Here is a 72,089-nt window from a genome sequence, read left to right as displayed (position 1 = left end):
AACAGAAATACCTTATTTACCTAAGTATTCAGACCCTTTGCTATGAGACTCGAAATTGAGCTCAGGGGCATCTTGTTTCCATTGATCATCCTTGAGATGTTTCTACAACTTGATTGGAGTCCACCTGTGATAAATTCAATTGATTGGACATGATTTGGAAAGGCACACACCTTTCTATATAAGATACCACAGTTGACAGTGCATGTCAGAGCAAAAACCAAGCCATGAGGTCGAAGGAATTGTCCGCCGCCTGGCCAAACTGAGCAATCGGGGGAGAAGGGCCTTTGTCAGGGAGGTGACCAAGAACCCGATGGTCACTCTGACAAAGCTCTAGACTTCCCCTGTGGAGATGGGAGAACATAGTTGACAGTGCATGTCAGAGCAAAAACCAAGGCATGAGGTCGAAGGAATTGTCCTTAGAGATCCGAGACAGGACTGTGTCGAGGCACAGATCTGGGGAAGGGTACCAAAAAATGTCTGCAGTATTAAAGGTCCCCAAGAACACAGTGACCTCTGTCAAATGGAACAAATTTGGAATCCCAAGACTCTTCCTAGAGCTGGCCGCCTGGCCAAACTGAGCAATCGGGGTGAAGGGCCTTGGTCAGGGAGGTGACCAAGGATCCGATGGGAACTTTGTCAGAGCTCTAGAGTACTCTGTGGAGATGGGAGAACCTTCCAGAAGGACAAAGAAGGGTATACAGTGGCTTGCGAAAGTATTCACCCCTTTGGCATTTTTCCTATTTTGTTGCCTTACAACCTGGAATTAAAATAGATTTTTGGGGGGTTTGTATCGTTTGATTTACACAACATGCCTACCACTTTGAAGATGCAAAATATTTTTTATTGTGAAATAAGCAAGAAATAAGACAAAAAACTGAAAAATGTTCAATACTTTGTAGAGCCACCTTTTGCAGCAATTACAGCTGCAAGTCTCTTGGGGTATGTCTCCATTAGCTTGGCACATCTAGCCACTGGGATTTTTTCCCATTCATCAAGACAAAACTGCTCCAGCTCCTTCAAGTTGAATGGGTTCCTCTGGTGTTCAGCAATCTTTAAGTCATACCACAGATTCTCATTTGGATTGAGGTCTGGGGTAATTGTCCTGCTGGAAGGTGAACCTCCGTCCCAGTGTCAATCTCTGGAAGACTGTAACAGGTTTCCCTCAAGAATTTCCCTGTATTTTGCGCCATCCATCATTCCTTCAATTCGGACCAGTTTCCCAGTCCCTGTCGATGCAAAACATCCCCACAGCATGATGCTGCCACCACCATGCTTCACTGTGGGGTTGGTGTTCTCGGGGTGATGAGAGGTGTTGGGTTTGCGCCAGACATAGAGTTGTCCTTGATGGCCAAAAAGCGCAATTTTAGTTTCATCTGACCAGAGTAAATTCTTCTATATGTTTGGGGAGCCTCCCACATGCCTTTTGGTGAACACCAAACGTGTTTGCTTATTTTTTTCTTTAAGCAATGGCTTTTTTTCTGGCCAGTTTTCCGTAAAGCCAAGCTCTGTGGAGTGTACGGCTTATGTGTGTGTATGGTGTATGGTCCTTTGGACAAATACTCCAATCTCCACTGTGGAGCTTTGAAGCTCCTTCAGGATTATCTTTATTCTCTTTGTTTCCTCTCTGATTGCTGCCCTCCTTGCCTGGTCTGTGAGTTTTGGTGGGGCGGCCTTCACTTGGCAGGTTTTTTGTGGTGCCATATTCTTTCCATTTTTTAAGTAATTTATTTAATGGTGCTCTGTGGGATGTTCAAAGTTTCTGATATTTTTTTATAACCCAACCCTGATCTGTACTTCTCCACAACTTTGTCCCTGACCTGTTTGGAGATCTCCTTGGTCTTCATGGTGTCGCTTGCTTAATGGTGTTGCAGACTCTGGGGCTTTCAGAACAGGTGTATATGTACTGAGATCATGCGACAGATCATGTGACACTTAGATGGCACACAGGTGGACTTTATTTAACTATTTATGTGACTTCTGAAGTTAATTGGTTGCACCAGATCTTATTTAGGGGCTTCATAGCAAAGGTGGTGAATACATATGCATGCACCACTTTTCAGTTTTTTATTTTTTTGAATTTATTGAATCAAGTTATTTTTTTTTCATTTCACTTCACCAATTTGGACTATTTTGTGTAGGTTCATTACATGAAATCCAAATAAAAATCCATTCAAATTACAGGTTGTAATGCAACAAAATAGGAAAACCACCAAGGGGGATGAATACTTTTGTAAGGCACTGTATGTTGTGAAATTGTTAGGCATTACTTGTTAGATATTACTGCACTGTCGGAGCTAAAAACACAAGCATTTCACTACACATGCTAAACACATGTATTTGACCAATACAATTTGATTTGAGAGACCTGAAAATAGCTGTGCAGCGATGCTCCCCATCCAACCTGACAAAGCTTGAGAGGAACTGCAGAGAATGGGAGAAACTCCCCAAATGTCATCCTACAGCTTGTTTTTCACCTTCTTTTTAAATAGTGAGCCAACATGTTTTCAGCACTTTTATTTCCATGAATGATCACAACAAATTTTCTCATGGGTCTCTCTTGTCCCTCTGCAGCAGACATATGGTGAGCAATATTTGTTTGGAACATCACATTGAATGCACCTGTCTGGACTGGTCAGCAGCACCTGTCTGGACTGGTCAGCAGCACCTGTCTGGACTGGACAAGAGTACCTGTCTGGACTGGAAAAGAGTACCTGTCTGGACTGGACAAGAGTACCTGTCTAGACTGGACAGCAGTACCTGTCTGGACTGGGCAAGAGTACCTGTTTGGACAGGGCAAGAGTACCTGTCTGGACTGGGCAAGAGTACCTGTCTGGACTGGGCAAGAGTACCTGTCTGGACTGGACAGCAATACCTGTCTGGACTGGACAGCAGTACCTGTCTGGACTGGGCAAGAGTACCTGTCTGGACTGGGCAAGGGTACCTGTTTGGACTGGGCAAGAGTACTTGACTGGACAGCAACATCCAATGTTCTGTCTGTGGCATCCTGTCACCCTGAAAGAGTCTCTAAAAGCTCTTCTGAGCTTCACGTCTGACTCAGAGCAGAGGAATGTGTCTTGGCAGCTCCTCTCCTTTCCATTTCCAGCTGTTAGTAACGCTTCCTGTGGGACTTCTGCTCCTCACATTTAATTCTAAATGATGTTTAATGTTCTTCTCCTGAAGAGGAGAGGAGAAGAGCAGGCTGGGTGAGGAGTGGAGGAGGCTGGGGCTAGGAGAGGAGAGGATGAGGATGAGGCTGGAAGAGGAGTGGAGGAGGCTGGGGCTGGGGCTGGGAGAGGAGTGGAGTGGAAGAGGCTGGGGCTGGGAGAGGAGTGGAGGAGACTGGGGCAGGGAGAGGAGAGGAGTGGAGGAGGCTGGGTGGGGAGTGGAGGAGGCTGGGAGAGGAGTGGAGGAAGCTGGGTGAGGAGTGGAGGAGGCTGGGGCTAGGAGAGGAGAGGATGAGGCTGGAAGAGGAGTGGAGGAGGCTGGGGCTGGGGCTGGGAGAGGAGTGGAGTGGAAGAGGCTGGGGCTGGGAGAGGAGTGGAGGAGACTGGGGCAGGGAGAGGAGAGGAGTGGAGGAGGCTGGGTGGGGAGTGGAGGAGGCTGGGAGAGGAGTGGAGGAAGCTGGGTGAGGAGTGGAGGAGGCTGGAGCTGGGAGAGGAGAGGATGAGGCTGGGAGAGGAGTGGAGGAGGATGGGGCTGGGAGAGGAGTGGAAGAGGCTGGGAGAGGAGTGGAGAGGAGGAGGCTGGGGTTGGGAGAGGAGAGGAGTGGAGGAGGCTGGGGCTGGGATAGGAGAGGAGAGGAGTGGAGGAGGCTGGGTGAGGAGTGGAGGAGGCTGGGGCTAGGAGAGGACAGGATGAGGCTGGGCTTACCTGCAAAACCACTGAACCACACGCCCCACTGGGCACACCACATCAATTCAACTTGGAGAATTGGGTAATATTTGGTTCAGTGGATGCTCCTCAGAGGAGGAAGGGGAGGACCATCCTCCTCACTAAATTTCATTTTTTATTGTTAAACATTTAAAAAGTTATCCTTTTTAGATACAACTTTACTAAATATATTCACGGCACCAAATAATTGATTAAAACACACTGTTCCTCAATGAAAGTCTACAGTAGCATCAACAGCACTTTGTAGGGTAGCACCATGCTGTAGGACAGCTATCTTCCGTCCTCCTCTGGGTACATTGACTTCAGTACAAAACCTAGGAGGCTCATTGTTCTCACCCCCTTCTATCGACTTACACAGTAATTATGACAACTTCTGTAGGACGTCCTCCAACCTATCAGAGCTCTTGCAGCATGAACTGACATGTTGTCCACTCAATCAAAGCATCAGAGAATTAATCTAGTACTGAAGGCGTAAGCTACAGCTAGCTAGCACTGCAGTGCATAAAATGTGGTGAGTAGTTGACTCAAAGAGAGAGAAAGACAATAGTTGAACAGTTTTGAACAAATACATTGGAATACTTGAAAAATTACGGAGAAGCAAGACAGAGAGAGAGTGTGTAATATTTTTTTCAGTTTCACTTAGCTAGCAAATGCAGCTAGCTAGTTTAGTTACTCAAACACCCGGCTCAAACAGAGGGATGCTATGTTAGCTAGCTGGCTATGACTATCCAACACAACACTGTAACTCTTCCAATTCAAGGCAAGTTTCAGGTTTTTTTTTTATTCCCACCGGGACCCGACGGTGTAATTGCTTACTGACTGTACGCTGTAACGTTACTGAATGATTGTAGTTGGCTTACTAGCGTATTACTTCTGTTAGATATGTTGACTATGAGGTTACTTTAGCTAATTTGGTGACAACCATGTAGGCTGAGTGTAGCAGTTATGATATGGTTTGGCTTGGAAAGGTGTTTTCGCTTTGTCACATACAGCTGATGTGTTGTGCATTGAATTCCACAAACGAAGTCTGTATGTTGTGTGGGTGTGTTCATGAGTGAGTGCATGCTAAGGTGCAGACAATCAGAGGTGGTCACTCCAGTTCAAGTGTTCAGCAGTCTGATGGCTTGTAGATAGAAACTGTCTCTGAGCCTATTGGTATCAGACATCAGTCTCTGACAAGTACAGACTATGGGAGGTGCACAGTACTACATAGAGCCATGACAAGATGGAATTCTATTCCACATCAGGTAACTGATGCAAGCAGTATTATCAGATTTTAAAAACAGGTAAAAATACAACTTATGGAACAGCCGGGACTGTCAAGAGACACAAAGGTACAGACACATGCACACGCACTCTACACACACGTACATTGTAATATTGTTGTCTTATACATTTTTGTATTGTAGATATGTGGTGGTGTAATATTGTTGTATGGTAGTATTATACATTTTGTATTGTAGATATGTAGTGGTGTAATATTGTTGTATGGTGGTATTATACATTTTGTATTGTAGATATGTAGTGGTGTAATATTGTTGTATGGTAGTATTATACATTTTGTATTGTAGATATGTAGTGGATTAATATTGTTGTATGGTAGTATTATACATTTTGTATTGTAGATATGTAGTGGATTAATATTGTTGTATGGTAGTATTATACATTTTGTATTGTAGATATGTAGTGGATTAATATTGTTGTATGGTAGTATTATACATTTTGTATTGTAGATATGTAGTGGTGTAATATTGTTGTATGGTAGTATTATACATTTTGTATTGTAGATATGTAGTGGTGTAATATTGTTGTATAGTGGTACTCAGAATATTGCAAAATGTGCTTTCACCGAAAAGCTATTTTAAAATCGGACACCGCGATTGCATAAAGGAGTTCTGTATCTATAATTCTTAAAATAATTGTAACGTTTATCGTGAGTAATTTAGTAAATTCACCGGAAGTTTTCGGTGGGTATGCTAGTTCTGAACGTCACATGCCAATGTAAAAAGCTGGTTTTGATATAAATATGAACTTGATTGAACAAAACATCCATGTATTGTATAACATAATTATTATTTCTGGCTGGGTACTCTCCTGACATAATCTAATGTTTTACTTTCGTTGTAAAGCCTTTTTGAAATCGGACAATGTGGTTAGATAAAGGAGAGTCTTGTCTTTAAAATGGTGTAAAATAGCCATATGTTTGAAAAATGGAAGTTTTGGGATTTTTGAGGAGTTTGTAATTCGCGCCATGCTCTATCATTGGATATTGGCGAGGCGTTCCACTAGCGGAACATCTAGATGTAAGAGGTTAACCTGTTTGGGATAGGGGGCAGTATTTTCACGGCCGGATGAAAAAACGTACCCGATTTAAACTTGTTACTACTCTTGCCCAGAATTGACAATATGCATATTATTAGTAGATTTGGATAGAAAACACTCTGAAGTTTCTAAAACTGTTTGAATGGTGTCTGTGAGTATAACAGAACTCATATGGCAGGCAAAAACCTGAGAAAATTCCAAGCAGGAAGTGGCCTGTCTGAGAATTTGTAGTTCTTCTTTTGATTCTCTATCGAAACTACAGTATCTGTGGGGTTACGTAGCACTTTCTAAGGCTTCCATTGGCTCTCTAAAGCCTTCAGAAAGCGGATTGAGGCGTCTTCTGTCTCTGGGCAGAGTATAGTAGCTCAGTTTGTCAGTGGTCTGCCTGGTGACAAAGAGATTGGATATGCGCATTCATGTGAGCACGCTGTTTTTTCTTTTCCTCTTTGAATGAATACACCATTGTCCGGTTGGAATATTATCGCTATTTTATGAGAAAAATACCATAAAAATTGATTTTAAACAGCGTTTGACATGCTCCTAAGTACAGTAATGTAACATTTAGATTTTTTTGGTCTCGAAATGCGCTCGCGCATTACCCTTTGGATAGTGACCTGAACGCACGAACAAAACGGAGGTATTTGGACATAACTATGGATTATTTGGAACAAATAATAAATGTGGAAGTAGCAGTCCTGGGAGTGCATTCTGACGAAGATCAGCAAAGGTAATACCATTTTTCTAATAGTAATTCTGAGTTTAGTGAGCCCCGAACTTGGCGGGTCTCAAAATAGCTAGCCGTGATGGCTGAGCTATGTACTCAGAATATTGCAAAATGTGCTTTCGCCGAAAAGCTATTGTTATGTATTTTGTCAACGTTTATGATGAGTAATTTAGAAAATTCACCGGAAGTTTTGGGTGGGAATGCATGTTCTGAACATCACATGCCAATGTAAAAAGCTGTTTTTGGATATAAATATGAACTTGATTGAACAAAACATGCATGTATTGTATAACATAATGTCCTAGGAGTATCATCTGATAAAGATCATCAAAGGTTAGTGCTTCATTTAGCTGTGTTTTGGGTTTTTGTGACATATATGCTTGCTTGGAAAATGGCTGTGTGATTATTTTTGTCTATGTACTCTCCTGACATAATCTAATGTTTTGCTTTCGCTGTAAAGCCTTTTTGAAATTGGACAATGTGATTACATCAAGAAGAAGAGTCTCTTTAAAATGTTGTAAAATAGTTGTATGTTTGAGAAACTTGAATTATGACATTTTGTTGTTTTTGAATTTGCTGCCCTGATATTTCCCTGGCTGTGTCCCGCAGGTGAGTCCCGCTAGCGTCCCACGTAGCCCATAGAAGTTAAGATTTCCCTTCACTGTAACTAAGGGGCCTAGCCCAAACCATGAAATACTGCACCAAACCATTATTCCTCCTCCACCACTTTACAGTTGGCACTATGCATTGGAGCAGGTAGCGTTCTCCTAGCATCTGCCAAACCCAGATTCGTCTGTCGGACTGCCAGATGGGGAAGAGTGATTCATCACTCCAGTGAAGGCGTTTCAACTGCTCCAGAGTTCAATATCAGCGAGCTTTACACCACTCCAGCCGACACTTGGCATTGCGCATGGTGATCTTAGGCTTGTGTGCGGCTGCTCTTCCATGGAACCCATTTCATGAAGCTCCCGACGAACAGTTGTTGTGCTGACGTTGCTTCCAGTGGCAATTTGGAACTTGGTAGTGAGTGTTGCAACCGAGGACAGACCATTTTTACTCGCTACGTGCTTCAGCACTCGGCGGTCCTGTTCGGTGAGCTTGTGTGGCCTACCACTTCGTGGCTGAGCCGTTGTTGCTCCTAGAGGTTTTTGCTTCACAATAACAGCACTTACAATTGACCGGGGCAGCTTTAGCAGGGCAGCAATTTAATGAACTGACTTGTTGGAAAGGTGGCATCCAATGACGGTGCCACGTTGAAAGTCACTGAGCTCTTCATTAATTCCATACCACTGCCAATGTTTATCTATAGAGATTGCATGGCTATGTGCTCGATTTTATACACCTGTCAGAAATGGGTGTGGCTGAAATAGCCGAATCCACAAATTTGAAGGGGTGTCCACATACTTTTGTATATATTGTGCATCTTTGACCAACAGATGCATATCAGTATTCCCAGTCATGTGAAATCCAGATTAGGACCAAATGAATTTATTTCAATTGACTGATTTCCTTATATGAACTGTGACTCAGTAAAGTCTTTGCATGTATATTTTTGTTCAGTCTGTTAAATACACTGTATATATACAGTTGAAGTCGAAAGGTTACATACACCTTAGCCAAATACATTTAAACTCAGTTTTTCACCATTCCTGACATTTAATCCTAGTAAAAATGCAGTTTTAGGTCAGTTAGGATCACCCCTTTATTTTAAGAATGTGAACTATCAGAATAATAGTAGAGAGAATTATTTATTTAAGCTTTTGTTTCTTTCATCACATTCCCAGTGGGTCAGAAGTTTACATACACTCAATTAGTATTGGGTAGCATTGCCTTTACATTTTTAACTTGGGTCAAATGTTTCGGGTAGCCTTCCACAAGCTTCCCACAATAAATTGAGTGAATTTTGGCCCATTCCTCCTGACAGAGCTGGTGTAACTGAGTCAGGTTTGTAGGCCTCCTTGCTCACACACGCCTTTTCAGTTCTGCCCACACATTTTCTATGGAATTGAGGTCAGGGCTTTGTGATGGCCACTCCAATACCTTGACTTTGTTGTCCTTAAGCCATTTTTCCACAACTTTGGAAGTATGCTTGGGGTCATTGTCCATTTGGAAGACACATTTGTGACCAAGCTTTAACTTCCTGACTGATGTCTAGAGATGTTGCTTCAATATATCCACATAGTTTTCTCTCCTCATGATGCCATCTATTTTGTGAAGTGCACCAGTCCCTCCTGCATCAAAGCACCCCAAAAACATGATACTGCCACCCCCATGCTTCACGGTTGGCATGGTGTTCTTTGGCTTGCAAGCCTCCTTCTTTTTCCTCCAAACATAACGATGGTCATTATGGCCAAACAGTTCTATTTTTGTTTCATCAGACCAGAGGACATTTTTCCAAAAGGTACGATCTTTGTCCCTGTGTGCAGTTGCAAACCGTAGTCTGGCTTTTTTAATGGCGGTTTTGGAGCTGTGGCTTCTTCCTTGCTGAGCAGCCTCTCAGGTTATGTCGATATAGGACTCGTTTTACTGTAGATATAAATTCTCTTGTACCTGTTTCCTCCAGCATCTGAGGTCTTGACTGATTTCTTTTGATTTTCCCATGATGTCAAGCAAAGAGGCGCTGAGTTGAAAGGTAGGCCTTGAAATATATCCACAGGTACACCTCTAATTGACTCAAATTATGTAAATTAGCCTATCAGAAGCTTCTGAAGCCATGACATCATTTCTGGAATTTTCCAAGCTGTTTAAAGCACAGTCAACTTAGTGTATGTAAACTTCTGACCCACTGGAATTGTGACACAGTGAATTATAAGTGAAATAATCTGTCTGTAAACAATTGTTGGAAAAATTACTTGTGTCATGCACAAAGTAGATATCCTAACCGACTTGCCAGAACTATAGTTTGTTAACAAGAAATTTGTGGAGTGGTTGAAAAACAAGTTTTAATTACATTTAATGACTCCAACCTAAGTGTATGTAAACTTCCGACTTCAACTGTATATATATATATATATATATATATATATATATATATATATATATATATATATATATATATATATTATTTGGGAAGATATTAATTATATCAATACATATATATATATATTTTTTTTACAAATCATTGGTAGGAGTCAATGTATTGATATAATTAATATCTTCCCAAATAATACTCCAATATGTAACTATAAATGTTTCCCCATCACTACTATGTGCCATGAGAGAACATTCTATCTTAGCCCTAATGGCACCCTATTCCCTATTTAGTGCATTACTTTTGACCAGAGCTCTATGGGCCCTGGTCAAAAGTAGTGCACTAAATTGGGAATGGGGTGCCATTTGGGACAAACCCTCTGACTGGGGCCTGTCTGTGTTCTTGTCTCTGGATGGAATGAAGAAGGTGAAGCTACAGACAATGTTGAACTCATCTTGATTTGGAGACAGATACCTGTCAGGATGAGTTCCATTCCAAAGCATCTGTTCTCCTAATGCACAGCTAATCTGAACAGTGTGTTCTGTTTTCAACCTGGCATATGTAATGTGGAAGCAGGGTTTTCCATTTATTGGGCTTTTTAAAGAGTGAAAATAGTTGGACTGTCTTGGACAGGACATTTCCACTGGATGGGCCTTTCCATCTAGGCTAGCTGAAACCCACAGTCTGTAGAGTTTGCCAAAGTCAAAGAGAAACATTTCAGCAGAGCCCAAATAAAGAACAGTCTGGTTTGGTTTCCTCCACAGAGAGAAACACAGACATGGAGGAAAAATCAGTTTGCTTGCTTTTATTTATGACAGACTTACATGGTTTAGCAGAACAATGTAGACTCGCACACACACACACACACACACACACACACACACACACACACACACACACACACACACACACACACACACACACACACACACACACACACACACACACACACACACACACACACGTGTGTAGCTGTACAAGTATGTGGAAAATCTGAATTACACAAAAGAGGGTAAAAGTTTGAGATGGGAAATCCCAAGAGACTGCTGTGGTAGATGGAGGAAATCGCTGAAGAGGCTTGTCGGTTTAGGTATGACACTCCCCACTCTTTAGTAACATCATAATTAGGACTGGTTGATCCCCAGCTTGTGTCTGTTGGTCCACTCCTCTCTTCTCTGACTGAGCCTTCTTCTTGTCTCGGCTGTCTGCTCTTAACAGAGCCCACAGATTGGAACCAGCTGTGGATGCTGGCTGCAGTACAGCGCTGAGGAGACAGACACACACAGAAAGAGGCTCAGTTGTGTCTGCCAAGCCAAGCCCAGGGGAGGAGTCAAGATCTGGAACAGAGAAAGTGATGTAGTGAAACAAAAGAGACCCAGGCAAAAAGGCTGTTCTCTCTGTCCACTGCTGCTGCCCAGCAACAAGTATGTCCTCTCTGTCCACTGCTGCTGCCCAGCAACAAGTCTGTTATCTCTGTCCACTGCTGCTGCCCAGCAACAAGTCTGTTCTCTCTGTCCACTGCTGCTGCCCAGCAACAAGTCTGTTATCTCTGTCCACTGCTGCTGCCCAGCAACAAGTCTGTTCTCTCTGTCCACTGCTGCTGCCCAGCAACAAGTCTGTTCTCTCTGTCCACTGCTGCTTCCCAGCAACAAGTCTGTTCTCTCTGTCCACTTCTGTTGCCCAGAAACAAGTCTATTTTCTCTGTCCACTGCTGCTGCCTAGCAACAAGTCTGTTCTCTCTGTCCACTGCTGCTGCCCAGCAACAAGTCTGTTCTCTCTGTCCACTGCTGCTGCCCAGCAACAAGTCTGTTCTCTCTGTCCACTGCTGCTTCCCAGCAGCAAGTCTGTTTCTCTCTGTCCAATGCTTCTGCTCTGAACCAATGGGAGATCACCATTTTGCAGAGGGAACTTATTCAGTCGAATTCTGTGAAGGGGTTGGGGGGTGGGGTCTATTCCGTTATTCAGATTTTTCAAAGAAGGTATTTACTTCTCAACATTGAATGATTAGCTTCCCTGATGTGCTGGCCATAATGTGTTAGTGTTTTGACCAACCATTGTGATGGTAACAGTGGCCATTGAAGAGAAACTAAACCAATGCTTTCTCCTGATAGAAGAGCATGTCTGGACATGTAGCCTAGAGTATGAACAGCCCATAGCAGTAAAGTGGGAAGGGGAAATAGAAGAAGAGGTCCCATATCCAATAACATAGAGCGAATACCTTAATAAAGTGGTGCTGGACAGTACCATCACTATCTGTATGATCAAGTGCAATCTTATTCCTTCAGGAAATTTTATTCAGCTGTAATTACTACCACACTGTACTGCCTCCTCAGCCCCGTAAAATACCTAGAAAAAATGTGTCCAATTATCTTCCTACAGAGTTAATGACTTTTACAGTTTTAAAAGGCTCCGTCAAGAGAGTAATAACACACACACACATCTCCTCTGCCATTGTGTAAATCCATCCAGCCAGACTAGAGGATGTAATTACCAAGGATCCAATGTTCACTGCTTCACTAGGAATACCCCTCAGACATGACATTTCATTCTTATTTTCATAAATTATTAGCCTGAGTCAGGGAATTAAAATAGGCCATTTTTGGATGAATCCTACCATAAGGAATATGGCGTGTCCATCATCACAGTCCTCAGTACAGACTCCTGTATCCTGACACATCTGACATGCTGAGTAATGAACTTTTAATGCGTGTTTGATTTGGACAGCAGTGTGACACGGATTGAGGGGAGTTGACACTCCTAAAAGTCCTAAAACATGATTTCCAGGTTTGAATTGTAACAATGAGGCCAGAATTGAACTCTAATGGCATATTTTTTTATTTGTTTTTGTGCGCTTTTAAAGTGATGTTTCCGTTATTTCCTCTGCAACAAATCTAATTTGCTGTAGGCCTAGCTGCAGTTGATACATACAGGACAAAGGGCTGGAAGGAAGAGAGTAGTGACAGAGGGCCTGGCATCCCACAGCCTGAACAGACCCTAGTGAGAGGGTTCCACAGCCTGAACAGACCCTAGTGAGAGGGTTCCACAGCCTGAACAGACCCTAGTGAGAGGGTTCCACAGCCTGAGCAGACCCTAGTGAGAGGGTTCCACAGCCTGAACAGACCCTAGTGAGAGGGTTCCACAGCCTGAACAGACCCTAGTGAGAGGGTTCCACAGCCTGAACAGACCCTAGTGAGAGGGTTCCACAGCCTGAGCAGACCCTAGTGAGAGGGTTCCACAGCCTGAGTAGAACCTAGTGAGAGGGTTCCACAGCCTGAGCAGACCCTAGTGAGAGGGTTCCACAGCCTGAGCAGACCCTAGTGAGAGGGTTCCACAGCCTGAGCAGACCCAAGTGAGAGGGTTCCACAGCCTGAGTAGAACCTAGTGAGAGGGTTCCACAGCCTGAGCAGATCCTAGTGAGAGGGTTCCACAGCCTGAGCAGACCATAGTGAGAGGGTTCCACAGCCTGAGCAGACCCTAGAGAGAGGGTTCCACACCCTGAGCAGACCCTAGTGAGAGGGTTCCACAGCCTGAGCAGATCCAAGTGAGAGGGTTCCACAGCCTGAGTAGAAACTAATGAGAGGGCATCCCACAGCCTGAGCAGACCCTAGTGAGAGGGTTCCACAGCCTGAGTAGAACCTAGTGACAGAGGGAATCCCACAGCCTGAGTAGAACCGAGTGACAGAGGGCATCCCAGAGCCTGAGTAGAACCTAGTGAGAGAGCATCCCACAGCCTGAGTAGAAACTAGTGAGAGGGCATCCCACAGCCTGAGTAGAACCTAGTGAGAGAGCATCCCACAGCCTGAGTAGAAACTAATGAGAGGGCATCCCACAGCCTGAGTAGAAACTAGTGAGAGAGCATCCCACAGCCTGAGTAGAACCTAGTGACATAGGGCCTGGCATCCCACAGCCTGAGCAGACCCTAGTGACAGAGATTATCCCACAGCCTGAGCAGACCCTAGTGACAGAGGGCATCCCACAGCCTGAGCAGACCCTAGTGACAGAGGGCATCACACAGCCTGAGCAGACCTTGTGACAGAGGGCATCCCACAGCTTGAGCAGATCCTAGTGACAGAGGGCATACCACAGCCTGAGTAGAGCCTAGTGAAAGAGGGCATCCCACAGCCTAAGTAGAGCTTAGTGACAGAGGGCATCCCGATGCCTGAGCAGACCCTAGTGACAGAGGGCATCCCACAGCCTGAGTAGAGCCTAATGACAGAGGGCATCCCACAGCCTAAGTAGAGCCTAGTGACAGAGGGCATCCCACAGCCTGAGTAGAGCCTAGTGAAAGAGGGCATCCCGATGCCTGAGCAGACCCTAGTGACAGAGGGCATCCCACAGCTTGAGCAGAGCCTAATGACAGAGGGCATCCCACAGCCTAAGTAGAGCCTAGTGACAGAGGGCATCCCACAGCCTAAGTAGAGCCTAGTGACAGAGGGCATCCCACAGCCTGAGTAGAACCTAGTGAGAGGGTTCCACAGCCTGAGAAGAACCTAGTGAGAGGGCATCCCACAGCCTGAGTAGAGCCTAGTGAGAGGGTTCCACAGCCTGAGTAGAACCTAGTGAGACGGCATCCCACAGCCTGAGTAGACCCTAGTGACAGAGGGCATCCCACAGCCTGAGCAGACCCTAGAGACAGAGGGCATCCCACAGCCTGAGAAGACCCTAGTGAGAGAGGGCATCCCACAGCCTGAGCAGACCCTAGTGACAGAGGGCATCCCACAGCCTGAATAGAGCCTAGTGACAGAGGGCATCCCACAGCCTGAGTAGACCCTAGTGACAGAGGGCATCCCACAGCCTGAATAGAGCCTAGTGAGAGAGCATCCCACAGCCTGAATAGAGCCTAGTGACAGAGGGCATCCCACAGCCTGAGCAGACCCTAGAGACAGAGGGCATCCCACAGCCCGAGAAGACCCTAGTGAGAGAGCATCCCACAGCCTAAGCAGACCCTAGTGACAGAGGGCATCCCACAGCCTGAGCAGACCCTAGTGAGATGGCATCAAACAGCCTGAGCAGACCCTTGTGACAGAGGACATCGCACAGCCTGAGTAGAGCCTAGTGAGAAGGCATCCCACAGCCTGAGCAGACCCCAGCGACAGACGGCATCCCACAGCCTGAGTAGAGCCTAGTGAGAAGGCATCCCACAGCCTGAGCAGACCCTAGTGAGAAGGCATCCCACAGCCTGAGCAGACCCTAGTGACAGAGGGCATCCCACAGCCTGAGCAGACCCTAGAGACAGAGGGCATCCCACAGCCTGAGCAGACCCCATTGACAGAGGGCATCCCACAGCCTGAGTAGACCCCATTGACAGAGGGCATCCCACAGCCTGAGTAGACCCTAGTGACAGAGGGCATCCCACAGCCGGAGTAGACCCCATTGACAGAGGGCATCCCACAGCCTGAGTAGACCCTAGTGACAGAGGGCATCCCACAGCCTGAGTAGACCCTAGTGACAGAGGGCATCCCACAGCCTGAGTAGACCCTAGAGACAGAGGGCATTCCACAGCCTGAGCAGACCCCATTGACAGAGGGCATCCCACAGCCTGAGTAGACCCTAGTGACAGAGGGCATCCCACAGCCTGAGTAGACCCTAGTGACAGAGGGCATCCCACAGCCTGAGTAGACCCTAGTGACAGAGGGCATCCCACAGCCTGAGTAGAGCCTAGAGACAGAGGGCATCCCATAGCCTGAGTAGTGTCTAGTGACAGAGGGCATCCCACAGCCTGAGTAGACCCTAGTGACAGAGGGCATCCCACAGCCTGAGTAGACCCTAGTGACAGAGGGCATCCCACAGCCTGAGTAGAGCCTAGAGACAGAGGGCATCCCATAGCCTGAGTAGTGACTAGTGACAGAGGGCATCCCACAGCCTGAGTAGACCCTAGAGACAGAGGGCATCCCACAGCCTGAGTAGAGCCTAGAGACAGAGGGCATCACACAGCCTGAGTAGAGCCTAGTGAGAGGGCATCACACAGCCTGAGGAGCGCCTAGTGCGAGGGCATCCCATAGCCTGAGTAGACCCTAGTGACAGAGGGCATCCCACAGCCTGAGTAGAGCCTAGAGACAGAGGGCATCAAACACAGCCTGAGTAGAGCCTAGTGAGAGGGCATCACACAGCCTGAGGAGCGCCTAGTGCGAGGGCATCCCATAGCCTGAGTAGTGCCTAGTGAGAAGGCACCCCACAGCCTGAGCAGACCCTAGTGAGAGGGCATCCCACAGCCAGAGCAGACCCTAGTGACAGAGCGCATCCCAAAGTCTGGGCCGAACCTTGTGACAGAGGGCATCCCACAGCCTGAGTAGGGCCTAGTGAGAGGGCATCCCACAGCCTGAGTAGACCCTAGTGACAGAGGGCATCCCACAGCCTGAGCAGACCCTAGTGACAGAGGGCATCCCACAGCCTGAGTAGACCCTAGTGACAGAGGGCATCCCACAGCCTGAGTAGACCCTAGTGACAGAGGGCATCCCACAGCCTGAGTAGACCCTAGTGACAGAGGGCATCCCACAGCCTGAGCAGACCCTAGTGACAGAGGGTATCCCACAGCCTGAGCACACCCTAGTGACAGAGGGCATCCCACAGCCTGAGTAGAGCCTAGTGAGAGGGCATCCCACAGCCTGAGTAGAGCCTAATGACAGAGGGCATCCCACAGCCTGAGCAGAACCTAGTGAGAGGGCATCCCACAGCCTAAGTAGAGCCTAGTGACAGATAGCCTGGCATCCCACAGCCTGAGTAGACCCTAGTGAGAGGGCATCCCACAGCCTGAGCTTACCCTAGTGACAAAGGGCATCCCACAGCCTGTGTAGAACCTAGTGAGAGGGCACCCCACAGCCTGAGCTTACCTTTGACAGAGGGCATCCCACAGCCTGAGCAGACTCTAGTGAGAAGGCATCCCACTTCCTGAGCAGACCCTAGTGACAGAGGGCCTGGCACCCCACAGCCTGAGCAGACCCTAGTGAGAGGGCATCCCACAGCCTGAGCAGACCCTAGTGACAGAGGGCATCCCACAGCCTGAGCAGACCCTATGACAGAGGGCATCCCACAGCCTGAGCAGACTCTAGTGAGAAGGCATCCCACAGCACGAGTAGAGCCTAGTGAGAGGGCATCCCACAGCCTGAGTAGACCCTAGTGACAGAGGGAATCTCACAGCCTGAGCAGACCCGAGTGACAGAGGGCATCCCACAGCCTGAGTAGAGCCTAGCGAGAGGGCATCCCACAGCCTAAGTAGAGCCTAGTGACAGAGGACATCCCACAGCCTGAGTAGAGCATAGAGACAGAGGGCATCCCACAGCCTGAGCAGACCATAAAGAGAGGGCATCTCACAGCCTGAGTAGAGCCAAGTGACAGAGGGCCTGGCATCCCTCAGCCTCAGCAGTCCCTAGTGACAGAAGGCATCCCACAGCCTGAGTAGAACCTAGTAAGAGGGTATCCCACAGCCAAGTAGACCCTAGTGACAGAGGGCATCCCACAGCCTGAGCAGACCCTAGTGAGAGGGCATCCCACAGCCTGAGTAGACCCTAGTGACAGAGGGCATCCCACAGCCTGAGCAGACCCTAGTGACAGAGGGCATCCCACAGCCTGAGCAGACCCTAGTGACAGAGGGCATCCCACAGCCTGAGCAGACCCTAGTGACAGAGGGCCTGTAAGGGAAGACCCCCATGAAATGGACAAAAATGAATGGGAACATATTGGCACCGTACGAAACATATACACGATATACAATACCACTCATTTGGACTCAGTTTCATTCAAAACATATTGCAAATGTCATATGGCAAATGCCAAGTGTCACACAGCAAAAATCCAATAGATGGGAGCGCGCTCCACCGTGAATTTTCTTATTGCAAATGTAACACAAGTCAAGACCCAAGAGTAAAATTCTGAAAATATGATTTTTTTTCCGAAAACTTATCATCGATTTTGTTGTGAATTACACATGTATAAGAACTGTATGAACATACTTTTGTCATATTTTATTGACATAATTATTTTTTTTTTCTTATCCATAAGGCATATGTTATGTCCATTTGCAATATGATTTTATAGGAAGTCAAAAGTCGAAGTAAAAAGTCACTTTTTTTTCTTTTTTTCTTCCAAATGCCATAAGAAATGTCCAAATGCAATATGAAAGTATTGAATGTGCCAAATCAGCATGTTTGTCCATTTGCCATGTACGATCATAGGAAGTTGTTTCCAAACCCAAAAGTCAATGAACCATGTCCAAATTGCATTTATACTGCCCAAATGATATATAGCCCTATGTTAAGCCATGAATCAACCTAGATAGATGGTCTATTTGTCATGTATGATGAGGGAGAAGTGGGACTTCTTGTGGGACAATTTTTTGAAAACATCCAAAATGACCAGGGGTGCCCCCTATTGCATGGTCACGGGTGGGGGGTGATCCCTACCAAACCGTAGACCCCAGATTTTACAGAAGATCTCTTTGTTTCTTGGGACCTAGAACAAGCATCTCTGTTTTGTCCGAGTTTAAAAGTAGAACGTTTGCAGCCATCCACTTCCTTATGTCTGAAACACAGGCTTCTAGCGAGGGCAATTTTGGGGCTTCACCATGTTTCATTGAAATGTACAGCTGTGTGTCATCCGCATAGCAGTGAAATTTAACATTATGTTTTCGAATGACATCCCCAAGAGGTAAAATATATAGTGAAAACAATAGTGGTCCTAAAACGGAACATTGAAATTTACAGTTGATTTGTCAGAGGACAAACCATTCACAGAGAGAAACTGATATCTTTCCGACAGATTAAAAAAAAAAATGTTTTAGTCATTTAGCAGACTCTCTTATCTAGAGCGACTTACAGTAGCGAATGCATACATTTGTTTTGTTTTTTTCGTACTGGTCTTCCGTGGGAATTGAACCCACAACCCTGGCGTTGCAAACACCATGCTCTACCAACTGAGCCACACTGGACTACACAAGATTACAGGACTACAGGACTACGGGACTCCGTGTTGACCAATTTGGACCAATTTGGGTTTCCAATCTCTCCAAAAGAATGTGGTGATTGATGGTATCAAAAGCAGCACTATAACGATCTTTTCCTCAAAGAAGTTCATGAATTTATTACTGCTGAAGTGAAAGCCATCCTCTCTTGGGGAATGCTGCTTTTTAGTTAGCTTTGCGACAGTATCAAAAATAAATGTAGGATTGTTCTTATTTTCCTCAATTAAGTTGGAAAAATAGGATGATCGAGCAGCAGTGAGGGCTCTTCGATACTGCACGGTACTGTCTTTCCAAGCTAGTCGGAAGACTTCCAGTTTGGTGTGGCGCCATTTCCGTTCCAATTTTCTGGAAGCTTGCTTCAGAGCTCGTGTATTTTCTGTATACCAGGGAGCTAGTTTCTTATGACAAATGTTTTTAGTTTTTAGGGGTGCAACTGCATCTAGGGTATTGCGCAAAGTTAAATTGAGTTCCTCAGTTAGGTGGTTAACTGATTTTTGTCCTCTGATGTCCTTGGGTAGGCAGAGGGAGTCTGGAAGGGCATCAAGGAATCTTTGGGTTGTCTGAGAATTTATAGCACGACTTTTGATGCTCCTTGGTTGGGGTCTGAGCAGATTATTTGTTGCGATTGCAAACGTAATAAAATGGTGGTCCGATAGTCCAGGATTATGAGGAAAAACATCAAGATCCACAACATTTATTCCACGGGACAAAACTAGGTCCAGAGTATGACTGTGGCAGTGAGTAGGTCCAGAGACATGTTGGACAAAACCCACTGAGTCGATGATGGCTCTGAAAGCCTTTAGGAGTGGGTCTGTGGACTTTTCCATGTGAATATTAAAGTCATCAAAAATTTGAATATTATCTGCTGTGACTACAATGTCCGGTAGGAATTCAGGGAACTCAGTGAGGAACACTGTATATGGCCCAGGAGGCCTGTAAACAGTAGCTATAAAAAGTGATTGAGTAGGCTGAATAGATTTCATGACTAGAAGCTCAAAAGACGAAAACGTTGTTTTTTTCTTTTTGTAAATTGAAATTTGCTATCGTAATTGTTAGCAACACCTCCGCCTTTGCGGGATGCACGGGGGATATGGTCACTAGTGTAACCAGGAGGTGAGGCCTCATTTAACACAGTAAATTCATCAGGCTTAAGCCATGTTTCAGTCAGGCCAATCACATCAAGATTATGATCAGTGATTAGTTCATTGACTATAACTGCCTTTGAAGTGAGGGATCTAACATTAAGTAGCCCTATTTTGAGATGTGAGGTATCACGATCTCTTTCAATAATGGCAGGAATGGAGGAGGTCTTTATTCTAGTGAGATTGCTAAGGCGAACACCGCCATGTTCAGTTTTGCCCAACCTAGGTCGAGGCACAGACACAGTCTCAATGGGGATAGCTGAGCTGACTACACTGACTGTGCTAGTGGCAGACTCCACTAAGCTGGCAGGCTGGTTAACAGCCTGCTGCCTGGCCTGCACCCTATTTCATTGTGGAGCTAGAGGAGTTAGAGCCCTGTCTATGTTCGTAGATAAGATGAGAGCACCCCTCCAGCTAGGATGGAGTCCGTCACTCCTCAACAGGCCAGGCTTGGTCCTGTTTGTGGGTGTGTCCCAGAAAGAGGGCAAGTTATATACAAATTCTATCTTTTGGGAGGGGCAGAAAACAGTTTTCAACCAGCGATTGAGTTGTGAGACTCTGCTGTAGAGCTCATCACTCCCCCTAACTGGGAGGGGGCCAGAGACAATTACTCGATGCCGACACATCTTTCTAGCTGATTTACACACCGAAGCTATCTTGCGCTTGGTGACCTCTGACTGTTTCATCCTAACATCGTTGGTGCCGACTCTGTACTGGTACCCCCAAGTTCCTTGGTGTCCACATCACCAACAAACGATCATGCTTCAAACACCCCACGACAGTCGCGAAGAGGGCACGACAAAGCCTATTCCCCTCAGCAGACTGAAAAGATTTGGCATGGGTCATCAGATCCCCAAAACGTTCTATAGCTGCAACATCGAGAGCATCCTGACTGGTTGCATCACTGCCTGGTTTGGGAACTGCTCGGCCTCCAACCACAAGGCACTACAGTGGGTAGTGTGTACGGCCCAGTACATCACTGGGGTCAAGACTCCAGCCACCCTAGTCATAGACTGTTCTATCTGCTAAGTCTAGGACCAAAAGGCTTCTTAACAGCTTCTACCCCCAAGCCATAAGACCCCTGAACAGCTAATGATATGGCTACCCAGACTATTGTCATTGCCCCCCCCTCTTTTATGCTGCTGCTACTCTCTGTTTATTATACCACTTTAACTCTACCTACATGTACATATTACTTCAATTACCTTTCACTAACCGGTGCCCCTGCACATTGACTCTGTACTGGTACCCCCTGTATATAGCCTCACGACTGAAATTTTACTTCTGCTCTTTAATTATTTGTTACTTATTTTTCTTAAAGCTGCATTGTTGGTTAAGGGCTTGTAAGTAAGCATTTCACTGTATGGTCTACACCTGTTGTATTCGGTGCATGTAACAAAGAACATTTTCTTTTATTTATTTACCTTCAGAGGTGGATGTATCAAACCAGTTGCTGTGATAAAAGTGTTTTGTTGTGCACTATCCTCAAACAATAGCATGGCATTTGTTTTCTGTAATGGCTACTGTAAATTGGACACTGCAGTTAGATTAACAAGAATTTAAGCTTTCTGCCCATGTAAGACATGCCTATGTTCCGGAATTGGCTGTTGTTTACAACGTCATTCTAGTCACATTATCGCATATTCAGCAACAACTGTCCCGGCTCAGAACATCCCCAATTTGTTGGGGAATGAACTCTACAAGGTGTCAAAATCATTCCACAGTGATGCTGGCACATGTTGACTCCAACCAGTGCATCCCACATATGTGCCAACTTGGCTGGATGTCCTTTGATCTCCAATCAATTAGAACTACACTACTTCTGTACGTAATGCAATTAGAACCAATGGTGGAAAAAATACCCAACTGCCATACTTGAGTAAAAGTAAAGATACCTTAATAGAAAATAACTCAAGTTAAAGTGAGTCACCCAGTAAAATACTAATTGAGTACAAGTCTAAAAGTACTTTTTTTTCAATATACTTAAGTATAAAAAGTAAATGTAATTGCTACAGCATACCTAAGTATCAGAAGAACAATTTGTAAAAGAAGCCAAAAATATAAATAGTAAAGTAAAGAACAGATACCCAAAAAACTACTTAAGTAGTACTTTCATGTATTTTTACTTAAATATTTTACACCACTGATTAGAACTACAATCAACTCATTCTGTACGTAATGCATCATATTTCTTTTTTGAATAGCATTTGTTTCCATTCCTGATGACATTCCTGAGTGTAGGTTATATCATACAACTAAATAATAAACAACTAAATACACAATTGGTATTGTGTATATTCACTATTCAATTATTTACAGCATCCTAGGAAAACTGCTGGAAGATCTGGGCCTGTATCCACAAAGTGCCTCAGAATAGGAGTGCTGATTTAGGATCAGTTTGACCTGTTAGATCATAATGAACATGTTTGTGTGGACAGATCCTAGATCAGCACTCCTACTCTGAGACGCTTTGTGGATACGGGCACAGGTAGACAGATTTCAAAAAATATATTTCACCTTTATTTAACCAGGTAGGCTAGTTGAGAACAAGTTCTAATTTACAACTGCAACCTGTCCAAGATAAAGCAAAGCAGTGCGACACATACAACAACACAGAGTTACACATGGAATAAACAAACATACAGTCAATAATACAGTAGAGAAAAAAAGTCTATATACAGTGTGTGCAAATGAGGTAAGATAAGGGAGGTAAGGCAATAAATAGGCCATCGTGGCGAGGTAATTACGATATAGCAATTAAACACAGAAGTGATAGATGTGCAAAAGATGAATGTGCAAGTAGAGATACTGGGGTGCAAAGGAGCAAAATAAATTAATAATACAGTATGGGGATGAGGTAGTTGGATGGGCTATTTACAGATGGGCTATGTACAGGTGCAATGATCTGTGAGCTGCTCTGACAGCTGGTGCTTGAAGTTAGTGAGGGAGATATGAGTCTCGAGCTTCAGTCATTTTTGCAGTTCGTTCCAGTCATTGGCAGCAGAGAACTGGAAGGAAAGGCGGCCAAAGGGGGAATTGGCTTTGGGGGTGACCAGTGAAATATACCTGCTGGAGCGCGTGCTGCAGGTGGGTGCTGCTATGGTGACCAGTGAACTGACATAAGGCGGGGCTTTAACTAGCAAAAGACTTGTAGATGACCTGGAGCCAGTGGGTTTGGCGACAAGTATGAAGCGTGGGCCAGCCAACGAGAGCATACAGGTCACAGTGGTGGTTAGTATATGGGGCTTTGGTGACAAAACGGATGGCACTGTGATAGACGGCATCCAATTTGTTGAGTAGAGTGTTGGAGGCTATTTTGTAAATGACATCGCTGAAGTTGAGGATTGGTAGGATAGTCAGTTTTACGAGGGTATGTTTGGCAGCATGAGTGAAGGATACTTTGTTGCAAAATAGGAAGCTGATTCTAGATTTAATTTTGGATTGGAGATGCTTAATGTGGGTCTGGAAGGAGAGTTTACAGTCTAACCAGACACCTAGGTATTTGTAGTTGTCCACATATTCTAAGTCAGAACCGTCCAGAGTAGTGATGCTGGACGGGCGGGCAGGTGCGGGCAGCGATCGGTTGAAGAGCATGCATTTTGTTTTACTTGGATTTAAGAGCAGTTGGAGGCCACGGAAGGAGAGGTGTATGGTATTGAAGCTCGTCTGGAGGTTAGTTAGCACAGTGTCCAAAGAAGGGCCAGAAGTATACAGAATGGTATCGTCTGCGTAGAGGTGGATCAGAGAATCACCAGCAGCAAGAGCGACATCATTGATGTATACAGAGAAGAGAGTCGGCCCGAGAATTGAACGCTGTGGCACCCCCATAGAGACTGCCAGAGGTCCAAACAACAGGCCCTCCGATTTGACACACTGAACTCTATCAGAGAAGTAGTTGGTGAACCAGGCGAGGCAGTCATTAGAGAAACCAAGGCTGTTGAGTCTGCCGATAAGAATGTTGTGATTGACAGAGTCGAAAGCCTTGGCCAGGTCATTGAATACGGCTGCACAGTTTTGTCTCTTATCGATGGCAGTTATGATATCGTTTAGGACCTTGAACGTGGCTGAGGTGCACCCATGACCAGCTCGGAAACAGATTGCATAGTGGAGAAGGTACGGTGGGATTCGAGATGGTCGGTGATCTGTTTGTTAACTTCTATGGGCTACGTGGGACGATACCTGCGGGACACAGCCAGTGAAATATCAGGGCGGCAAATTCAAAAACAACAAAACGTCATAATTCAACTTTCTCAAACATACAACTATTTTACACCATTTTAAAGATGCACTTCTCCTTGATGTAACCACATTGTCTGATTTAAAAAAGGCTTTACAGCGTAAGCAGAACATTAGATTATGTTAGGAGAGTACATAGACAAAAATAATCACACAGCCATTTTCCAAGCAAGGACATGTGTCAATAAAACCCAAAACACAGCTAAATGAAGCACTAACCTTTGACGATCTTCATCAGATGACACTCCTAGGACATTATCTTACACAATACATGTATGTTTTGTTCGATAAAGTTCATATTTATATCCAAAAACAGCATTTTACATTGGCGCATGATGTTCAGTAAATCTATTCCCTCCAAAACGTCCGGTGAATGTGCACATCAATTTACAAAAATACTCATCATAATCATTGACAAAATATATAACAATTATTTTAAGAATTATAGATGGACTACTCCTGGATGCAACAGCTTTGTCAGATTTTAAAATAGCTTTACGGAGAAAGCACATTTGTCAATATTCTGAGTACATAGCTCAGCCATCATGGCGAGCTATTCAGACACCCGCCAAGTTTGGGGCAACCTAAACTCAGAATTATTATTAGAAATATTCTCTTACCTTTGCTGATCTTCGTCACAATGCACTCCCAGGACTGCTACTTCCACAAGAAATTTTGTTTTTGTTCGAAATAATCCATATTTATGTACAAATACCTCAGTTTTGTTCGTGCGTACAGATCACTTATCCAAAGGCATAACGCACGAGCGCGGAACCAGAGACGAAAAGTCAAAATGTTCCATTACCGTACTTGTCAAACGCATGTCAAACGCTGTTTAAAATCAATCTTTATGGTATTTTTTACGTAAAATTGCGATAATATTCCAACCGGACAATAGCATATTCATTCAAGAAGAAAAAGAAGGAATGGTGCGCTCGCGTGACCGCGCATATCCAAAACCTTTGTTGCCAGGCAGACCAGTCAGTAACTGAGCTCCTATTATCTGCCCAGTGACAGGAGAATGCTCAAACCACTTTCTGAAGGCTGTTGACAGCCAATGGAAGCCTTAGGAAGTGCAACGTCCCCCACAGACACTGTAGTTTCGATAGAAATCAAAAGAAGAACTACAATTCTCAGACTTTCCACTTCCTGCTTGGATTTTTCTCAGGTTTTTGCCTGCCATATGAGTTCTGTTATACTCACAGACACCATTCAAACAGTTTTAGAAACTTCAGAGTGTTTTCTATCCAAATACTAATAATATGCATATTCTAGTTTCTGGGCCAGAGTAGTAACCTGTTTAAATTGGGTATGTTTTTCATCCGGCCGTGAAAATACTGCCCCCTAGTCCAGACAGGTTAACTTGGCTTTCGAAGACCTTAGAAAGGCAGGGTAGGATAGATATAGGTCTATAGCAGTTTGGGTCTAGAGTGTCTCCCCCTTTGAAGAGGGGGATGACCGCGGCAGCTTTCCAATCTTTGGGGATCTCAGATGATACGAAAGAGAGGTTGAACAGGCTAATAATAGGGGTTGCAACAATTTCGGCAGAGAATTTTAGAAAGAGAAGGTCCAGATTGTCTATCCCGGCTGATTTATAGGGGTCCAGATTTTGCAGCTCTTTTAGAACATCAGCTATCTGGATTTGGGTGAAGGAGAAATGGGGAGGCTTAGGCGAGTCGCTTTGGGGGGTGCAGGGCAGTTGACCGGGGAAGGGTTTGCCAGGTGGAAAGCATGGCCAGCCGTAGAAAAATGCTTATTGAAATTCTCAATTATCGTGGATTTATCGGTGGTGACAGTGTTTCCTAGCCTCAGTGCAGTGGGCAGCTGGGAGGAGGTGCTCTTATTCTCCATGGACTTTACAGTGTCCCAGAACTTTTTTGAGTTTGTAATAAAATCCAAACCAGGAAGAAAAAAAAAATCTGTTGAGACCAGAGATGAGCAGGCGGTGACCAGGAGAAGGCAGTGATGAGCAGGCGGTGACCAGGAGAAGGCAGTGATGAGCAGGCAGCAACCAGGAGAAGACAGTGATGAGCAGGCAGAAACCAGGAGAGGGCAGTGACGAGCAGGCAGAAACCAGGAGAGGGCAGTGACGAGCAGGCAGAAACCAGGAGAGGGCAGTGATTTTTTTAAACATTTTTATTTAACCTTTATTTAACTAGGCAAGTGAGTTAAGAACAAATTCTTTTTTACAATGACGTCCTACCGGGGAACAGTGGATTAACTGCCTTGTTCAGGGGCAGAACGATAGATTTTTACCTTGTCAGCTCGGGGATTCAATCCAGCAACCTTTCGGTTACTGGCCCAATGCTCTAACCACTAGGCTACCTGATGCCTCAAAAGCAGGCAGAAACCAGGAGAGGGCAGTAATCAAATCAAATCAAATCAAATTTATTTATATAGCCCTTCGTACATCAGCTGAAATCTCAAAGTGCTGTACAGAAACCCAGCCTAAAACCCCAAACAGCAAGCAATGCATGTGAAAGAAGCACGGTGGCTGGGAAAAACTCCCTAGGAAAAACTCCTGAGAAAGGCCAAAAACCTAGGAAGAAACCTAGAGAGGAACCAGGCTATGAGGGGTGGCCAGTCCTCTTCTGGCTGTGCCGGGTGGATATTATAACAGAACATGGTCAAGATGTTAAAATGTTCGTAAATGACCAGCATGGTCAAATAATAATAATCATAGTAGTTGTCGAGGGTGCAACAAGCACGTCCGGTGAACAGGTCAGGGTTCCGTAGCCACAGGCAGAACAGTTGAAACTGGAGCAGCAGCATGGCTAGGTGGACTGGGGACAGCAAGGAGTCATCATGCCAGGTAGTCCTGAGGCATGGTCCTAGGGCTCAGGTCCTCCGAGAGAAAGAAAGAAAGAGAGTAATGAGCAGACAGAGACCGAAGAGGGTAGTGATGAGCAGGCAGAGACCAGACGAGGGCAGTGATGAGCAGGCAGAGACCAGAAGAAGGCAGTGATGAGCAGGCAGAGACCAGAAGAGGGCAGTGATGAGCAGGCAGAGAGACCAGGAGAGGGCAGTGATAAGCAGGCAAAGAGCAGGAGAGGGCAGTGATGAGCAGGCAGAGACCAGGAGAGGGCAGTGATAAGCAGGCAGAGACCAGAAGAGGGCAGTGATCAGCAGACAGAGAATGTTTAACAACAAACCAGACTTTGAAATCATTGCATCATAATTAAACAACAGTGCTGCTAACTCCGGGGACATCAGTTGTTAAAAAAAGTGAGTTGAAACTCGAAACAATCATATTGTCTAATTATAGACATTTATAGGGAGCCCCCAGGTTCAGGTTAAGCCACCTTATTTTCCAATATCACAAAGTAAATACACCTCTGAGATTGTAAACCAAGCTACACAGGAGGTGGTGACTTATGAGCTACGTAAGTCTGTAACCATTGTCTAATTTCCCTGCAGGATAGCTGTAATTGATATAAACAGAGGAAACCAGAACTCAGTGACCACTGTCTAATTTCCCTGCAGGATAGCTGTACATTGACATATAACCGCAGTGTAGTGGTAGTTTGCAGTGAGCACACAAAAGGTCCTTATTAGCTATTAGCTTCCCTCGTCACCACACCTCACCGCAAGGGACATCTTTCTACACCACTTTTATTAGAATTGATTTTCGAAGAAGGTTAGGAGAGCATTTTCCCTAACCCTTTTCCTAACCTTAACTTCCGTCTCCTAAATTGCAACCTTAATTCTCCTAACCTGCTGCGAACAAGCCACATCGGTATCGAAGTGGCGTCAAAAGCTTTCCCCTCACCACACAGGCCAGCACTTACCAGTTAATTAGGTACACCGATCTAGTACTGGGTTGGAACCCCCTTTTGCCTCCAGAACAGTCTGAATTCTTTGGGGCATGGAAACATTGTTCAATTGGTATCAAGGGACCTAATGTGTGCCAGGAAAACATTCCCCACATCATTACACCACCAGCCTATACCATTGACACCAGGCAGGATTGAGCCATGGACTCATGCTGCTTACCCCAAATCCTGACTCTGCCATCAGCATGATGCAACAGAAACCGGGATTCGTCAGACCTGGCAATGTTTTTTTACTCCCCAATTGTCCAGTGTTTGTGAATGCGTGCCCACTGGAGCCGCTTCTTCTTGTTTTTAGCTGATAGGAGTGGAACCCTGTGTGGTCGTCTGCTGCAATAGCCCATCTGTGACGAATAGAAACAGTGTAGCTATTCCCTCCACAAGGCAATCAAACAAGCTAAGTGTCAATATAGAGACAAAGTAGAGTCGCAATTCAACGGCTCTACAGTCAATCACGGACTACAAAAGGAAAACCAGCCCCGTCGCGGACCACGATGTCTTGCTCCCAAACAAACTAAACAACTTCTTTGCTCGCTTTGAGGACAATACAGTGCCACTGACACGGCCCGCTACCAAAACCTGCGGGCTCTCCTTCCCTGCAGCCAACGTGAGTAAAACATTTAAACGTGTTAATCCTCGCAAGGCTGCCGGCCCAGACGGCATCCCCAGCCGCATCCTCAGAGCATGCGCAGACCAGCTGGCTGGTGTGCTTACGGACATATTCAATCAATCCTTATCCCAGTCTGCTGTTCCCACATGCTTCAAGAGGGCCACCATTGATCCTGTGCCAAAGAAGGCAAAGATAACTGAACTAGCATTTAACACCATAGTATCCTCCAAACTCATCACTAAGCTCGAGACCCTGGGTCTCGACCCCGCCCTGTGCAACTGGGTCCTGGACTTCCTGAAGGGCCGCCGCCAGGTGGTGAGGGTAGGTAACAACAGCTCCACCCCGCTGATCCCCAACACTGTGGCCCCACAAGGGTGCGTTCTCAGCCCTCTCCTGTACTCCCTGTTCACCCACGACTGCGTGGCCATGCACGCCTCCAACTCAATCATCGAGTTTGCAGACAACACTACAGTGGTAGGCTTGATTACAAACAACGACGAGACGGTCTACAGGGAGGAGGTGAGGGCCCTCGGAGTGTGGTGTCAGAAAATAACCTCACACTCAATGTCAACAAAACAAAGGAGATGATCGTGGACTTCAGGAAACAGCAGAGGGAGCACCCCCCTATCCACATCGACGGGACAGTAGTGGAGATGGTGGAATGTTTTAAGTTCCTCGGTGTACACATCACGGACAAACTGAAATGGTCCACCCACACAGACAGTGTGGTGAAGAAGGTACAGCAGCGCCTCTTCAACCTCAGGAGGCTGAAGAAATTCGGCTTGTCACCAAAAACACTCACAAACTTTTACAGATGCCCAATCTAGAGCATCCTGTCGGGCTGTATCACCGTCTGGTACGGAAACTGCTCCGCCCACAACCGTAAGGCTCTCCAGAGGGTAGTGAGGTCTGCACAACGCATCACCGGGGGCAAACTACCTTCCCTCCAGGACACCTACACCACCCGATTTCACAGGAAGGCCAAAAAGATCATCAAGGACAACAACCACCCGAGCCACTGCCTGTTCACCCCGCTATCATCCAGAAGGCGAGGTCAGTACAGGTGCATCAAAGCGGGGACCGAGAGACTGAAAAACAGCTTCTATCTCAAGGCCATCAGACTGTTAAACAGCCATTACTAACATCGAGTGGCAGCTGCCAACATACTGACTCATCTCTAACCACTTTAATAATGAAAAAATGTATGTAATAAATGTATCACTAGCCACTTTAAACAATGTAACTTTATATAAAGTTTACATACCCTACATTACTCACCTCATATGTATACACTGTACTCTATACCATCTACTGCATCTTGCCTATACCGTTCGGCCATCGCGCATTCATATATTTTTATGTACATATTCTTATTCATTCCTTTACACTTGTGTGTCTAAGGTAGTTATTGTGAAATTGTTAGATATTACTACATGGTCGGAACTAGAAGCACAAGCATTTCACTACACTCGCATTAACATGTGCTAACCATGTGTATGTGACAAATAAAATTTGATTTGACAAGGCTCGACAGGTTGAGCGTTACGAGATCCCGTTCTGCACACCACTGCTGTTATTTGCCTGTTTGTGGCCCGGCTGTTAGCTTGCACGATTCTTGCCATTCTCCTTCCACCTTTCATCAACTAGCTGTTTTTGCACACAGGGCTGCCGCTGACTGGATGTTTTTGGTTTTTCCCACCATTCTCTGTAAACCCTAGACACTGTCATGCGTGAAAAGCCTAGGAAGCTGGCCGATTTAAGTTTTAATTTTCTTTAACTCTTTTCTTTAACTGTTTTTTTTATCTGTGTCTAATTCTGGATAAGGTGCTTTGTAGCTCAGTTGGTAAAGCATGGCGCGCATAACGCCAGGGTAGTGGGGTTGACTCCTTGGGACCACCCATATGTAAAATGTACGTGCTTCGGATATAATTGTCTTCTAAATGGCATATATTATAAAATATTCTGCTATTTCCCCCTGTACCTCCAGACCTTGCTAACTGGTCAGCATCCCCTCTCTCAGGACGGTGAGCTGGTTGGTTCCCCTGCAGGTTAAATATACAGTACCAGTCAAAAGTTTGGACACTCACTCATTCCAGAGTTTTTCTTTATTTTTACTATTTTCTACATTGTAGAATAGTAGTGAAGACATTAAAACTATGAAACAACACATTATGGAATCATAAAGTAACCAAAAGTGTTAAACAAATCAAAACATATTTTATATTTTTTCAAGTTGGATATTGGCGAGAACTGGAACCCGATGTCGTACACGTTGATCCAGAGCATCCCAAACATGCTCATTGTGTAACATGTCTGGTGAGTATGCATGCCATGGTAAAACTGGGACATTTTCAGATTCCAGGAATGGCTGCATCATGTTATGGGTATGCTTGTAATCAAATTTTTTTAGGAAAAAATGTAGGTCTCATTTCTGAATCTGGAGGATGTATAAAATCTACAGTGGGGGAAAAAAGTATTTGATCTCCTGCTGATTTTGTACGTTTGCCCACTGATAAAGAAAGGATCAGTCTATAATTTTAATGGTAGGTTTATTTGAACAGTGAGAGACAGAAAAACAACAAAAATATCCAGAAAAACGCATGTCAAAAATGTTATAAATTGATTTGCATTTTAATGAGAGAAATAAGTATTTGACCCCCTCTCAATCATAAAGAATTCTGGCTCCCAGGTGTCGTTTATACAGGTAACAAGCTGAGATTAGGAACACACTCTTAAAGGGAGTGCTTCTAACAGCAGCTTGTTACCTGTAAAAAAGACACCTGTCCACAGAAGCAATCAATCAATCAGATTCCAAACTCTCCACCATGGCCAAGACCAAAGAGCTCTCCAAGGATGTCAAGGACAAGATTGTAGACCTACACAAGGCTGGAATGGGCTACAAGACTGTCGCCAAGCAGCTTGGTGAGAAGGTGACAACATTTGGTGCGATTATTCGCAAATGGAAGAAACACAAAAGAACTGTCAATCTCCCTCGGCCTGGGGCTCCATGCAAGATCTCACCTTGTGGGGTTGCAATGATCATGAAACGGTGAGGAATCAGCCCAGAACTACACAGGAGGATCTTGTCAATTATCTCAAGGCAGCTGGGATCATAGTCACCAAGAAAATAATTGGTAACACACTACGCCATGAAGGACTGAAATCCTGCAGCGCCCGCAAGGTCCCCCTGCTCAAGAATACATATACATGCCCGTCTGAAGTTTGCCGATGAACATCTGAATGATTCAGAGGACAACTGGTGAAAGTGTTGTGGTCAGTTGAGACCAAAATGAAGCTCTTTGGCATCAACTCAACTCGCCGTGTTTGGAGGAGGAATGCTGCCTATGACCCCAAGAACACCATCTCCACCATCAAACATGAAGGTGAACACATTATGCTTTGGGGGTGTTTTTCTGCTAAGGGGACAGGACAACTTCACCGCATCAAAGGGACGATGGACGGGGCCATGTACCGTCAAATCTTGAGTGAGAACATCCTTCCCTCTGCCAGGGCATTGAAAATGGGTCGTGGATGGGTATTCCAGCATGACAATAACCCAAAACACACAGCCAAGGCAACAAAGGAGTGGCTCAAGAAGAAGTACATTAAGGTCCTGGAGTGGCCTAGCCAGTCTCCAGACCTTAATCCCATAGAAAATCTGTGGAGGGAGCTGAAGGTTCGAGTTGCCAAACATCAGCCTCGAAACCTTAATGACTTGGAGAAGATCTGCAAAGAGGAGTGGGACAAAATCCCTCCTGAGATGTGTGCAAACCTGGTGGCCAACTACAAGAAACGTCTGACCTCTGTGATTGCCAACAAGGGTTTTGCCACCAGGTACTATGTCATGTTTTGCAGAGGGGTCAAATACTTATTTCCCTCATTAAAATGAAAATCATTTTATAACATTTTTGACATGCGTTTTTCTGGATATTTTTGTTGTTATTCTGTCTCTCACTGTTCAAATAAACCTACCATTAAAAGTATAGACTGATCATTTCTTTGTATGTGGGCAAACGTACAAAATCAGCAGGGGATCAAATACTTTTTCCCCCCACTGTACGTTTATTGATAGCGTACGCAGGTGAAGCAAAATGCTTGTTTCTAGCTCCAACAGTGCAGTAATAACTGACAATAAAAATAAATAATACACACATAATCCATAAAGAAATTAGGAAACATATGAACGAGCAAGGTCAGAGACAGGAATATATACACATATATTGGTGTATAGACAGTAAATGAATGGAAAAGGTGTGTAAAACAGTAGTTAAATAGGATTCGCAATTACTAGAATACAGTATATACCACAACAGCCTCAATGGCACACAATCCATGTCTCAATTGTCTTAAGGCTTAAAAATCCTTCTTTAACCTGTCTCTTCCCTTTCATCTACCCTGATTGAAGTGGACTTAACAAGTGACATCAATAAGTGATCATAGCATTCACCCGGTCAGTCTATGTCATGGAAAGGACATATTTTGTACATAGTGTACATATAAAGTGGCTAAAACATTATGTAAACATTATTAAAGTGACCCGTGTTCAATGACTATTTACATAGAGCAGCAGGGTAGAGTACCAGGTGGTAGCTGGCTAGAACAGTGACTAAGGCTGGTGGTGACTTAACAGTCTGATGGCCTGGAGATAGAAGCGATTTCTTAGGCTCTCGGTTCCAGCTTTGATGTACCTGTACTGTCTCTGCTTTCTCGATGGTAGCGAGGTGTACAGGCCGTGACTTGTGTGACTGAGGTCCTTGACGATGCTCTTCTTTGCCTTTCTGTGACACTGGGTACTGTAGATGTCCTGGAGTTTAGGCAGTGTGCCCCTGGTGACGCATTGGGCTGACTGCACCACCCTCTGGTGATACAGCCACACAGGATGCTCTCAATGGTGCATCTGTAGAAGTTTGTGAGGGTCTTGGGGGGGGGGCAAAGACAAATTATTTCAGCCTTCCAAGGTTGAATAGGCCCTGTTGTGCCTTCACCACGCTGTCTTTGTTAAGGGACTATTTTCAGGTAGTCAGTGATGTTTTTGACCTTCTTCCCTGCGGCCCCATTGATGTGGATGGGGGCGTACTGTTGGGGCTGTCTCCTGTAGTTTACGATCAGTTCCTTTATGTTAACGTTATTTACCTGGCACCACTCCACCAGGGCTCTCACCTCCTCCCTGTAGGTAATCAGACCTACCACTGTTGTACGAGACTGTCACTGTTTGCATGTGGTTATCTTCAAATTGGATCCCCTTAGATTTTGTTGGTGTATGATGTTTTTAATTTTTTTTAAACAATGTAGCTGTTATGGGGACAGATATGGTCATGTGATGTAGTTCATAGTTGATGCTGTTGGTGAACGTTAGCGATTAAATAGATCTAATATCAGAGATGGCCCATTTTGGGTAGACCTCCATAATAGGGATTTGTGTTTGCCACAACATAAAGCCATCTTGAACATTATGTTTGATGAGATGTCATTTAGCAACACAAAGGCTTATCAGAGGAATATGGTGGCAGGGGCTATAGGACGGGCCCATTGTAATGGCTGGAATGGAATCAATGGAACAGAGTCAAACATGTTTGATACCGCTCCATTGATTCCATTCCAGCCACTACAATGGGCCCGTCCTCCTATAGCCCCTCCCACCATATTCCTCTGACTTATATAGCTTCATTATCTAGTACTCAGCCAATCTAAATATACAATAGAAAAAGAGGTCTTCTGACCTCAATGGGACTTCCAGGATAAATAAAGGTTCAATCAAAAAGAAAATACACACCCTAGTCCAGTGTTCCCACACCTGAGTCAACTAACCCTCAATGAGTTGAATCAGGTGAGTTTCTCTTGGGTTACAAAATGTGTGCTGTCGGGGGTACTCGAGGTCTGGAGTTGGGAAGCACTGCCCTTGTCCAATCATGTCTCCAGCAGTCCATGAATTAGTCTTCTCCATGATCAGACTCCAGATTAGACCAGCAGGTACCCAGTGGAATGGAATGACATTACCTGCAGATTCTCACTTCCTACTTTGACAGGTAACCATCATTGACACTGAAATTACCTGTAATTTACAGTCCATTGGAATGACAACAGCCTCCCTTCACCCATCTTGTTCAGTATCCTCTGTCCTGAGTTCTTTGAAGCAGCAAGCACAGCATGGGCCAGCATTGGAGAAATAAGAATCTGTTTCCCATTTTAATTAATTGAATGTCCAGGTAATGAAGGGATGGGTTCTGAGGTCAGTTCTCTGTAATCAAATATATTTCTAATGAGAAAATAACAATTCCTGTGTAGTCAAATTCTAGAAAATGGGACTGATTGAACAACTTACATGATACATCTCTTTACATTAAAATGGCACCATATCAGTATAATGTTTTAGTTAACTGGAGAACAGGTAAATGGTCAGGTGTATAAAAAGGGTGGCATGCCAGGGTTGTCCATGCACATTGAATACAGTCATGATTAAAACGGCAGCCTACTGGAGCCTTGTAAAACCAGACCGATCTCGCGAGAGCTCACATTCGGTTTCACTTCATGTGAACAGAAACATGAGTGCAGTGGTCAGTTGTTTAATGTGGCTAGGCCTACTGCACTGTCTCTGTAAAATAATGAGCAGTCAATAATGTTCCATATACCACAATTCATTGTACAATGAAAATACCTAACAGGAAATCAATAATTTGCCATCTGACTCTTTCAAAGGTTTGTGTTCTTTGCCTCGCAAAAAGCTATTGAAATTACTGTATTATAGTCAGAATTTGTTACTTTTATTTTAGAAAATGTATTTTTAAAGTGTGGCATTTCAAGTCACGTTTTGTTTAAAATACAGAAAAACAGACAGTTGTAGAACATGGATATAGCAAAAAAGGAAACTGACAGAAAATAAAGCTAACAAGCCTTTGACTGCTCTATTTTTCTCTTTTTGAATAAATGACATTTATGGAAAAGAGGAGAAAAGCAATTGGGGAGAAGAGGACGATGATGGATTGATGGGAGGGATGAGTGAGATGAAGTTAGTTTCCTTTAACTATATGGTTGCTTCATGGTTGATGTTTTAAATTATCTTTATAAAGTCTAATTTAAGATTAACTCTTTTCCTCTTTTTTTTGTGTGTGTCTTTTTCGTTAATGTTTTTTGATCTTCTGGACCCAGTGCTCTTCAGCGCTCGATCTTCCTGGTCTCTGACAAGGAGGGCTAGGAATGCCAACCTCGTCCGGCAGTCGAGACGGACTGCCCGCCGTGCCGTCCACCAGCCCGCCGCAGTGTTGCATTCCCTGGCTGGCCCGACCCACACTGCCCTGCGCTGACTCAAGATGATAAAGTGGAGTCCTTCTGTGTTTGCTGTGCTTGTGAACGTTGCTTCTGACTTTCCAAGTCTCTAAAATGTTTCTCAACCTGCAGAGGAAGGACAGGGGAAGACAACTTGAGATGTATGATCAATAACTTTTGTTATGGTAACAAATAGTAAGAAAAAGTGCAAGTGACATGTTAATTGTATACTTTTTACACAACAAAGGCAATGCATTGACAGCTATAACAATAGTAGTAGTAGTAGTAGTAGAAGTAGTGGGGTTGACAGACCTAACCGCAGTAGGTAGGTGGACAGACAGACCTAACCGCAGTAGGTAGGTGGACAGACAGACCTAACCGTAGTAGGTAGGTGGACGGACAGACCTAACCGCAGTAGGTAGGTGGACGGACAGACCTAACCGCAGTAGGTAGGTGGACGGACAGACCTAACCGCAGTAGGTAGGTGGACAGACAGACCTAACCGCAGTAGGTAGGTGGACGGACAGACCTAACCGCAGTAGGTAGGTGGACGGACAGACCTAACCGCAGTAGGTAGGTGGACGGACAGACCTAACCGCAGTAGGTAGGTGGACGGACAGACCTAACCGCAGTAGGTAGGTGGACGGACAGACCTAACCGCAGTAGGTAGGTGGACAGACCTAACCGCAGTAGGTAGGTGGAAGTCAGAAGTTTAGATACACTTAGGTTGGAGTCATTAAAACTCTTTTTTTTCAACCACTCCACAAATTTCTTGGCAACAAACTATAGTTTTGGCAAGTTGGTTAAGACATCTACTTTGTGCATGACACAAGTAATTTTTCCAACAATTGTTTACAGACAGATTATTTCACTTATAACTCATTGTATCACAATTCCATTGGGTCAGAAGTTTACATACACTAAGTTGACCGTGCTTGGAAAATTCCAGAAAATTATGTCATGGCTTTAGAAGCTTCTGATAGGATAATAGACATAATTTGAGTCAATCGGAGGTGTACCTGTGGATGCATTTCAAGGCCTACCTTCAAACTCAGTGCCTCTTTGCTTGACATCATGGGAAAATCAAAAGAAAATCAGCCAATACCTCCACGAGTCTGGTTCATCCTTGGGAGAAATTTCCAAATGCCTGAAGGTGCCACCTTAATCTGTACAAACAATAGTACGCAAGTATAAACACCATTGGACCACGTAGCCGTCATACCGCCCAGGAAGGAGACGCGTTCCGTCTCCTAGAGATGAACGCCCTTTGGTACGAAAAGAGCAAATCAATCCCAGAACAGCAGCAACGGACCTTGTGAAGATTCTGGAGGAAACGGGTACAAAAGTATCTATATTCACAGTAAAACGAGTCCTATATCGACATAACCTGAAAGGCTGCTCAGCAAAGAAGAAGCCACTGCTCAAAACCAGCCATAAAAAAAGCCAGACTACGGTTTGCAACTGCACATGGGGACAAAGACAGTACTTTTTGGAGAAATGTCCTCTGGTCTGATGAAACAAAAATAGAACTGTTTGGCCATAATGACCACCGTTATGTTTGGAAGAAAAGGGGGGAGGGATGCTTGCAAGGCAAAGAACACCATCCCAACCGTGAAGCACGGGGTGGCAGCATCATGTTGTGGGGGTGCTTTGCTGCAGGAGGGACCGGTGCACTTCACAAAGTAGATGGCATCATGAGGGAGGAACATTATGTGGATATATTGAAGCAACATCTCAAGACATCAGTCAGGAAGTTGAAGCTTGGTCGCAAATGGGTCCTCCAAATGGACAATGACCCCAAGCATACTTCCAAAGTTGTGGCAAAATGGCTTAAGGACAACAAAGTCGAGGTATTGGAGTGGCCATCACAAAGCCCTGACCTCAATCCTATAGAAAATGTGTAGGCAGAACTGAAAAAGCGTGTGCGAGCAAGGAGGCCTACAAACCTGACTCAGTTACACCAGCTCTGTCAGGAGGAATAGGCCAAAATTCACCCAACTTATTGTGGGACGCTTGTAAAAGGCTTACCGAAACGTTTGACCCAAGTTACACAATTTAAAGGCAATGCTACCAAATACTAATTGAGTGTGTGTAATCTTCTGACCCACTGGGAATGTGATTAAATAAATTTAAGCTGAAATCAATCATTCTCTCTAATATTATTCTGACATTTCACATTCTTAAAATAAAGTGGCGATCCTAACTGACCTAAGACAGGGAATGTTTACTAGGATTAAATGTCAGGAATTGTGAAAAACTGAGTTTAAATGTATTTGGCTAAAATGTATGTAAACGTCCGACTTCAACTGTAGGTTGACAGACCTAAAAGTTGTAGTAGTAGGTAGACAGATGTAGTAGGTAAGCGACACTCACTATTTTGCGTACATGACTTAAAGCACTTCCCTCTTTGCCTTTGCAGTTGTCAGCCTGGTATGGCGGCGAGATTACAACGTCGTCCATCACCATTATGTTCTTCTCCTGCCATTTACAGTCTTTGATGCTGCAGAACATAGTACACATCATTAAATCATTTAACGGGTCAAACAGTCCTTGAGCTGAGGAGTCAGGTCTATCTAATATTTTGAAATAAAGCATTACATTTCAATTGAATAATTGTTATTTATGAAGCTAAAACTTGACACAATCTACAAGAGTATGTATCATTAGATTATCTAAGCCTATTATCTGTTAAAGTAGATAGGGATACAGACATTGGGGAGATGCGGTACAACTAAGTACTGTAAGGTATATGTGAATGCCTTAATCCAATTTTCCCAGAGAATCTTGCCGCCCGACGTGCTATCACTTAGTTTGTATGCACAGCAGTTGATCATCAGTCGCACCGCGTTGGCCGTGTGTGGAAAAACGGAGGTGTCGGAGCTGTAATTGTCGTTACCGCGTCGTACCAATTTAAACGAAGATTAAAAGCCAAAATCAGGTCAAGACTTCCAATGTTTGAATTTACGTTGACCTAACATGGGACGTATTCAAATCACCTGCCTCTAAACCTAGCCATTATAACTGGAAAGGATATTCAGTAGGCCCAGCGGCGGCCCGGGAGGCCCAGTGGCGGCCCCGTGTAGGCCCAGTGGCGGCCCCGTGTAGGCCCAGTGGCGGCCCCGTGTAGGCCCAGGATCCATAAAGAATCCCCTGCCCATGTCAGATATATTATAACCAGTATACAATGCTGCCCATCGACACTCTGCCCCTCTGGAATTAATATTATTTAATTGAAAAAGGCACTTACGTTTTGTGAATAGTCTGGAATAGATGCTGGCCCTCCACAGAAACCCCAGCACTGATTGCATATGCTTGGGACAGCTTGTCCTCCTTCTCTGACCGTGCTCGATTGGCAAGCTGGGAGAAAGATGGCAGGGAGGAGAAAGTTAGGAGGGGATTTGGAGAAGAAGGCAGTCAACCAACTTGAGTCGAGGTGCAATCAAAACCTACACTGAACAAAAATATAACCGCAAAGTGTTGGTCCCATGTTTCATGAGGTGAAATAAAAGATCCCAGAAATGTCCATATTCACAAAGTGTCTCTCTCTCAAATTTTGTGAACAAACTGCAATGTCGTTTTAGAGAACTTGGCAGTACGTCCAACCAGCCTCATAACCACATGTAACCATACCAGCCCAGGACCTCCATATCCGGCTTCTTCACCTGCAGGATCATCTGAGACCAGCCACCCGGAGAGCTAATGAAACTGTGGACAACCGAAAATGTTGTTTCTGCACAAACTGTCTCTGGAAGCTCATCTGCGCACTCGTCATCTTTGAAATTGTTGCATGTTGCGTTCATTTTTGTTCAGTATATAAATGCATTTGAAGGGAATAGGCGCAAGACGCAACTTTCGCTTACAATTGATCAGAAAAATGGGGTGAGAAAGTTGACAAGGAACATTAACAATGACTGGCTCAGATGGGTGATTATTTGAGACAGGTGACAAATGGAACTCAAGTCATCTCATCGCAAGTAACCTAACACTGGGCCTGGCCTGTTCATAAGATGACAAAAAAAATGTAACAGATTTTGTTGTCCATACAAATAGGCTAATCATAAGAACAAAGAATCCCGACTAAAGCCTAGGATACACAAAAAGTCAAGCAGCATCTACAGCAGGGGTATTCAAATCTTACCCGCCGAGGTCAGGACTACTCCTGGTTCTATTCTACCTGATAATTAATTTCACACACACACACACGGTGACCCAGGTCTAAATCAGTCCCTGATTAGAGGGGAAGAATGAAAAAAAGCAGTGGAACTGGCTGAATTTGAGGGATGTACAGTATGACAGCAGATGAGGGCTTACCTTGCTAACATTCAGTGATGCTAGAGGAGGAGTTTCAGTGCGATCATTTATTATATCCACTTCAGAAACATAGGCTAAATTGATCAGGATGACGTCGTGGAGATTTGGCTTTCTGCTGGAGGGATCACATTCTGGGAGGAACTCAAGTCAAGGTAAACAAGCTGAGTAGTAGTAGTAGTAGTGCCACACAATGCATAGTAATAGCAGTAGCTGTACACAATGCATAGTAGTAGCAGTAGTAGCAGCAAATGTACACAATGCGTAGTAGTAGGTGAACGAATAAAAAAGCTCACGGTTTGGATCACGGTTTTGAGTCACAGATCGGATCATTTTTCGGATCAGAAAAAAGAGGAGACAAATATAACTTTGCTTTCCATTTATTACTTAAAAGAACACTTAAAGAAACAAACTTTTCAATATTTAAATAAAACCTTAATAAAATATTCAATACTCAATTGTTAAATTAAAGTGCAATATGAGGCATGATACCTTCTTCCTTTGAACAATAGTGAATGAAAAAATAGCCTGTCTCCACGTCATCAAAAAAAGTAAAGAAAGAAAGCAAAGCAGACCTGAGCTCAACTTCAAATTATTTTTCAAAAAGATGAGGATGCCTACGTTGTCTGGGGAGAAGGTAGACCTCTTTGCGGTCACTATGTCCCCTGCCGTGGAGAACACCCTCTCGCTAGGAACTGCCAGGCACAGCCAGGTAGCATCTTGCCATCATGGCAATGTGAGGGTATTTACACACATTGCTTTTCCACCATGCCAGTGGATCACCATCCACTGGAATGCCGCTTGCTGCCTTGTAGGATGCCACCACCTCTTTGATGGTGTTGCAAACGTCTTGCCTGTGTCCTTGCTCGCAAAGGTCTCCCTGAAAAGCTCCTTTATGGCCAAATGATTTTGTGGAGGAGATGCCTCTGAGTCTGCTCCTGTTGGCTTGACCCTGCAGAAAGAAATGACTTGAACTATTAAACTAGCTAATTATTTATTTTCATACAACTATAAATTGTGGCAATAACATTTAATAAAATCCATTATTATTCCCCCCAAAAAAAATTTATGATTCTAATAGCAATAGCATAGACTAAGATTAGACTGCAGTATATTTATTATTTAAGTAATTCACTCTTTTTTTTTTACCTCTTCAGTGGCCACAACCTCAGTGGTGAGGTCACTGCATGTCCTCCGGCATAGGGCAGGGTCTAGGTGAGACCGGGACTTGAACAGACCGAGGACTTGAACAGACCGAGGACTTGAACAGACCGAGGACTTGAACAGACCGAGGACTTGAACAGACCGAGGACTTGAACAGACCGAGGACTTGAACAGAACGAGGACTTGAACAGAACGAGGACTTGAACAGAACGAGGACTTGAACAGAACGAGGACTTGAACAGAACGAGGACTTGAACAGAACGAGGACTTGAACAGAACGAGGACTAGAACAGAACGAGGACTTGAACAGAACGAGGACTTGAACAGACCGAGGACTTGAACAGAACGAGGACTTGAACAGACCGAGGACTTGAACAGACCGGGACTTGAACAGACCGGGACTTGAACAGACCGGGACTTGAACCTTGGATCCAGTTCAGTAGATCTATGAAGGTAGTCCTGTACATTAGGGGGGTATCTGGGGTTCAGGTCCTCTCTAATGGCAGCCTTGACATCTCTAGTGATGGTGCCGTCTTCCTCACTTGGGACCATGGATTGTAAAATCCTTGTTTTCAGAGGTAGGATCATGGACACAGATGGTGCAGTTTCAGTGATCAATTTTAATATTTTCCTGTTCATAAAGATCTGGCACGATCTTCATTCTGAAGTGGGTGAGCGAGGGGATTTCGTAGCATGGCTCAAGCACTTATACCAAATTTTTAAACCCTTTGTTTTCCACAACAGAGTATGGCCTCATGTCTACAGTGATAAACATCCCAATTGATTTGGTGATGGCTTCAGCCCGGTCTGATTCTGCAGCAAAGGGCTTAAATGTCGCGGTGAGAAGTTGTTGTCTTTTGGCTGAGTTGGCTCCTGTCACTGACACACCAGGTTGATGACGCTTTGAACATGTATTTCTATGATCATACGGCTTTCTTGTGGCACAATGCCTACACACCGTAATGGTGTTTGTCCACCACCCTTCTTCCGCCATCATTTTTGACAGGGAAGCCAAACTGCTTCCATACATGAGACTTAAATGAAGCGGGAGGCTTTTCCAGTTGTTCAGCTCCTCCACTAGCCATGGCTGTCAATGCTCTTTTTTCATTCTTTGGAACGCGAGCATCCAGAATTGAGTCGTTGGGATTCAAAAAATGTTTATATTACCTTTATTTAACTAGGCAAGTCAGTTAAGAACAAATTCTTATTTTCAATGACGGCCTAGGAACAGCGGGTTAACTGCCTTGTTCAAGGGCAGAATGACCGATTTTTACCTTGTCAACTCAAGGATTCGATCTTGCAAACTTTCAGTTACAAGTCCAACGCTCTAACCACTAGGCCCGTTCACACAACTGCTTAAAAAAAATAATAATGTCAAGTCAACTTTCAGGCTTCAGAGTAAAACAAAGCACGCATCGGTCTTGTCTTTATCTTTTCACAGCAACTCTGCATCGAGATTTAGGGAATTATTACTTAAACAAAGTAACAGCGGCAGACAAAAACTGTATTTCACACTATGGTAAAACTTTGCAATTGATCCGAGGTTCACATGCGTGCCGAACCGTGGGGGGGGGGGGGGCGAGGGTTTGATCCGTACGGATCACGGACCAATTACAGTCCGTTATACCTCTAAGTAGTAGTAGTAGTAGTAGTAGTAGCAGCACAACGCATAATAGTGGCAGGAGTAGTAGCAGCACACAATGCATAGTAGTGGTAGCAGCAGCACACAATGCATAGTAGTGGTAGCAGCAGCACACAATGCATAGTAGTGGTAGCAGCAGCACACAATGCATAGTAGTGGTAGCAGCAGCACACAATGCATAGTAGTGGCAGTAGTAGCAGCAGCACACAATGCATAGTAGTGGTAGCAGCAGCACACAATGCATAGTAGTGGCAGTAGTAGCAGCAGCACACAATGCATAGTAGTGGCAGTTGTAGCAGCAGCACACAATGCATAGTAGTGGCAGTTGTAGCAGCAGCACACAATGCATAGTAGTGGCAACAGCAGCACACAATGCATAGTAGTGGCAACAGCAGCACACAAGGCATAATAGTGGCAACAGCAGCACACAATGCATAATAGTGGCAGTAGTAGCAGCAGCAACACACAATACATAGTAGTGGCAGCAGCAGCAGCAGCAGCACACAATGCATAGTAGTGGCAGTAGCAGCAGCAGCACACAATGCATAGTAGTGGCAGTAGTAGCAGCAGCACACACAATACATAGTAGTGGCAGCAGCAGCAGCACACAATGCATAGTAGTGGCAGTAGCGGCAGCAACACACAATGCATAGTAGTGGCAGTAGTAGCAGCAGTAGCAGCACAATGCATAGTAGTGGCAGTAGTAGCAGTAGTAACAGCAGCACACAATGCATGGTAGTGGCAGTAGTAGCAGCAGCACACAATGCATGGTAGTGGCAGCAGCAGCAGCACACAATGCATAGTAGTGGCAGTAGTGGCAGCAACACACAATGCATAGTAGTGGCAGTAGTAGCAGCAGCACACAATGCATAGTAGTGGCAGTAGTAGCAGCAGCAGCAGCACAATGCATAGTCGTGGCAGTAGTAGCAGTAGTAACAGCAGCACACAATGCATGGTAGTGGCAGTAGTAGCAGCAGCACACAATGCATAGTAGTAGCAGTAGTAACAGCAGCACACAATGCATGGTAGTGGCAGTAGTAGCAGCAGCACACAATGCATAGTAGTAGCAGTAGTAGCAGCAGCACACAATGCATAGTAGTGGCAGTAACCGTAGAAAATAAGCATCCTAGCACATGGCTAGAGCATCAGTGACATTCAAAGAATCTCAAGACCTTTGGATAAATATGGAGGATTCACTGTAAGTCTATACAAAAACACCCCATTTTACCAACTGTCCAGACTGCATATCTGTCATGCTGCACAGTATTCCAGCCATTTGACTGAGCATTTGGAAGGTGTCTCTCACGTGAGAGTGACGCCTATTCCTTCCAAATGCCTTTGATTTTTTTGCTTGCACCTCATCTCATGTTGGTTGAGCGCCTTCTACTCCTCTACAGGTATTTGACTGAGCAAATATATCAGCAGGGTTAGAATGAGTCAATCATTATGAGGGTCTATTATCCCCATATATCGTCAATATTAGGGTTTATTCACCCCATCAATATTAGGGCCTATTCTCTCCATCAATCGTCAATATTAGGGTCTATTCTCCCCATCAATATTAGGGTCTATTCTCCCCATCAATCGTCAATATTAGGGTCTATTCTCCCCACCAATATTAGAGTCTATTCTCCCCACCAATATTAGGGTCTATTCTCCCCACCAATATTAGGGTCCATTCTCCCCACCAATATTAGGGTCTATTCTCCCCACCAATATTAGGGTCTATTCTCCCCACCAATATTAGGGTCTATTCTCCCCACCAATATTAGAGTCTATTCTCCCCACCAATATTAGGGTCTATTCTCCCCACCAATATTAGGGTCTATTCTCCCCACCAATATTAGGGTCTATTCTCCCCACCAATATTAGGGTCTATTCTCCCCACCAATATTAGGGTCTATTCTCCCCACCAATATTAGGGTCTATTCTCCCCACCAATATTAGGGTCTATTCTCCCCACCAATATTAGGGTCTATTCTCCCCACCAATATTAGGGTCTATTCTCCCCACCAATATTAGGGTCTATTCTCCCCACCAATATTAGAGTCTATTCTCCCTACCAATATTAGGGTATATTCTCCCCACCAATATTAGGGTCTATTCTCCCCACCAATATCTCAAAATCTCAGACACCTGTAGATCAACGTAATAGAGTGGTAGACTGAGGAAGTCACATGGCGATCCGCCAGCAGCTGTGGTTAGATAGACTGAGGAAGTCTTGGTGTAGGCTGTAGCAGTACTGTCATAGTCAGCTGGAATGACAACCAAGGGAAATGCTGCCACCTATTGCAGCCACAGGAGAACATTCCCAGGTTATAGCATGGTAAAGAATGACAGGAAGCATCCTAGAGAAAGTAGAGGGACATGAATGGGCTCCCGAGTGGCGCAGCGGTGTAAGGCACTGCATCTCAGTGCTAGAGGCTTCACTACAGATCCTGGTTCAATTCCAGGCTGTATCACAGCTGGCCGTGATTGGGAGTCCCATAGAGCGGCGCACAATTGGCCCAGGGTTTGGCCGGGGCAGGCAGTCATTGTAAATAAGAATTTGTTCTTAACGGACTTGCCTAGTTAAAGTTTCAATAAAAATATAAACATTCACGGAACAGAACATTCCCAGGTTATGGCAATGCATGACAGAAAGCATCCTGGAGAAAGAAGAGGCATGAATGGAACAGAATAAATGTATGTAAGGCACTAAATGCAGAGATGGTGTGTCCCTCCACAACATAAGCCCTAGCTTAGTGTTAAACATCTAGGCCTAAATACTGAAAATACACATTCACCTGGAGGTACATCTATCACCTCTGGGATAGCAAAAACTACCAGGATACCTGGTAAGATGGACATCCCACTTCAATCATGCCATCTGAACAAAACATGCATGCTACTCACGTTAGTCGGATGTGGCAGTGCCTGCAAACCATTACAGATTACAAAGGGAAGCACAGCCGAGAGCTGCCCAGTGACACGAGCCTACCGGACGAGCTAAATTACTTCTATGCAAATAACACAGAAACATGCATGAGAGCACCAGCTGTACCGGAAGACCGTGTGATCACGCTCTCCGCAGCCGATGTGAGTAAGACCTTTAAACAGGTCAACATTCACAAGGCCACAGGGCCAGACGGATTACCAGGACGTGTACTGCGAGCATGCGCTGACCAACTAACAAGTGCCTAAACTGATATTTTCAACCTCTCCCTGTCCGAGTGTGTAATACCAACATGTTTTAAGCAGACCACTATAGTCCCTGTGCCCAAGAACACTAAGGTAACCTGCCTAAATGACTACCGACCCGAAGCACTCACGTCTGTTGCCATGAAGTGCTTTGAAAGGCTAATCATGGCTCACATCAACACCATCATCCCAGAAACCCTAGGCCCACTCCAATTTGCATTCCACCCCAACAGATCCACAGATGATGCAATCTCTATTGCACTCCACACTACCCTTTCCCACCTGGACAAAAATAACACCTATGTGAGAATGCTATTTATAGACTACAGCTCAGCGTTCAACACCATAGCACCCTCAAAGCTCATCAATAAGCTAAGGACCCTGGGACTAAACACCTCCCTCTGCAACTGGATCCTGGACTTCCTGACAGGCCAACCCCAGGTGGTAAGGGTAGGTAACAACACATCCGCCACACTGATCCTCAACACAGGGGCCCCTCAGGGGTGCGTGCTCAGCCCCCTCCTGTACTCCCTGTTTACTCTTGACTGCACAGCCAGGCACGACTCCAACACCATCATTAAATTTGCCGATGACACAACAGTGGTAGGCCTGATCACCGACAACAAGACAGCCTACAGGGAGGAGGTCAGAGACCTGGCAGTGTGGTGCCAGGACAACAACCTCTCCCTCAATGTGTTCAAGACAAAGGAGATGATTGTGGACTACAGGAAAAAGAGGACCGAGCACACCCCCATTCTCATCAACGGGCTGCAGTGGAGCAGGTTGAGAGCATCAAGTTCCTTGGTGTCCACATCACCAACAAACTAACATGGTCCAAGCACACCGTAAAGCGGGCATGACAAAACCTACTCCCCCTCAGGAGACTGAAAAGATTTGGCATGGGTCCTCAGATCCTCAAACGGTTCCCCAGCTGCACCATCGAGAGCATCCTGACTGGCATGGCAACTGCTCGGCCTCCAACCGCAAGGCACTACAGAACGGCCCAGTACATAATTGGGGCCAAGCTATCTGCCATCCAGGATCTCTATACCAGGCAGTGTCAGAGGAAGGCCATAAAAATTGTCAAAGACTCCAGCCACCCTAGTCATCACTGTCCTCTCTGCTACCATACGGCAAGCGGTACCAGAGAGCCAAGTCTAGGTCCAAGAGGCTTCTAAACAGCTTCTACCCCCAAGCCATAAGACTCCTGAACATCTAGTCAAATGGCTACCAAGACTATTCGCATTGCCCCCCACCCACACCACACTCTGTTGTCATCTATGCATAGTCACTTTAATAACTACATACATGTACATACTACCTCAACTAACCAGTGCCCCCGCACATTGACTCTGTACCGGCACCCCCCCCCCTGTATATATTGTTATTTTTACTGCTCCTCTTTAATTACTTGTTACTTTTATCTCTTATTCTTATCTGTATTTTTTGAAACTGCACTGTCGGTTAGGGGCTCGTAAGTAAGCATTTCACTGTAGGATCTACACCTTTTGTATTCAGCGCAAGTGACTAATAAAATTGTATTTATTTATCTACAAAACATCCAACTACAGTTATGGCTTTAACCACAACACAGAAAGAATTGCAACTGTGGTTACATGTTTGCATGCTTTGTTCCTGGTGGGGTCTTTACTGTCTGCCACTGCCATTCATTGACAATTTAATCTACAATTAAATTCAGAAGCTCTGTGAGTGCTAAACGACATCTTCAGTCTCAGTGGACTAGTATAACGACAAGAAAAAAATAAGAGTTGAATGGCAATAGCGGCATGAATGTGATAACCAAGCACTCAATCTGTAGGCAGCATTCTGCCTTCTCCCTAGTTCTCAGCCATTAGCTTCAGCCATGACTTATGTGAACTACAATCCCGAAGCTGTGTTTTAAAGCTGCAATATGTAACTTTTTTGGCAACCAGAACAAATTCACATAGAATCGGTGAAGTTAAAGATCTGTCACTCATTGAAAGCAAGTCTAAGAAGTGGTAGATCTGTTCTACGTGCGCCATTTCTATGCTGCCCGTTCTTAAGTTTTGTTTTTACGTCTATTACTTTTGGTTTGGAACACCAGCTTCAAATGGCTGAAAATACAAAATGTTTGGTTATGGAAAATATTTTTCACAGCGGTTTAGATGGTACAACAACTCTACACTATACTTGCTTGTTTTGTCATCAACGGAAATTAGAGGCACTACTACGATTTGCGCAACCAGGAAATGGTGGAACGATTTCTGCATAGTGCATCTTTAACGTTTAGAAACATTAATAATCATTGCTTGCAAAATGGCTTTCTAAACATATGGCCCTTGTCTTTCATTACTGAGAAAGAATCCTTCAAATAAAGATACACTTACTGTAGCAGTTACAGATCCATACAGCTATGGAGCCTCCATCCTACTAAACTACACTGTAGCCGTTACAGATCCATACAGCTATGGAGCCTCCATCCGACTAAACTGTAGCAGTTACAGATATGGAGCCTCCATCAGACTAAACTGTAGCAGTTACAGATATGGAGCCTCCATCAGACTAAACTGTAGCAGTTACAGATATGGAGCCTCCATCAGACTAAACTGTAGCAGTTACAGATATGGAGCCTCCATCAGACTAAACTGTAGCAGTTACAGATATGGAGCCTCCATCAGACTAAACTGTAGCAGTTACAGATATGGAGCCTCCATCAGACTAAACTGTAGCAGTTACAGATATGGAGCCTCCATCAGACTAAACTGTAGCAGTTACAGATATGGAGCCTCCATCAGACTAAACTGTAGCAGTTACAGATATGGAGCCTCCATCAGACTAAACTGTAGCAGTTACAGATATGGAGCCTCCATCAGACTAAACTGTAGCAGTTACAGATATGGAGCCTCCATCAGACTAAACTGTAGCAGTTACAGATATGGAGCCTCCATCAGACTAAACTGTAGCAGTTACAGATATGGAGCCTCCATCAGACTAAACTGTAGCAGTTACAGATATGGAGCCTCCATCAGACTAAACTGTAGCAGTTACAGATATGGAGCCTCCATCAGACTAAACTACACTTCCGTTGCACTTCCCCAGTTACGCGTCGGCGCGATCAAGTTGAGTATCAATTTAACCTGTTTATTTTTCAAATGATTTCTCTCTAATATTAAAGTTCAGGTCTTTATGCCTCATGTCCACCGGATGCATCAAACTGTTCCAGCGGAAGTCATTCATTCATGGCGCGGTCCACATTGTCAATGGCGCAGCGTGTTGGGGGCGCAGCACTAGGCAGTGGTGTGTTCTGTGTACCAAACCAAATGTATTTATAAAGCCCTTTTCACATCAGCACATGTCACACATTGCTTATACAGAAACCCAGCATAAAATCCCAAACAGTGTAGATGTAGAAGCACAGTGGCTAGGAAAAACACCCTAGCAAGGCAGGAACATAGGAAGAAACCTAGAGAGGAACCAGGCTCGGAGGGGTGGCCAGTCCTCATCTGGCTGTGCCTGGTGGAGATAGGAGTACATGGCATTAAGGCAAGATTGTTATTCAAGATGTTCAAACGTTCATAGATGACCAGCAGGGTCAAATAATAACCACAGTGGTTGTAGAGGGGGCAACAGGTCAGCACCGCATGAGCTCAATATTTTCTACTGTGCGTTGCTTTACAATGCCTACAAACATAAATACACACACTCCAACTACCAAGCTTTTAGCTAGTTGAAAAGCGAAGCACATGTGCCTCAAGTACAAATGCGGGCTAGAAATACAAAACTGCACTGCAAGCTATGCATCTTAATGTTCAGACCGAGCGTTGGATCTTAACAACCCCCCCCACTACTACAGGAGACGCTTTCATCCAACGACTTACGTGTAATGTAATGGAACAGAGTCATGATCAAGGGCTACTGACAACCAGTCATTAGAGCACATGCATGGTGGGCCTACGCCCACCCTCAAAAGTGCGGATTGACGAGAGAAATCCAAAGCTTTTTCAGCTAGTTACTTGGGCCAAGGTTTATTGAAGAGCCATATAGTTGACCAATAAGATTCGCTTTTAGCTAGCTAGCGTTACTGTACAGTGACAGAACCGGCATGTTTCATCATACTACCGTAGCTAGCTAACTAGTTAGGCTAGTTAACTAGGTACCCTTGGGTCATCCACTGGCTTTGGCAAGTCAATCATGCCGTGCTAGTTAATCAGATTGATAACTAAGACTGTCTTTATACTTGATATTCTTAACAGCGTCAAATGGTACCATAAATTATAATTTGCTGGCTATCTAAACGCAAGCTAACGTTAGCTGCTAACTAACAGCAAATTAACGTCGCTAGTTAGCGTTGGGGCAATTAAATTAATTGTCATTTGCCTACCATTGCAATCAGTTAGGTGGCAATAAGAATGACAGTATATCGCATGTTAAAACCATCTGCCCTGGTCAGTTAGCAAGCAAGACTGTCACGCTAGCCAATAACAATTACTGTATACTGTTAATGAATCTGCCATGATGCCATAATGGGTTCAGCCAAATAGTGATCCTAGTCGAGGACCAGCGATTCTACGTTGGCTCACAACACATGTAAGCAATAACTACGCGATCAGAGCAAAACTCCAGCAACATTAACAAAATGTAATACAAAAGTAATGAATTGTATCAAAATATTTCACGTGGGACAAAGCTAGCTAAGCAATTCGGCTAGCTACAATTACGCCTGCGCGGATCACTATTTGACATATGTTGGCTACAGACAGGCCTTCGCCGAAGGCAAACAGGCCAATGATTCAATGGCATCCTAAAATGGAGAAAGGATACTCAAAGTCAACATCTTGGACTGGTAGTCGAAGGCCACCACTTCTCCCTGCAGACGCTGGCCCAAGCAGGTGAGACAAGAGATATGGCTCCCGACGCTAAAATACTCCCCGGGTCCAGGAGCCGCCATCTTCTCCGCCAGGAAAGCGGAGCTCCAGTATTACGTAAAATTAGTACGTGAACTCGTCACTTGGCGACTTCGGGACATGTCAAATTACCTACGTTGCATATGATGATTTTAATTAATTCCATAGTTCATACTGTAGCTAGATGGCATTCCAGCATTACATTTAGATTTTTACCAAGGATATCATATTGTAGGATCCCTTGGATGAAAACAATTATATAAAAAATTATATATATCATTGAATTAATAAAGCTGCATACCAACATGGACTGTGTTACGAATACCCATACTAACATACTGTATACTACATACTTAATGAGTATATACTATATACTATTAGTTCATTTTAGTATACTGTAAACTAACTGTATCGTTTCAGTTGAGCATACTAGAGCTTCGCCTGTCTACCGGAAGTTGATGCTGTTGCTATGCAACCTCTTGCTAGCTTGTTAGCACAACAAATGACTAGCAAAAAAAAGATGTACGATTTCGGGTGTGTTCGTAAATTCAATCTGCAGTTACAGAGTGTACTCTGGGCGTTCGTAATTCCAGAGCGTTGTCAGATTGTAAATTCAGAACATTAGGTAACTAGCTAACATACATGCACATACTACTGTAATGCAATGCGGTTCGTAAGGATAGCGTAGCTAACCAATTGTCAGCCAACATAACATGTAACGTAACTTATTTAAAAAGTCATTACTTTATTACATTACTAAACATTTTCGTAACATTTGCCATTAGTTAGTTCAATGAATTTGTATTTGCTCTCGTCGGACTTCGGCTGCATATTGTAATGAAACAGGCAGGGAGCAGGTCTTGAACCCTCGACCTTCAAGCCCGAGGTCCGGCGCGCTCTCGACTGTGCCGCAAAAGCACGCTCAAGCGGCAGAGTTGATTTCCGCGCTTATAAACCCAGGGTCGTTACACTACTCCCTCCTTTCAAAGAGCGCGTCCTCGCGCTAGCTTGCGACTCTACGTCTTACAGGAACGCGCTCACCGGCCAAGCACACGCACTGTCGTGGATGCAAGGTCCGATCACTTCCGACACCAATGTAATGAAACAGCAGGGAGCAGGTCTCGAACCCTCGACCTTCAAGCCCGAGGTCCAGCCCGTTATCGACTGTGCCGCAAAAGCACGCTCAAGCGGCAGAGTCGATTTCTGCGCTTATTAACCCAGGGCCGTCACAATATTTTCCGCCATTATCTTCAAATCTGGAAATGTTGTGAAGCCACGCCCATTTACTGAAGAATTGCATTATCGGCCCTAAAAGTACAGAAATAGTGTTCTGTGCATGTATACTTAGTATTTTGGTGAATTTAGTTTCGACATCCGGGAACTTTTGCCATAATAACTATATCCATACTATGACCAATAAGCATACTATATACTCAATTCATGTCACAAATTGTGTGGTTAGTATGTGTATTCGAACACAGCTATGGTCTCTTTTTTGTTTTCTTGAGTAAGGCAGATCCAAAATGCAGGTGTTTCAGCCTAGCTCAGTGCTTTCTGTGGTGGTGGGGCAAGCCAGCAGAACATATGGAGCGTTGCGCCATGATTGGCTCAGTGTTCTGTCACTAATGGGGACTTTACGTCACTGAAGTGCCCAACCAAGAAGGCTCAAGGTCATTGGCCACAGATAAAATGACAGCAAACCACGTTATACAGAAGCTTTGATTGGACTGATCATGTCAACATCATACTTTCACAATTTTAGCTAGCATTCATCATCATGAATCAAATTGACAATCTACTGACAAACCCTTTTTAATCCTTGTCATATAAAGAGAAATAATGAAGATAAATTATAGATAAAACAGATCAGTGCTCATAGGCCATTGGACATAAACATTACACAAATTTGCAAATCGCAAATTTAACGAGTGGTTTGGAAGGAATCAGTGACAGTGGCTGTGTGGTCCCAAATCTTGGATTAAGGGTCTTTTTTCCAAATTGAAAATGATAAACATTCAACATTGGCCATGCTGTCAAATAACCATGATTTCTGCCACGCTCAAAACAACTGTTATTCGGAGGACCGCAGTGCCACCTTCTTGTTCAAGTGAGCACAGCATGAACAATGTGAGTCCAAAAATGTATTGTATGCTGCTTCATAAATTATGTAATATGCCAGGAAGACATGTATACTGTAGCTAAGAAAGTAATACTAAGTGTATGTTGTGTAGTAAGATGTTAGTAGCCCATGTGCCTCACCCTAATAATTTGGTCTATTTACCCCTCAAAATTTCACCTACTGTTCTGACTGTTCTACTGTAGCCTATAACCTGTTTTAGAGAAATGTAATCATCAAATGGATATCATAAGGTGAATGCACCAATTTGTAAGTCGCTCTGGATAAGAGCGTCTGCTAAATGACTTAAATGTAAATGTAAATCAAATATTGTAAGAGCTTTCATTGTCTGCTCATATGCCCCCTTTATTTATCCTACGGTTCTGACTTGGTGTACAGGGAGAACACTGTAAGAACGGCCCATGTTCTGAATTCTGTCGCTGTACATTTCAAAAGTGCTAAACAACTAGTTATATTGACTAATTTTACGTCCGTCCTAGCTCGCTCTTTAATGGCTAAATCAAAATTACGGATTGCCTCTTATCCGCTTGTCGTCCCCTTATGCAATAGTTTGTACATCTCAATTTTCATTAGAAACCACATTTGTTTAAGCAAGCCAGCCATATCAGAATTTTTTTTTTTTTAAAGCAGTAAATGAGGCTGAATGAACTGTTTCGCTGCCAGACAAGGCTCCGCTGATAGCCAGGTAAAGCAGTGGTAAGATGTTGGGACTGCTGTTGGGACAGCTTTATGTTGGCCCAAACAGTTTTTTGTCACCGTTTGTCACCATTATAGTGCAATTAATGTATTGTTTAGTGTTGTGTTGTGTTGTGTAGTGGCTTTGCAGGCATGCATTCCACTTTTCTTTTTTTTTCCCCCACCAAGATTTAAATGCTAAAATCGCCACTGGCTGATTGCCACTTACATTGGGGACACCAAAGCTGCCTTCCTTCTCGTGTTCCCCTTGACTTACACTATAAATACAAAAGTATGTGGACACCCCTTCCAATTAGTGGATTCGGCTATTTCAGCCACACCTGGTATGATGCTGACAGGTCTATAAAATCGAGCACACAGCCATGCAATCTCCATACACAAACATTGGCAGTAAAATGGTCTTACTGAATAGCTCTGTGACTTTTAATGTGACAATGTCATAGGATGCCACCTTTCCAACAAGTCAATTAGTCTAATTTCTGCCCTGCTAGAGCTGCCCCAGTCAACTGTAAGTGCTGTTGTGAAATGGAAACATCTGGGAGCAACAACGGCTCAGCCACGAAGTGGAAGCCCACACAAGCTCACAGAACTGGACAAACTAAGTGTCATCTGCCCTCAGTTGCAACACTCACTACCGAGTTCCAAACTGCCTCTGGAAGCAACGTCAACACAAGAACTGTTCGTCGGGAGATTCATGAAATGAGTTTCCAAGGCCGAGCAGCTGCACACAAGCCTAAGATCACCATGTGCAATGCCAAGCGTTGGCTGGAGTGGAGTAAAGCTCGCTGCCATTGGACTCTGAAGCAGTGGAAACGCGTTCTCTGGAGTGATGAATCACGATTCACATTTTGGCAGTCCGACGGACGAATCTGCATTTGGCGGATGCCAGGACAATGCTACCTGCCCCAATACATAGTGACAACTGGAAAGTTTGGTGGAGGAGGAATCTGTGCTTCCAACTTTCTGGAAACAGTTTGGGGAAGGCCATTTCCTGTATGACAATGCATGCACAAAGCGACGTCCAAACAGAAATGGTTTGTCGAGATTGATGTGGAAGAACTTGACTTGCCTGCACAGAGCCCTGACCTCAACCCCATCGAACACCTTTGGGATGAATTCAAATCAAATCACATTTTATTTGTCACATGCGCCGAATGCAGAAGGTGTAGACCTTCCAGTGAAATGCTTACTTACAAGCCCTTAACCAACAATGAGGTTTTAAGAAAAATCAGTGTTAAGTAAAAAACAGATAAGTAAAAAATTAAAATAACAAACAATTAATAGCAGCAGTAAAATAACAGTAGCGAGGCTATATCTAGGGGGTACCGGTAGAGCGTCAATGTGCGGGGGCACAGGTTTGCTGAGGAAATTGAGTTTGAGTTTATTTTAATTTTTACAGGGACAGTGCACATTAATCAACGTTTCAGTAAAAGTGCCGGTTTTAGTCAGCCGGCTAATTTTCAACCACAGTCCCTTGGCAGGTTATTAAAAACAATTACAATAACAATACAGACAATCATTGAGCAGTGAGCACACGCATAGCAACATAGGACAAGCAAGACATAGAATACAGACAGAGCAACATAGGACAAGCAAGACATAGCATGCAGACAGAGCAACACAGCACAAAAAGCAACAAGACAAAATCCATAAAAGCAACAAAGTGTTTCCACACCTCACAATCTACAAACAGCATGGAAAGCGGCAATACACAACTAGAGATTATTATCACAAATCTGATTGGCTTTTAGCCATGTCTTCATGTTTTTTGTGAAAGTGTGATAGGTGGTGCAGTTATGTGTATCTGATGGCAGTGTATTCCAAACATGGGAAGCTCTCACAAAGAAAGCAATTGACTAAAGGTTCTTTCCCTTAAGGGAACTATACAGTCACCTCTCATGGCAGACCTTGTGGATCTGCTGCCATATGTTTGGGTTTTCTGTTTAACAAAAGTACTGTGTGGAGGGGGAGCCAGGCCATTTAGGATCTTGAATACAAGACATGTGTCGGTGTATTGCACAAGATTTTTCCAACTCAGGAGCTCATACTTTCTGAGGATGTAACAGTGGTGCAACTGGGTCCTGGACTTTCTGACTTTCTTGCCATTCTCCTTCCATCTTTCATCAACTAGCTGTTTTTGCACACAGGGCTGCCGCTGACTGGATGTTTTTGGTATTTTGCACCATTATCTGTAAACCCTAGACACTGTCGTGCGTGAAAAGCCTAGGAAGCCGGCCGATTTAAGCTTTGTTTTAATTTTCTTTAACTCTGTTTTTTTTTTATCTGTGTCTAATTCTGGATAAGGTGCTTTGTAGCTCAGTTGGTAAAGCATGGCGCGCATAACGCCAGGGTAGTGGGGTTGACTCCTTGGGACCACCCATACGTAAAATGTACGTGCTTCGGATAAAATTGTCTTCTAAATGGCATATATTATAAAAGATTCTGCTATTTCTCAAGACGGGGAGTTGGTTGGTTCCCCCTGCAGTACCTCCAGACCTTGCTGACTGGTCAGCATCCCCTCTCTCAGGACGGTGAGCTGGTTGGTTCCCCTGCAGGTTAAATATACAGTACCAGTCAAAAGTTTGGACACACACTCATTCCAGGGTTTTTCTTTATTTCTACTATTTTCTACATTGTAGAATAGTAGACATTATTAATAGAAGACATTAAAACTATGAAACAACACATTATGGAATCATGTAGTAACCAAAAAAGTGTTAAACAAATCAAAACATATTTTATATTTTTTCAAAGCAGCCATTGACAGCTTTGGACACACTTGGCATTCTCTCAACCAGCTTCATGAGGTAGTCACCTGGAATGCATTTCAATTGACAGGCGTGCCTTCTTAAAAGTTGTTTGATGATGGCTATTAAAAGTTGTTTGATGATGGCTATTGGGCTTCCTATCAAGCACTTTGAGATCCTGTTTGTAGACTGACTGAATGGGTTTTAATGTTGTACAGCAAGCTTGGGCCCAACTAGTCAAGCAGTATGTTAAGTGACGGAGTATCATAGATTTGAAGTACAGTTTTGCTACCTCTGTAATTAAACAATTTCGTAAAAGTAGGAAATTAGCTAGGTTGAATTTGGTTATTTGAATTACCTTTTTCACCTGCTTTTTAAAAGAGAGGTTTGAATCAAGTATGATGCCAAGGCACTTAAAATCAGATACCACCTGGAGCTTCTCCCCTGACACATAGACATCTTGCTCAGTAGCATCAGTTGCACTCTTTGTGAAGAACATGCAGACAGTTTTTTCACATTGAGATGCTAACATGAGTCACTGAGCCACTTTGTCACCTGGACCATGACAGTAGTGAGTTCTTGTGCAGCTTGTTGTTTGCTCTTCTCGTGCACATATATCACTATATCATCTGCATAAATTTGAACTTCAGTCCCAGTACAGACAGAAGGCAGATCATTAATGTACAGGCTGAATAGGAGGGGCCCCAGTATTGACCCTTGGGGCACGCCCACATCATAGCTAAGAGTGGGAGACAGCTCATTGCTCACTCTGACACACTGAGTTCTGCCTTCAAGGTATGTTTTCATCCATCTTAAGGCATCGGGGAAAAAGTTGAACTTTGACAATTTTGTGATGAGAACCTCATGGTTAACAGTATCAAAAGCCTTCCTTGGGTCCAGAAACACAGCCCCAGCAACGCCCCCTTTGTCCATCCTGGACTTAGGTAATATCATATAAAATCTTATTTTTCACATGCGCCAAATACAAATGTGTGTAGACCTTACAGTGAAATGCTTACTTACAAGCCCTTAACCAACAATGCAGTTTTAAGAAAATACCTAAATAAGGGAGGGAGAGGTTGTTGTCCTTGCACCACATGGCCAGGTCTCTGACCTCCTACCTATAGGCTGTCTCATCGTGGTCGGTGATCAGGCCTACCACTGTTGTGTCATCAGCAAACTTAATGATGGTGTTGGAGTCATGCCTGGCCGTGCAGTCATGAGTGAACAGGGAGTACAAGAGGGGACTGAACACGCACCCTAAGGGGCCCCCATGTTGAGGATCAGCGTGGCAGATGTGTTGTTACCACCTGGGGCGGCCCGTCAGGAAGTCCAGGATCCAGTTTCAGAGGGAGTTGTTTAGTCCCAGCTTATTGATGAGCTTTGAGGGCACTATGGTGTTGAATCCTGAGCTGTAATCAAAGCATTCTCACATAGGTGTTCCTTTTGTCCAGGTGAGAAAGGGCAGTGTGGAGTGCAATAGAGATTGCATCATCTGTGGATCTGTTGGGGCAGTATGGAAATTGGAGTGGGTCTAGGGTTTCTGGGATAATGGTGTTGATGTGAGCCATGACTAGCCTTTCAAAGCACTTCATGGCTACAGATGTGAGTGCTGCGGGTCAGTAGTCATTTAGTCAGGTTACCTTAGTGTTCTTGGGCACAGGGACTGTAGTGGTCTTTTCCCTCTGGTTGCACATGCTGGTAGAAATTAGGTAAAACGGATTTAAGTTTCCAATTTAAGAATTCAAATCAAATCAAATTTTATTTGTCACATTCAAATGGTTAGCAGATGTTAATGCGAGTGTAGCGAAATGCTTGTGCATTTGGAACCCTGACGACGAGCCAGGCCTAATCGCCCAACATCAGTGCCTGACCTCACTAACGCTCTTGTGGCTGAATGGAAGCAAGTCCCGCAGCAAAGTTCCAACATCAAGTGGAAAGCCTTCCCAGAGGAGTGGAGGTCGTCATAGCAGCAAAGGGGGGACCAACTCGATATTAATGGCCGTGATTTTGGAATGAGATGTTCGACGAGCAGGTGTCCACATACTTTTGGTCATGTAGTGTACTTTCTCAACCGACAGGAGTTGCAGTTGTCTGGGTGGCCAGGGTTGCCAGGTGGAGCTGAAATTTCTAGCCCAATGACCAAAATCTAACCACAAGGCCTCAAAAATAGGTCAAGAAATTGTTGCGCAGCAAGATAAACCCCCTTTCCATGTTGTTATCGAGAGAATTAAGAAGGAATATCAACGTAGGTAGCTTCATCTATGGCCTTTGTGTTTTTCTGTCGTGCTAATGTGCAGTAGCCTATATCATATATGTATTGCATAACGGCACGATCATTTGGGCTTTTTTGGGCTTGGGCTCATTAAATGTAGGTAATGTAGGGCTCATAAAATGTATTTAATATATGTCTCATCAGGCTCAGCTAGCTTCAGGTTGGAAATTTCATGCTGATCAAAGCTCTAATCAAATCCAGACATAAGCCTATTTACATGCTTTATAATGCTTTTGGAAGATACTTCTGGTTTTGTCATACACCTGGTATACCATGTATTTTTTTTATTATAACCTTTATTTAACTAGGCAAGTCAGTTAAGAACAAATTATTATTTACAATGACGGCTTACCAAAAGGCAAAAGGCCTCCTGCGGGGACGTGGGCCGGAATCAAAAATTATATTAATAATATATATATAAATATAGTTTTAGATTTGTTTAAAAAAATGTGTTTTACTAAATTTATGCAACAGGTTGAAATTATTTGATTGCTGGAAAGAGGTTATGGGTTTGTTTATTGTTTACTGTTTATTGTTTATTTTGGGTGTTGATTTCACTTAATTAAACATTGTATTATCTGATGTGTTTGAGTAGGATTCTTTCTTCCGGGACGGATGGAAGTCAACTAAAGTATGTATGTTAAAGGAGACATGGGAGAACACGTCTACATTTTTATTAAATGCCTGGGATTAAATATCACTGATTCCTTACGCTGAGAAATGTACTACATTTGCGACAGAATTCTTTTACATTTAGTGGGGTAACAGGAACAATCCAAAGGAGAAAAAGCTATCACATATTTATTGGACATTGGTCTAGTAATGATACCAGGATAATTGTATCTAAGGGCAGCGCATGTTCAATTAAGCATACATATACATTGATGTAGATTAAAACTGATGGTTAATGAATTGAAGGAGTACAGTAGAATTATCATTATTATTAGGTTTTGTTTGTAGTTAACTTTTGGGTTTCTGAATTGGTGTGGTATAATGAATGCTAACGAAGTGTTTTGTGTTTTTTGGGAGAAAATGAGGATTTCATTGTCTCTCTTTGGATATAATCTTGGGAGAGTGAGTGAGATTGAGGCCGTAAACTACCACAATTGAAAAGGCCTGGCAAATTTTTGTTTGTTTTTACCTTAAGGTTTGCAAATACCCAAACACAACACATTTGTTATTACTATTTGTTGGTGTTTTTAAAATAGTATGTTTGATTTGTTTTTCTATTTCCTTTGGGTTTAGTGAGTTTTCCATTTGACTAAGTGCTAAGATATCTGGAATTTTTTGAAGTTTTTATTTTCTGAGTTTTAATTAAACATGTGTATTATTTTGATAAAGAAATGTTCTGGGAACCTGAGATACAACATGTAGAAAATGTTTGACGTTTTTTTCTTTAATTTGTCTAGTATAGTAAGAAACACTTTCTGAAGGGTTTGTATGACCTATGACCCGTAGCATGACTTTTCATTGGGGCTTGATCACCCTCATTGAAAAGCCATTTGGATAAAGAATTTTAGGTCATTTGTTATACTGATTTCAAGGTAATTTGTGAACTTGATACTTATGATGGAGTTTATAGTTCTTAGACTTATTTGTAATTTGGACCAATGTGATAGAGGGCATTGCCTTTAACTAAGGGTAGGCTGCTTTAAGTATATTTTCCTATGACCATATGGGTACAATCATTTTTCTTTGTGGAGTTTTTCATAGTGATTTTAATTTGATTATGTAATTTGAAATTTTGTTTTATCTTTTGACCTGTAGTAGTGTTTTTTTATACATTACTCTCATGGAGAGTTATGTGTTAAAAAAAATGGGGGAGGATACAGTCCTTTTGTAACGGCTGTCTGAAGTAGTAGACCAAGGTGCAGCGTGGAATTTGTTCATCTTTTTTATTTTAGATGAAAAAGGCACTTCACAAAGAAAAACAGACGACAGCCAAACAGTCCTGTCAGGTATCCTAACACACTAAACAGAAAACAACTACCCACAAAACCCCAAAGGAAAACAGGCTGCCTAAGTATGATTCCTAATCAGAGACAACGATAGACAGCTGCCTCTGATTAGGAACCCTACTCGGCCCAAAACAAAGAAATACAAAAACATAGAAAAAGGAACATAGAACACCCACCCAATGTAACACCCTGGCCTAACCAAAATAAGGAACAAAAAAAACCCTCTCTATGGCCAGGGCGTTACACCTTTGAGGTTTTGGATTCAGTCCTTTGAGGTTTTGGATTGAAGTTTACACACCTTGAGTGATATGTGAAGGAGTGTATTGTTGTGTTGTTTGTTCTGTTCTATTGCCGATAGGTTGAAGGTCTAACTTCTTGATCTTTTGGCTCTGCGATGAAGTTGAAATTGTGATGGTGTCACGCCCTGACCTGAGAGAGCCTTTTTATGTCTCTATTTAGGTTTGGTCAGGGTGTGATTTGGGTGGGCATTCTATGTCTGTATTTCTATGTTGGGGATTGCTTTGTTTTGCCGGGTATGGCTCCCAATCAGGAACAGCTGTACTTCGTTGTTGCTGATTGGGAGTCATACTTAGGCAGCATGTTTTTCCTTTGGGTTTTGTGGGTAGATATTTTCTGTTTAGTCATTTGTTACCTGACAGAACTGTTTGGCTGTTGTTTATTTTGTAAAGTGTTCTCTTTTTACATTAAATTTCAAAGATGAGCACTAACCACACTGCGCCTTGGTCTACTCCATTCAACAGCCGTTACAGAACTACCCACCAAAAACAGACTAAGCAGCGTGGAGGGGAGCGGCACCAGGAGTGGAGGAAGCAGCGTGCTCGGGAGGTGATGGCATCCTGGTTGCTGGAGGAATTGGAGGGAAGAATAGACTGGACTTGGGAACAGCTATTTGACCATTGCAACAACCTGCCGGGGAAGCAGGTGGAGGTGAAGAGGCAGCCCCAAAAATTCTTTGGGGGGGGGCACTTGGGGAGATTGGCGGAGTCAGGCGTTAGACCTGAGCCAACTCCCCATGCTTACCGGAAGCGGCGTGGTACTGGTCAGGCACCGTGTTATGCGGTAGAGCGCACGGTGTCTCCAGTGCGCGCTCATAGCCCGGTGCGCTACATCCCAGCCCCCCGCAAGTGCCATGCTAGAGTGGGCATCGAGCCAGGACGGGTTGTGCAGGCCGTGCGCTCTAGACCTCCAGTGCGTCTTCAGGACCCGGTCTATCCTGTGCCTGCGCCCAGAGCCAGGCCTCCTGCATGTCTCCCCAGCCTGGTGAGTCCTATGCCTACGCCCAGAGCCAGGCCTCCTGCATGTCTCCCCAGCCGGGGGAATCCTGTGCCTGCGCCCAGAACCAGACCTCCTGCATGTCTTCCCAGCCTGGTGAGTCCTGTGCCTGCGCCCAGAGCCAGGCCTCCTGCATGTCTTCCCAGCCTGGTGAGTCCTGTGCCTGTGCCCAGAGCCAGGCCTCCTGCATGTCTCCCCAGCCTGGTGAGTCCTGTGCCTGTGCCCAGAGCCAGGCCGCCCGCCAGTCCGGAGCCGCCCGCCAGTCCGGAGCCGCCCGCCAGTCCGGAGCCGCCCGCCAGTCCGGAGCCGCCAGAGCCGCCCGCCAGTCCGGAGCCGCCCGCCAGTCCGGAGCCGCCCGCCTGTCCGGAGCCGCCAGAGCCACCCGCCTGTCCGGCGCCGCCAGAGTCGCCCTCCAGTCCGGTGCCCGCTGCGAGGGTCCCCAGTCCGTGGTCGGCGGCAGGAGATCATGCTCTAGGGGAGCCAGTGAAGTGGGGTGAGCCAGTGGTGGAGTGGGGTCTGCCCACCCAGACCCTCCCCTATAGGTTCAGGTTTTGCGGCCGGTTCTAATTATGATTTTATTTGGAAATTGAATGATTTTTAAAACTGAAGGCTTGAGTTGAGTATGTTAATATCTATATGAGTGAAGAAATTAATGTATTAGGGATTGATTGTTTTGATTGTTGTTATGAACTAAAGATGTTGACGCTCTGAACTCTGATCTGGAAAGTGAAAATGATCCTAATCTATTTGATCTATAGACATTGCCTTATAAATAGTGGAATCATGATGCTTGTCTTGGGTCATGTTCATTAGGCACCAAGGGAATACATTTTATTTTAACCAGGAGTCACTACCTGGATTTGTACAACACGATATGCTAATTTTAGTTTCTGGGATGGAAATAGTCATTTCCAACATACTATGCTGATCCATTGGGGTGTGATAGATAACTAAAGATTATTTTATTAAACTCCATTGTTGCATGCACTGCATTATGCATTAAATATGTGTTTTTCACTGTCTATGGAAAATATAGCTTTGAATCCCATAAACTGTATGCATTTTTTTTTCTTCATGGGTTCGTGCAGGTGACTGTGTATCATAACCTTCCCAGACAAATTGCTAGTGTTCAGAAAATGTGTTGGGGGTTTGAATGAGGCTGAGTTAGTGTTGTGGTCATGTGCAGGAACCCCATGCAATGAGTTATTGTTTGATGATTTTTGGTTTATGTAGAATATATGTATTTTCTATGTGAATGAATGTTCTTAAGTCTTGTGATTTTCTTTTAAGTTGAGAGGGGACTCAGAGGGATGACTGTTCTTTCTGTTGAGATGAGGCCTGTGTTTAGACACTGGTTCTCCTGTAACTTAGGGAGAATTTTATATTCTGTTTTCTTTTGTATTTTCCTCAACAATGTATTATTCTGTGGGATTAAACATGTGCAAGTCTGTCTTGTAGAATCAAGGTTGTAAACTCAGTTTCCGAAGGGAGAAAGCTTACATGAAGCTAAGGTACTCGAAATTGAAGGGATTTGATTCTTTATTTTCTTTTAAATTTGATAATGTATTTTTTTTGAAATAATTCATATAATCTACAACTACTGTTTGTAAGGTGTAACATTACTGTTCTGATTCTCTAGAAGGGACGGAGTCCCTTGAGAGGGGAATGTGGCGGATGAATCAGAATTAGTTGGGTAACATAGATAATTAAGATGTTTTATTTGCATAATATGCTTATGTGAGATACTTGTCATATGTGAATGTATCTGTTAAACCATGTGAAGGGATGGCGTGATTAATGGGGAACTGTTATAGGAATTTTCTATCCTAATGATAATAATTAACAATCAATAAGCTTTGACTAATCCCCAAGGTTTGTAACACAATGGGTTAATAATAATTAGGCAAAGACTCAGCTTTCTGCAAAAGGTTCATACGGTTTATTCAGAGAACATTCTGCCCAACATTGACAAAGAAGTTCATTTTATCCTTTCTCTCCGCTTACGCACACACCTCCACACAAACAGTAGATAACCTACGCACATACATACACACAAACAGTAGATGAATGTATCCCTCCCAGGACTTCTCACAACTGTTAATCACTATCCAGCGCTGTCTGTGCTTTCCCCCCGAGATTACTGAGACCTTCAGAGTTACTCCCATATTTCCTCCAAAGCCTCTCAAAGTTGCTAGGTCAGGTAGAACAAATGTCTACGGTTCTCTTAGGTCCACTAATACGCACACACATTTCTCTCCCTCTCCAGCCTCTACTAGACCTTTATGGGACTTACGTTCAGTACTTTAACTATTCATTATACATTCTACATCAACTACGAATTACTAATTAGATGAGTTTCAGAGTGGATTTGTCACGAATCCCACCGAAGGTGGCTCCCCTGCCTGTTCGGGTGGTGCTCGGCGGTTGTCGTCGCCGGTCTACTAGCCACCGCTGATACCTTTTTCCTTTTCTGTTTGTTTGGTCTTATTGGTTCCCTGTTTCATTTCTTGATTTGTGTTTATTTAAGCCTGTTAATTCCGCCCAGGTTTATGCAGGATTATTTCACTGTTTTGTTATTTGGATGTGCTGGCTGGCGCCTTATTTTCTCTCCGGACTGTTTGCCCTGTGTTTTGGGTTGGTCTACCTTATTACGCGCCATTCTGTTTTGGCGTGAACGTTTTGTGCCGGAGAAATAAAATACGTATTACTTACCCTCTACTCTCTGCGCCTGACTCCAACCACCACTCCTAGAATCCTTGACAGGATTCTTTACTCATTTACCTATAATCATTTATTTCACTTATCAGGAACCAATTACTTGTCTCCACAATGTCTGTGCGCAAGTCACTCCCTCCTTTGGCATTGGGGGAAGGTGTATGGCAGTGTCTGGACCCTTGTATGTCCCCTCTGATGTTGCACTTGTCTTGGGATAGTGTATAACCTAGAGGCTCACTCCCCTCAGTGAGCTTGTCCAGGAGTGGAGTCAAGAGGTGGTTTACTTGAGATTGGAGTATCTAGAGTTGTCAATTGATTTATGCCATTGGGTGAGCTAATGGTTCTGTTCTATACCGTACCAGGGAGAGACGGTTCCAGTTTGGGGTAGGAGGACCAGACACTGGTCTATACAATGAAAACTGTTGACACAGCAGTTGCTGTCTGATATGTTTTATAGATATCTTTCATACAAAAGTTAACCTTTGTGAACTGTTCCTAAGATCTGTGGTTTGTCATGTACGTTGAGAGGGGTGTATCTTGGTTATAAAAGATCTTTGTACTTTTGTGTAGTCACTTTTCAATGGTTCATTAGAGATAGCGCATCATTGAAAGTCAAGTGCTTTTGCAAAAGCATCTTAATTATTAAAGATGTAGTTTTAAGTATAACTCTGACTGGTGTGTGAAGTTTGTAACTCTCCTCATTTGGTAATGCAGAAATTAGCCACCACACAAGCTACAGACTAGTAGTTTATGCTTGCTTGGCAAGTTAAGGCATGTAACACTAAATAAGAAATGCCCTGACAATAAAAATGTCAGGATACTGTATGCAGCTATTCATATCATTCACCTGAAAGACCAAAGCAAATAAATGACATGCAGGATGTTTTTCAGTTGGTAACCATTTATAAATATGCTATTCTTCAATACATAGGGTTGACTGTACAGATTACAATCAGTTATCATGAGATAAAAACACATTCTTTTAGTTTTTAATTAATATTTCATCACAGCGCTCTGCAAGCTCACATTTACAGACTAAAGAACTCTGCTCAGCAAGCAAATACATTTAAATAATAAAACTAGAACGCTTCAGAGTTTTGCGTTTTGTCTGGTTGGAGGTTTGGTGGAAAGGATACAGCTTCATTACTCTATCCCACATGTCTATCCCAGACCAGATGTATATCCCACATGTCTATCCCACATGTCTATCCCAGACCAGATGTATATCCCACATGTCTATCCCACATGTCTATCCCTCATGTATATCCCACATGTCTATCCCAGACCAGATGTATATCCCACATGTCTATCCCAGACCAGATGTCTATCCCACATGTCTATCCCAGACCAGATGTATATCCCACATGTCTATCCCAGACCAGATGTATATCCCACATGTCTATCCCAGACCAGATGTCTATCCCACATGTCTATCCCAGACCAGACGTCTATCCCACATGTCTATCCCACATGTCTATCCCAGACCAGACGTCTATCCCACATGTTTATCCCAGACCAGATGTCTATCCCACATGTCTATCCCAGATGTCTATCCCAGATGTCTATCCCAGACCAGATGTCTATCCCACATGTCTATCCCAGACCAGATGTATATCCCACATGTCTATGCCAGACCAGATGTATACCCCACATGTCTATCCCAGATGTCTATCCCAGATGTCTATCCCAGACCAGATGAACATCCCAGATGTATATCCCAGATGTCTATCCCACATGTCTGTCCCAAATGTCAATCCCAGATGTACATCCCAGACGTCTATCCCACATGTCTATCCCAGACCAGATGCATATCCCAGATGTCTATCCCAGATGTCTATCGGACATGTATTTCCCAGATCTATATCCCACATGTCTATCCTAGACCAGATGTACATCCCAGATGTATATCCCAGATGTCTATCCCAGACCAGATGTATATCCCAGATGTATATCCCAGATGTACAGTACCAGTCAAAAGTTTGGACACACCTACTCATTCAAGGGTTTTTCTTTATTTGTACAATTTTCTACTTTGTAGAATAATAGTGAAGACATCAAAACTATGAAATAGCACATATGTAGTAACCAAAAAAGTGTTAAACAAATCAAAATATATTTTATATTTGAGATTCTTCAAAGCCACCCTTTGCCTTGATGACAGCTTTGCACACTCTTGGAATTCTCTCAACCAGCTTCATGAGGTCGTCACCTGGAATGCATTTCAAATGAATGTCAGTCAATCCGGAAAATGTCAAGAACTTTGAAAGTTTCTTAAAGTGCAGTCGCAAAAACCATCAAGCGCTATGATGAAACTGGCTCTCATGAGGACCGCCACAGGAAAGGAAGACCCAGAGTTACCTCTGCTGCAGAGGATAAGTTCATTAGAGTTACCAGCCTCAGAAATTGCAGCCCAAATAAATGCTTTACAGAGCTCAAGTAACACACACTTCTCAACATCTCAACTGTTCACAAGAGACTTCGTGAATCAGGCCTTCATTGTCGAATTACTGCAAAGAAACCACTACTAAAGGGCACCAATAACAAGAAGAGACTTTCTTGGGCCAAGAAACACTGTCCTTTGGTCTGATGTCCAAAGGTTCGTTTTTGGTTCCAACCGCCGTGTCTTTGTGAGACGCAGAGTAGGTGAACGGATGATCGCCGAAGGTATGGTTCCCACCATGAAGCATAGAGAAGGAGGTGTTATGGAGTGGTGGTGCTTTGCTGGTGACACTGTCAGTTATTTATTTAGAATTCAAGGCACACTTAACCAGCATGGCTACCACAGAATTCTGCAGCGATACACCGTCCCATCTGGTTTGCGCTTAGTGGGACTATCATTTTTTTCTTCAACAGGACAATGACCCAACACACCTCCAGGCGGTGTAAAGGCTATTTGACCAATAAGGAAAGTGATGGAGTGCTGCATGAGATGACCTGGCCTCCACAATCACCCGACCTCAAACCAATTGAGATGGTTTGGGATGAGTTGGACCGCAAAGTGAAGGAAAAGCAGACAATAAGTGCTCAGCATATGTGGGAACTCCTTCAAGACTGTAGGAAAAACATTCCAAGTGAAGCTGGTTGAGAGAATGTCAAGAGTGTGCAAAGCTGTCATCAAGGCAAAGGGTGGCTACTTTGAAGAATTGGATTTGTTTAACACTTTTTTGGTTACTACATGATTCCATATGTGTTATTTCATAGTTTTGATGTTTTCACTACTATCCTACAATATAGAAAATAGTAAAAATAAAGAAAAACCCTTGAATGAGTAGGTGTGTCCAAACTTTTGACTGGTACTATATTTCCCAGATGTCTATCCCAGATCCCAGACCAGATGTATATCCCAGATGTCTAACACAGATTCCAGACCAGATGTATATCCCATATGTATATCCCAGATGTCTATCACAGAACTCAGACCAGATGTATATCCCAGATGTCTATCACAGAACCCAGACCAGATGTATATCCCAGATGTCTATCACAGAACCCAGACCAGATGTATATCCCAGATGTATATCCCAGATGTCTATCACAGAACCCAGACCAGATGTATATCCCAGATGTATATCCCAGATGTCTATCACAGAACCCAGACCAGATGTATATCTAGATGTCTATCAAAGATCCCAGACCAGATGTATATCCCAGATGTCTATCACAGATCCCAGACCAGATTCAGGACACTGTGTATACTGTATGTGTTTCTGTTTGAGATCAGGATAAATAATAAAACATGCATCTGAATATTTACAGCCAACTAATTTACATTTTACAGTCAACTAATTTACATCGAAAGTTGGAAAACAAAACACCTCAAAAGTCCTTTTATAGTCCTTTTTGAAAGAATAGTACAATTCCTCACACATACAGTATGGTCTTAAAGTTGTCCAAATGAGCTATCCTGTGGGTAGGGAACCATTTGAATAATTTTATTCACCCATTTGAATAGCAGACAAGATCAAAATGGAAGCAGTCCATGAAGCAGTGGCAACTGACTGAGCATTCAATCTGACTGAAGTACATTCACACACCCATTGTTTTTATACTCTCACCAGGCAAATATAAAAATATGTTAGTCCGTTCATGAATACAACCTTTACATTTCTCTCTCCAGGACTTTCCCTTGACATTGAAGTTAAGTGCTTTGTCACTGGATTTGGGACCATCTGATTGACTATCAGTCAATAGGTTCCACACACTGTGATTGAATTGAATAGTAGCTATAAGGAAACTGCAAAAAGAGGACCATTTTCACTCGTGGTAAGGATAAAAAAAGAACACAAGCCACTTGCGTATGAGATCCGTCTGTCTATGAAGGGATCTGGGGTTGGGTTGAGGGGGATGGCCAGTATATGCAGCTTTTACAATGTGCTATAAAGTCTATACATCTTCAGACATTTAAAAACATTGTTTGCACTTTATATTGTCATTCACTACTTTGCTTTGTAGATCAGAGTTCCTACGACAATGAGTAATCAGTAATAATCCAGTATCATTGGTCAGAAGCCCCAACTGACCTCCAATAATACAAAATCAATAACATTCAATAACGATAAAGTAACAAAAATACATAAAGTGCACCTTAAGTTAAGAACTTCACAGGCATTTAGTGCAGACATTTATGAATAATATAAACGTAATAAAAAGTTAAATTAAAATACCAAAAATATAACATGACAAAGCTAATATTTAGAAACTAGGAAAATATCCTTTGACATGTGAGTAATTCAAAGTTTCTAAATGTCCCTCATTCCCTGTCCTAGTTGATTCTGAAACCATGTTGTTGCATCATGGACCACATTAAGCATGTATTGCCTTTGCACCCACCTAATGGTCTTTGTATTGCAGAAGAAGTGCCATTCATATGAAATTAATGATTTTTTTGTTTACTGCTTTTTAGTGTTCAGTCTAACCACGATATACTGTTCTATCCACCGTCATCCTGTCCTTTATAGCCCTTCAGTTGGCATCATCTGTAAGTATTAACATTCCTGGTTGTTTTATTTACACTTACATATCATACGTTTGTGTTACTTTTACAGATATATTGTCACTAGCCTAAACCGGATTAGCCGTTCCTATTGAAATGAATGTAGCTAGCTGCTATCAACATGCTAGCTACTTAGTATGTGTGTGTTTTGTATGCTGTGACTTTTTGTGTTGCAGTTATACACTTTTCATCCTTAAATCGACTAAAGATATTTCCGGCCTAGTTCTTGGATGATTGAGTGTTTTGGACGAGTTTCAGCTGGCTGTATAGCTGAAAAAGCGCTCGATGGGAGCAAGGACTTATTAAGGACAGCACAAGGACAGAAGGCTAAAAAATAATTAAAAACAGAAAGAACACAAAGAAAATCATTCATGTTTTTATATGTATTTACATTATATAACTTAATAATAAATATAATAATTTCTCTATGCACACTCACGGTGTAATTTCTGACCCATTTACAGTAGTGAACATATTAATATTGTATTACAGAGAGTCTAGCAACCTTGAATAAGAGCACAAGTCGTATTTTAAAGATAGCATATGGTAGATGGATAGAGAATTCACAGGTACAGTAAGGTAAGGGCCCTCAGTTTCACTCCCACTCCCTCCCCCTGGAAGTGTTAGGGACTCTGACCCTGTGTTTGATCAGGACTGGCCCTGTGTTTGATCAGGACTGGCCCGGTGTTTGATCAGGACTACCCCCAGTGTGTTAGTATCTATGTACTGTATGACTAGACTACTACCCCGTGTGTGCCTATTGTAGACTGCTCACTGTGTGAGTGGGGCCTATTGTAGACTGCTCACTGTGTGAGTGGGGCCTATTGTAGACTGCTCTCTGTGTGAGTGGGTTCTGTTGTAGACTACTGTCTGTGTGAGTGGGGCCTGTTGTAGACTGCTCACTGTGTGAGTGGGGCCTGTTGTAGACTGCTCACTGTGTGAGTGGGGCCTGTTGTAGACTGCTCACTGTGTGAGTGGGGCCTGTTGTAGACTGCTCACTGTGTGAGTGGGGCCTGTTGTAGACTGCTCACTGTGTGAGTGGGACCTTTTGTAGACTGCTCTCTGTCTGGGTGGAGCCAATTGTAGACTGCTCTCTGTGTGAGTGGGGCCTGTTGTAGACTGCTCTCTGTGTGAGTGGGGCCTGTTATAGACTGCTCTCTGTGTGAGTGGGGCCTGTTGTAGACTGCTCTCTGTGTGAGTGGGGCCTGTTGTAGACTGCTCTCTGTGTGAGCGGGGCCTGTTATAGACTGCTCTCTGTGTGAGTGGGGCCTGTTATAGACTGCTCTCTGTGTGAGTGGGGCCTGTTGTAGACTGCTCTCTGTGTGAGCGGGGCCTGTTGTAGACTGCTCTCTGTGTGAGCGGGGCTGTAATCTGTCTATGTATCATGTGTTCTTCATCAACGTCAAACAAGGTCAGCAGCCTTAACTCAACATCCCCCCCTCCCCTCCCTTCCTCCCCTCCCTTTCTCCCCTCCCACTCACACGCCCAGTCCGGCCGTGGACGGTACATTCACACATTCGACTCTACGAAAGGTCTCTTTGGTTTGATGGGGGAGGTGGGGCCCTGCCTAGAGTCACGGGACATATCACGGGAGAGCTGTCGGTACATGTTGTCCTGGTAGGCCTGAGCTACGGGCAGAGTCCTGGCCACCTTCACGTCTGGGTAGGTGGGCACCTTGCTCACCCTCTCCAGGATGTCCCCTCCTCCACCCCGGGAGGCGCCGTTGGCCAGCTTGCCCAGGGAGGACTGCTGCTGCTGGGGCTGCTGGGGGTAGTAGTCCTCCTCCAGGAGTTGTCCGTTCTGGGCGTTGTTAGTCTTGTTGTAGTAAGCGAAGTTCCCCAGCGAGGTGGGGGGGCTGTAGGACGAGCCCTGCTGGACCAGTTGGCCGGGCGATGTGGGGCTGATGCCAGAGTCCATGGAGGTCATAGCCCAGGGCCGCTGGGACGAGGGCTGCTGCAGGTATTGAGTCTGGTGAGTCCGTGCTGTCTTGTCTATGATGCCCATGAAGGGCGTGGTCCGTGAGCGGGTGCTCTCACCCTGGTACAGCCCCCCACCGCCCCCCTGGGAGGGCGAGTTTGGGGAGATGTCGTCGTTACAGGAACGCTCGTACCCCTCGTAGCCTTCGTAGCCATCGTAAGCCACCTGCAGCG

The 72,089-nt window shown here is 44.1% G+C and overlaps 2 protein-coding genes across 2 annotated transcripts in view; both read right to left on the bottom strand.

Annotated features, from left to right (window-relative positions):
* Positions 1–35,229: 35,229 nt before the first annotated feature.
* LOC115152870 (protein LSM12 homolog A-like) lies at positions 35,230–51,206 on the bottom strand. The gene is made up of 5 exons (XM_029697759.1): positions 51,043–51,206; positions 40,257–40,387; positions 39,193–39,302; positions 38,319–38,445; positions 35,230–36,071 (listed from the first exon to the last, which is right to left on the bottom strand). Exons 1-5 carry the CDS (start codon positions 51,167–51,169, stop codon positions 35,985–35,987), a joined length of 582 nt encoding a protein of 193 aa, XP_029553619.1. The 5' UTR covers positions 51,170–51,206; the 3' UTR covers positions 35,230–35,984.
* A 17,489-nt stretch (positions 51,207–68,695) lies between these two features.
* The window catches only part of LOC115152867 (protein TANC2-like), a 411,487-nt gene continuing 408,093 nt past the window's right edge, over positions 68,696–72,089 (bottom strand). Inside the window, exon 30 of the mRNA XM_029697757.1 lies at positions 68,696–72,089. This exon is cut by the window's right edge and continues 1,736 nt beyond it. Within this exon, the coding sequence (XP_029553617.1) occupies positions 71,449–72,089 (641 nt within the window). The 3' untranslated portion in view covers positions 68,696–71,448.

The sequence above is a fragment of the Salmo trutta genome, chromosome 18, assembly GCF_901001165.1.
Source record: "Salmo trutta chromosome 18, fSalTru1.1, whole genome shotgun sequence".
In the NCBI taxonomy this organism is placed as follows: domain Eukaryota; kingdom Metazoa; phylum Chordata; class Actinopteri; order Salmoniformes; family Salmonidae; genus Salmo; species Salmo trutta.
Note: the sequence above shows the minus strand (reverse complement) of the source record. Positions and strands in the feature narration are given on the sequence as shown.

Bases quoted from the DNA above. Each gene is read 5' to 3' on its own strand.
- LOC115152870 (XM_029697759.1), bottom strand. From the start codon at position 51,169: ATGGCGGCTCCTGGACCCGGGGAGTATTTTAGCGTCGGGAGCCATATC. The intron at 40,388-51,042 runs GTATCCTTTCTC...AGTTCCTCCCAG, and splicing joins GTCCAAGATGTTGACTTTGA to AATGTGATCCCTCCAGCAGA. The intron at 39,303-40,256 runs GTAAGCCCTCAT...TCTTTCTCCCAG, and splicing joins CATCACTGAATGTTAGCAAG to CTTGCCAATCGAGCACGGTC.